The sequence below is a fragment of the Anomalospiza imberbis genome, chromosome 6, assembly GCF_031753505.1.
Source record: "Anomalospiza imberbis isolate Cuckoo-Finch-1a 21T00152 chromosome 6, ASM3175350v1, whole genome shotgun sequence".
In the NCBI taxonomy this organism is placed as follows: domain Eukaryota; kingdom Metazoa; phylum Chordata; class Aves; order Passeriformes; family Viduidae; genus Anomalospiza; species Anomalospiza imberbis.
Window position 1 is genome coordinate 13,957,746 of NC_089686.1, and position 72,089 is coordinate 14,029,834.

The 72,089-nt window shown below is 37.3% G+C and overlaps 1 protein-coding gene across 1 annotated transcript; it reads right to left on the reverse strand.

Annotated features, from left to right (window-relative positions):
- Positions 1-25,229: 25,229 nt before the first annotated feature.
- On the reverse strand, positions 25,230-58,786 carry VRK1 (VRK serine/threonine kinase 1). Its single transcript, XM_068192467.1, has 13 exons — positions 58,669-58,786; positions 53,337-53,495; positions 51,803-51,858; positions 47,541-47,610; positions 47,058-47,145; positions 45,517-45,625; positions 45,284-45,376; positions 44,145-44,277; positions 42,800-42,920; positions 41,882-41,940; positions 40,858-41,036; positions 36,898-36,991; positions 25,230-26,948 (listed from the first exon to the last, which is right to left on the reverse strand). The coding sequence occupies exons 1-13, from the start codon at positions 58,784-58,786 to the stop codon at positions 26,866-26,868; spliced, it is 1,362 nt and encodes a 453-aa protein (XP_068048568.1). The 3' UTR covers positions 25,230-26,865.
- Between the last annotated feature and the right edge of the window lie 13,303 nt (positions 58,787-72,089).

A 72,089-nucleotide genomic window follows, 5' to 3' on the forward strand; every position in this document is an offset into this window, starting at 1 on the left:
CTGTTGGAGTAAGTCCAGAGGAGCACCAACTCAGCAGAGACATACCTACTTTGCTGTTGTTGTTCTTGTTTTCATTTCTGGCCTAGTTTCTGTATTTGAGTGAGCTAAATTGACTAACTCAAACACCGAAACACCTGAGCCAAACCCATCCCAAACTAAGCAACATATGTGCAGTTCTGAGCCAGACTAGGAGTTAGGGTGCAGGAGAGTCAAGCTCCACTCCTTGACCATGATGATCTAATACATTGGCTCAGATGTCCTGAAAATATGCCTTGTGACACACAAAACTGAAATGACTCCAAGGTAATTCCAGTGAAAATTTTGGTGAAGTTATACCTCACCTTTATCAAAAGAAGGAGGTCCCACGAAGCCAACTAAATTGATCAATCAACAGGGGACAAACCATGAGAAGAAAAATGGTTTTACCTAGCATAAAGAGATGACTTAGCGCAACAAAATAAAGAATAATTGTCAAGCTAGTCCATGGGAGAGGACCAGAGTACACAGCATGAAAAAAAAGCTCAGCATGAAAAGAAACGGTGACAAAAAAAGCAAAAGTTGCTAGTCATGGTTTAGAGATTCACCTGGTGCTTTCATGCTCACCCACCTCTTATCTGAATGCCTGCAGCCACCTTAATGCATTTCATTAACTTCTCTGTGAGGTAGCTAAGATTTCCCATGTCTTGCAGATGGTGAATCGAAACAGAGTACTCAAAAAAAAAAAAAAAAAAAAAAAAAAAAAAAAAAAAAAAAACAGATCTTCCTGGAATGTGAACTAAAGATCTACCATGTTTTCTGGTTTTAACAAATAAGAACAAGTTGCTCCTGGTTCTGAAGGCAATAAATGAAGGAGATAAATTATAGAACTTCAAAAATCCACACTCACCACACTCCTCATAGAAGCCTTGATTATTCAAGGCATACTGTGTTCCTTCACAATGTTTGTATTATTAAACAAAATTTGTAATGTTAAAGATTTTAAAGAAAAAAAACTTCAGCTAAGTACATTGAGAAAGCAGCAAATGCACTCAATCAGAAACTGCCTTTATCATTATAATAATAGTATAGAAGAGCTTTATGAAAAAAAAAAAATTCAAGTGTACAAATTATCTGAGATTCATTCCATGACATCCTGAGAGCTATGTTAGTCCTGATAAAAATATCCAGGAGGACGGCACATTGCAGATGGCACTTCATAATGCGTTCACTTAAAAGCAGTCATTCCCTACCTCAGAGAGAGCGCAGCTTGATGAAGGCCATAGGACACTTGGTTCAGCCAGTAAAAGCTGCTTGATGAGGCATCTTCAGTTAGTTAGTTAGTAACTTATTCATTCATTCATCTTATGCAGAAAAATTTGATGAAACTTGAAGAAAAAATCATAGCCTTGCACCTTCTTTGTGAAATTCAGAATCGAGAATCTTGTTCAAATAATGTCTGCTTCTCTGAAAATTACAAGTGTAAAAAATGGGTTAAATTGCCCTAGACTTTCACCTCTGGAAACATGAGCTCAAACCTTACTTCCTATAGGTTACCATTGGAATGACTGACTATTTGTCAGTGCCACAAAGCTAATAAATTACTGGGCAACCTGATAGGATTGATTGTCAAAAGATGCCCAGGAACAGAATATCCTGTCCAGGATGAGGTGCCTAAGCAAAACCCTGTAAGTGACCTTCAGGAACAGTCCATCTCACAGCCCACCCGCTCTTATCTCCATTCTGCTTTTCAAAAGAAAACCAGTGTACCTACAATATCATACAGAAGAAGATGTTAATAAATACCAAGTACAGAATATAATTTTCTTTGTAAACAAGATGTCAACTCAACAACACAAATGTCATATTTACATTCATCTTATTAAGATTTATACCATTTAATGTTGGGTTTTAAGAATTACACTATAAATGGAATATAATTTTCATATAAAAGGGACAGTGTATTTTTAAATCAAGCCTGTAGAAACTCACTCATCGGTGGTTTATGAAACTTGAGTACACTGATGCTTCAGTACTCAATTAATGTCAGGCAATATGGATTTCAATCTGGCTTGAAATATATTTAAACAAATGAAGTAGATACAAATGCTGGCTCTTTGGCCAGACAGAGCTAAAAATCCATTTTCTACCCCATTTATAATAAGAAGTAATCTGAATGTAATTTATCTAAAGCACAATATGTTTTCCTAATTTTTACATGTAACCATTACTTATAGTTTAAGTAATAGTTATATCCACAGATCTTGGTGCACTTAATTGAAAATGCGTGGTATTAAAATATAAGGCTTCATCCTTCAAAAATAAAAGCATTATCCTAAGGAATAATTGAAGTGGGGGAGCAGGGGCTGGGAAAAGGCAAAGGAAGAAAACCTTTAACAATAATCCTTAAATGAAAACATTTCTTCCCATTTATCTTATATTAGGATTGTTTTTGAATAAAATTAGTCTCTCTCAGCCCCATATTTCAGTTTAGATTACAAAATCCTCTCATCTGATTGTCACAATTTATGCTGAAGTCAAATCCTTCTGCAGCAGAGTGACATGTCAAGGGTGACAATGACAAATTGTCACTAAGTAAGGAATAACACATGACAGGGCGTTTGGCCATAATGAGATATATGCATGCCTTGAGAGCGTTTGCAGGCATGAGGCTGAAGGGCGATTGCTCCCAGCACTCATAATGTTCCCAGGTCTCATTAAGACTTTACATGCACTGGAATAGATTTCCAGTGATTAAAAGAAAAAAAATATTTATGAATGAGTAAATCATGGCAATAAGTTTTATTTTTATTCATATTTCCCTGGAAGTGTATATGGTTTATAAGGCCGGGTTGAAAAAGGGGAAAGGGTCTTTTATCCCTCCTTGAAATTTTTTATGCTATTCTCTATCATGGCAACATACAAGTTCCATCCCCTCTAAATGAATAGCAACAATGAAATATTTGGCCTAATGGACTTGATGGTGCTCTCTGACATGTATTCATTTGTAGCCATAAACTTTACATGGGCTAGGTGTTGCTCTTCAAACATATAATGATTTTATTAATGTCTCTTTTTGTTGGTGTGGGTTTAGATGTAATACAGGAGCATGTCAAAGTTCACAGAAAGGTTTCTAACTTATCCTTTGTGATTTGATTTCTAATGACTTTTAAACTTAGTACCTCTTAATTAATAATAAGCACAACCAGTAAATCCTGACAAGACTATCATAACATAGAAACTTTTATGAAGAAGGTCAGACCTGTGGTTAAAAGGACATAGGAAGTCATATATTCAGCTTGGTTTGTGCTTCTCACCACTAGAGAAGGGAGATGAGAAGATGTTCTTATGGGGTTTTTTGCAATTCTCAAACTATAGATCTGTTTGACCCAGGAGTCAGAGCAAGATGTAGGACATTGTTTGTGCAGAAAAAAAAAAGTCAGATAACAAGAAGTGTGTAGTACTTATGGTCCCCCCACTGTCAAGAGCAGGTTGACTGACCTTTTCATGCCCCATTTTCCTTGATTAAAAAAGGCTGCCATGAAATTTAATTTCTCCACCATCTGTAGAGCACACAGAGCTTTAGGGACTAAGAATAGCCCCAATTCAGATTGCAAAATTTCTTGGTTTTAATTTATGAGAATTTTGTCACCATAAGCAATAGCAGTCAGTGATTTTCTCCCACTCAAGATGAAAAAAACCTATTTTTTTTCTAAACGTGAAAACCAAAGTCTCATCCCATTCTCTCCTAGAAAACTGTGTTGTCTTGTTTTGTTTTAAAAAATGTAAAGACACCAGCAACTTTGTGGATACATGTCAGATGTCTCAATATTTACAAAACTAAAGTGTTACTCTCAGATTTTACCACTGAAGTAAACAAGTTCGTTATAGTATGTTGTACCTTTTATGGTATCCTATCTATGCAACATGAGGAGCATCTTATTCTAAACAGAACTTCATCTGTCTGAAAGAAAGGAAAAGCTATCATGACAGACAGTAAAATGGAAGAAAAGGTGACTGCTTTGGAAGAGAGAAAACAAAGTCAGCCCCGGAGTCCAGATGCTGAGATTGTGTCCCTGCTTGGATGCCCCAAACAAGTGCACAAATTTGTGTCAAATAATTTAATTAGTCACAGTAATACTTAGTATTTCTATAGCATCCCTCACTTAAGAGCTTCATAGACCCTTCATAGAAAAAACTCTTTCCATTTTGCTACCAGATATGCCTCTTCACAAGTTCTAGGGTAGTCATGACCTCAGCTCAATCCAAGACAGCAGCAAGAGGGAAAACAGGTCTTCCAGATGTAAGGAATTTTTCCAGCATGATATTCTTCTGGGTATCCCAAATTTGCTTCCCAAATCTCAGTCACAATAATGCATAAAACCAGAACTGGCCTTGAAAGCCTTTAAGTTTGGATTTGAAATAAAAAGAATCTGTGGGTGCTACTGCACTGCTAGGAATGAGGCAAATCAGAGACTTTCCATTCAAGAAAACAGAGCCTATCAGATTGGCCTCAGGCCTTGGATTCAAACCCCTACCCACTTATATCACTCCTGCTGAGGTATTTTTCTTCCTGCCAAGGAGAGCAGTTTGTGTCCTTACCTCTCATCCAGCATGTCCTCAGCTATACTTTCCAGCCTCTAAACAGCAGTGCCAGTCACTGGCCTCAGCTCTCCCATTCAAACAATAAAGTCACAGGCCTCTTGGATCAGGGAACAACCCCTATGGCTGGAGCTGACAACCTTGGATTCGTTGCTCTCACAGCAATAAATGAGTTATGCAAGTACATAAATTTCAATTACTCACTGCTTTGGAAAGGGATTTCTGGATTTTATTATCTGTGGTTATATCCTTGGCAGTGGGGCCACCCAGGCATTTTTCAAACAAGAGCGACACCTGGGTTGTAGCTTTCACTGGAATGGGCTGGTTTATGCTTGCAACCCTTAACTGTCCCACAGAAATATGTTTCACAGATGGGATGGTCATTGAAACAAACTGAGAAGTGAACATGATGATGGCAGTTTTATGCATTGGCAACTTGTCTGTTTTAATTTTAGACTTTCTTAATGGCTGTGTTGGACCTTGAAAGCCATGGCCCCTGGATATTGCAGAACAGGTTTTTTTTTTTTTGTTTTTTTTTAAGTGTACCATTTATTCTTATAATAACCTAGCCTTTTACAAAATAATGCAATTGCTGCTGCTATTTATGGAGAAAAATGACAACAATGAGCCTAATTTTCAATTTGCACGCATGAACTCTAATCTGCTTTAATGTATTGACATTGTTGTTTGCATGAGGCCTGTCCCAGAGCAAGCACACAAGGAGCAGTCCATGTTGAGCACAACAGAGTATGGGGAGATGCCCCAGAGACACTCGCAAGTGTTAGGGTGTTACACTTTTCTGACCTGCACACCCCTCTCCCTACAAGAGCAGTATCTTCCTCTGCATCATAGGAAGGACAGCAGGCTCTAGGAATTGTCCAGGTCCCTTGAGAAGACACATTAATGTCCAAGAGAAATGTTGTAGGCAGAGTGGATATAGAAAACATGCCCAAATAGGTTTATATGCAGTTCTGGGGCATGGTCAGCTTGGGTTCAGAAACGAAGGGGGAAGGATCTCCTGAGAACTTTCCAGCTTCAGGGGTGTGGGACCTGGTAGATCCTCAAAGAGAAACATTAACACTAGATGTGGGAGGCCAAGTGCTTCTAGAGGTCCAATCTGCTCACTATTTACCTCAAAAAACCCAAGAATATTAACCAAAGCCTCGGGGAGCTAATTGGACTGAAATAAATGAAGCTGCAGTAGCCAGGGAATTTTGAAACCAATAAAGGTGTGAATCCTTTCTCAGAGAGGAAAATAGAGGGGAAAACAGAAAATGAAATTACAGCAGGAACCTGCATGTAGGATCTCAAACTGTGTATAGATTATCATATTTTGAACACATTTGGATACCAAAATATACTGAGCAAGTGAAGTTTGGTTTTGATTATTTACATTCCTTTATGTTGCCAAGTATAATGAAAGCTTTTTCCTGTTCAAGTAGCAAGTACAGACATGGGTTTTAGTTAAGGTAAGTGCTACAAATGGCTAATCAAAAAGAAAGTGGAAAAGATCAACATTTTGAAATGAAAATGTTTTGCTTCTTCTAAGTGACTTTAAAACATGTCTGGAAAGTAGATAGATCCTAGACTCTTTCCACCTGGTGTTATAGTTTTCTGTTATAGTTTTATATAGCTTCTGTAGTCTATGGTAATTGTGTAAAGCTTACACTGAGGTGAAAAAAGGTTCACAGAAATGCTCAACAAGTTTCTAATGGCTATTTTCTGCACTCACTCCATCCCCATTCCCTGAATTGGATACAGCTACCTGGGACAGTGGGTAAGGAAAAGACCGGTCTGCATAGATGATTTTTCCAGATTTACCAGTCTTGTAGCTGAACCTTGAAGCTCAAAAATTTATGTACTACTACAGTGCAGAACATTGTGGATCTCTAAAGAAGGAGGCCTGTAGGGCTGTGCTGTGCCTTGTCCCTCTGCTGCCACCAGAACCTGCCTGTCACTCTGCCCAGGGGTTGCTAGCTCAGCACAGAAAAGCAGGCAGCAAGGGGAGAAAGGAGCATAGCAAAGGATTCTGCAGACCAGACAGTGCCACATTTGAGCCCGAAGTTCCGCAGTACTCGGGGAGCTACAGCATTCCTTGTAGCAGACAGGAGGAAGCCCACAGCCTTGTTACAACAGTAGTTTCAGCCAGGTCAAGTCCAGGGAACAGGAAAATGGTATGAAGTGATTTTCCCAGCACCTCCAGCCAAGCTTAAAATTTTGTTTAAATGGGAATTGAGTCCTGAGCCTTCAGACAGAAACCTCTTTGAGCTGAGAGTGAACCAGAAACAGTTCCAGGGTTGTCTCTTTTTTCAGTTTGGATGTGTTACTAACACAGTATAACGCTACAGTCGGCTACACATCATCCCAACTGTAAAAATTAAGAGCTGTTGAACGTCAAGTGATGAAGCACAAAGTGTCACAACTTCAAAAGTCCTGTTTTTCTGGCAATATTTACTAATTCACATGACACGTTAACATATGTAATAAGTACATAAGAGAACAAATGTCATATGGAGAAGTCAATGTTTACTCATAATATACTGAAGAGTATTAGGAAAACCTTAGATTGTTTTAATTTCATTATTTATATACCTGAAAAATAATTCCAATGCTGCAATAGCAGCATTTCCTCTTGTGACTATAGAGAGCTTTGCACTATCAGGGTTCATGACAATTGCTCCTCTTTTCTGCCTGAACACACCTATAGAGAAGAGTTTCCTTTTCACTCAATTTCTAAAGGAGTTATGAGGACAAAAAAAAAGTAGAGCTATAAAGAAGAGCTATTTTTTAGGGAGTTATTTTGAGCATTTTTAGCTCTAGTTTTTCTAGCAAAGGCTCATCCCATCAGTCCCTAACTTATATAAACCATGCACATTATTAAATCCTGAGGTTGATACAGAATTATTGTATAAGATTATGACTAGATCTTGAAAGTTCATTTTGTTTCAGCTCATTCACTGGCATACGCTTATCTGCTTTGCTTGCTTCCAAATTATGTCTAATGTCCATTGCATGTGTCATATGGCAAACATCAGCCAGTTCTGCAAAAGCTGTTTCTAAACATGTTTTGTTAGATTGTTTTTAAGGCAAGTTCATTTCCTCTGCCAAATTTGAAGAATAGACAGCCTGACATGTATGCAGCATTTCAGCTTCACGGTCAATAGTCTTCATTCATTATTTGGGTGCGAAAATAAAGTGTAAGAAATGAAATGCTGCCACAGGCTTCCCTACATCTGATACTAGTAATCAGTTTCTCCAGTGAGAATATTTTGGGGTTGGTGCATATGCAAAGAAAATAGAAACACAAAGGCAAATGATGCAAATATGTGAGCCAGGTAAAAATAAAACAAAAAATTAAAAATAATTGCAGTATATTTTAGGCTGGTACATCTTAAATCTGAACTCTTTTCTCCTTCAAAAGAATAAATATTTTATTGCTATTAATTGTATCTAAGTTACAACAGATGGATTTGCCATATTAAACTTCTAAGGAGTGTGGAGATCCTTGGGTAAATAAATATCCTAATTCTTAAACTAGCAGAACAGTAGCAAAGATGCTGACTATGTGGTATTTGTAAAATAAACTAATACATTTCACAACTGAACTGAGACACTTACTGTTACCCTCAGTCTTGAACTTCGACTTGACCTAATCCTATATCAACTGATAACAGTTTACCATCTGTCCTTGGTCAGCCCAATGGAAGACTTCAAAGGACAGATTTAATAGCATATAGTTTGGCCTTGACATACAGACTGTATGTGTTCTTACTTAAAGAACAATAAAACCTTGTATTTAATATCTTTTTTTTTTTCTTTCCTCTTTTTTTAACAGATGGAGGGCTGGTGTCTTATTCCATTCTGTCACCCCATCTGGACGCCTTAAATGTGATACTAAGGGAAGCATGGGGTGAGCCCACCAAAAGCTCAATTCAAGTTGAGATACAGTAAGAAAGGAAAGAAAATAGACTGATACCAATCTTGCATCATGGCAAAATAAAGGCATTTGAAGCTGCCACAAGGGAATGCAGAGAAGTAATCAGCATTGACTCCTGAACATAACAATGCAGGATTGGAGTTCACTTTAAGTTCTCAAAGAAGTATGGATGCTTCATCAGCAACACCAAATAGAAAATAAACATTTTTGTCCACCAATTTATGTGTCACACTGCAAAGCAGCAAACCACAAGCCTAAACATCACAGGAATAATTTTCTGCTTACTATTCCTCCTGAAGCCTCACCACAGGAAAACCTGCCTTGGGGAGTTCAAAGAATATGTTTTACTCTCACTGCAAAATTAACTAGTTTCCTCTTTTCTATATGATCTCTTCATTATAATCTAGAGTTCAAAAGGTGTTTTGTTTTAGGTTTTTTCATTAAGCACTCCAATGTTTTAATACAACAATGGCATTTTTTAAACTCAGAGTGGCAGAGTTAGCTAACATTCTTTAAGGGATGAAGGACCCCTAAAATCTGAGCTACTATCTGCTTAACATAGGGCAAAGAGCTGAACACAGTAATTCCTACAGGAGAATATATTTTCCTTACCATGAAAATGTAGCAGAGCACTGCATGATTATAAATATCCTACCAGTGCTTGCTGATTTAGTCTGCAAGTGCTCTGCACAGATAACTAAGGATGTCTTCTCTTTCCACAACTCTGAAGTAGCTACCATATTCAGCTATAAAATAATAAATAGCAAATGAGTTTATTTTTAGTGGTCATTCAGAGTTTACATTGGTCCTTTACACAGGTGGACCCCAAAGTTCCCTTGAATTGGAGAACAGTCAAAAAAACCTTATCAGTGGTGGGACACTTTCATGTTAAAGTGATGTCCCTGATCCTAGAAGCAAGAGCTTCAGTCCCAATTACCTCTAAACTAATATTTTCATTCCAGTATGTCCTGACATTAGGAAACTTTGTGGAAGAAATGAAGGATGGCAGGATAATACAAAGGCAAATTATTAATAAGTATTAGGAATTCAACTCTATCCTTTCCTGGTGTCTGTACCCTTCTGTAGATATGAAAAAAAAAAAGCAATACAATTGCCTTTCATACTAGGAAAGGGTGTTGGGTTATCCACCATGGACAAAAATTCATCATGAATATGTCATGTTAATCAAAGTTTTCACAGACAATGCCAAGTCCAGTGATCACAGCACTGTAAAAGTATGAACAGGTTTCTGCTTAATGAATCTCTCCATAGAACCCTGCAAGTATATTTAAGAATATTTTTCATTGAACTAATAGAAGAAAATAAAATTTATCCAGCCCAAAAATATTTTTGTGTTTTCTGTGACAAAAATAAAACCCTTGTATTTTATTTGGATTGAAAAGAATTATTTGTGTAACTTGGGGGTTTTTTCTAAGAGAAAACACAAGTCTAAATAGTTTCAAAGCTGCTGATGTCAACTTTCCCTTTTTTCACCTCTGACTTTTATTCACAAATGTCAACGTTTAGGGAGGTTACTTGGAACAGAATAGCCCTATTTTCAGTCTCCCAGGACAGCACCCCAGCCCTGAAGCAGTATTTGAAATATGAGTACTATTTCCTATTGACACTGTTTCACATTGGGAAATAAGCATTTCTTAGATCAAAGACAGAAACTTGAGTGCATATCTTAAACACAAGACTGTGCAATTACTTTATATAAAATATATCTAGCTTGAAAGCTCCAATGTAATCTCAGCTTCAAAATGCACTCTGGCTGGGGAGTTATGTCCTCTTTTGACATACAGGAAGGGCTTGATTTAAATCCCTGTCATCAGTTCCTCTGTGAGAGACTACAGGATAGCGCTTCTATGGAGAGCAGCCCCAAGGAGACAATTTTTCAGGAAATAATAAATGAACGTGCATCTGTGTATGTGCTGCAACTTCTGTGAAGTCAAGAACTGGGAAAGGAGGATTTGAATGTGAAAATATCTGTCCTCTGACAGCACCTTGGGCATTCAGCATGAGACAGACCAGCCAGCACCTAAACACACACAAATCTCCAACCCCCAACTGAACCATGTGGGTAGAGCACCTGCCAGCATTACTACAAAGTGGAAATCTTCAGAAATGGTTTTGTTCACTGGTGCAGGGTGTTTCTCCCTTGTTTCCTCTAATGGACACTTCTCCTGTTGACTAGCAAACCTATCTGCTTCGAGATATAACCTGCAATGATGCTGGGAGCAGCACCAGCCTGGGCGGGAGGAAGCATTTTAAAGCCCTTTACCAAAGCCTCCGTATGTCTCAGACTCAGTGTGCATCTCCTCCGAAGGAGTCAAGCGGGGGGATCTGTTTGAAGGCACCAATAACATAGCAGTCCTGTTTTCTTAATGATCTGTCCTTTCTCAACTGCAGAGGAAAAGCAAGTCAAGTGTGTCCTTATACACCACTTTAGTAAAATGGATGTGCACTACACACTTCATTACAACCACCATGGGAATTAAAAGTAACTTGAGCAAATGGCCCCAGCTCCATGTAATTATCTTTTGAAGACACTCGAAGACAAAAGGAAAAAAATCACCGAACTAGCTCAAGAACAGCAGAGTTTGCCGAGGGACAGGTGAGCAGCTGAGGCTGACCACGGGCCCAGCGGTTCCCCCAGGAGCCTGGCTCTCCTGCAGTGTCCCGGGCGCACGGCCGGGCCAGAGGTCCCATGGGACCGGGAGCGTGCCGGGGCTCCCAGAGGAGAAGCCCTTCCACGGGTGTGTGCAGGACAAGGCTGAAAGGCGCCGGGCTGTGTGTCTGAGCAATGCTGCCCTCCCATGGCACTTGCTCACCCGCTCACTGCTGAACCCACACCCCTCAAATGCTTCAGCGGGCCCGACCCCACCGAAAGGGCAGCGGCAGGGCGGGGGTGATGAGCCACCGGTTACTCTTCCAGGCTCTGAAGCTCTATTCCCAGGTGACTGATCCAGCTGGCAGTGCCCAGCCCCTCGTAATGGACCACAGCCCTTCCCAGCCCTCAGGTTCCCTTTTCTCATCAGTCTCCTGGCTTTGTAGCTCATTCTCATGTTAACTCTTTCAGAGGTAGTGCGACAGAGAAGCAAGAATCTGAGAAGTCTGAGAGCATAAACATTATTTCAAAAACAAACCTTCAAATAGTGACAGATCCAAGTCTGTGAGAGGCTCCTGTGGTGACATCCAGGGGGACTACAGCCCAACCCCAGGCCTTGGGCAAGCCTAACACCGAGCCTTCCTTATTCTGATGGAGCAGTGAGGCCTCCCTTCCTTGAAGGACATTTGTCTTTTGAAAATAGTTTCTAGCTCCTTTTTCACCTACTTACTTCTTTGTTGCCACAGAGTGGCTGAAAACGCCCGTGGTTGTAAGTTAAGTGGCTGCAAGTCCTGGCTATAAAATCTGAGCACGGTGCAAAGATTTTTTTAAATAAACACACCACTTTTTTTTTTTTTTTCAGACAATGAAATGGGGCACAGAAGGCTGAAAGGCTGGCAACTAGTTCAGTAACAGAGGCACCCATGTCTGAAAATGTGTTTATGTGGACAAAAGCCACAGCTACATTTTTGTGACTGGTCTTTGTGGAGAAGGCAGCTTGAACTGGGTACAGTTCACAGGTTTACAAGCAGCTACAGAACATGAAAGTATAAGGAAAAAGAAATTGTAAATTGAAGAGATTTAGCATGGCAGGAGAAAATGACAATCCATTGACTGCTCAAATCCAGTTGTACCCTGGATGACAACTGCATATTTTGTGCACTTAGTGTAGTTGGCTCCATAAGGTAGTCAGAGGCATAGACACACTTTTAGCTACAGGGGAATACTACTTCTCCCTCAAATCCCCGGGAAATCACTTCTCCAGCACAGAAATAGTTCTGCCTTAAGCCACTCCAGACAGCTTTCCAAATCCACTGTGGTCAGAACTCTGCAGTTCTAAAGCAAACCAGTAGCTTCCATGTTACATAAAAGTTACTGACTTTGTGTTTACCACGTGCTTTCTCAGATGCTTCTTGAATCTGGATTGTTTCCAGTGCACATATATAGTTTATATATGTTTATAACTTTATAAAGTTTTAAAAGCTTTGGCAGTCTGTCAGCCAGAGCTGTGGTGTAGGTCTGGTGTGTTTATGGAGCATGAGCTGGGAAGTTTCAAGCATCTTTATGGACTTGCAGGTAGAGGTAAGTAGAAGCTGTATCCCACATGAAGAGGATTTCTTCTCTGTATTAAAAACAAAGTTTTCCTCCAACCACAAATTCCTGACTGAGCTTCACTGTAATCATTCAGATCACCAGATCCCAGGAAGTGCACTCCTCCTGGGGACCTGCAGAGGCCCATAGCTGTTTGACTGGACACACAGGATGTCATCCCTCAGTGCCACCCCAGGTCTCACAACCCCCTGGCCTTCCTGCAGCCCACACTGCCTTGCACATGATGACAAACCTGAGCTGCAGGCTTGGCCCACCCTCCAACTTCCAGCATGCCTCGTGTGCCATGGGCATGGTCTTCCTCTGCCAGGCAGGAGGGCCCCTTGCATGATTTAACTCTGGCCTTGCTGTACATAAACCACTGAGAAGTTGGAGAACGGAATACCAGAAAGTCCACTACTACCTTTGGATGCAGAATTTATCCTTAGTTTCAGTCTTTCACCCCACATCCCACCCCCAAACTTCCCTGGGCTTCTCCTCATGAGTCCCCCTGCTCCCGACTTTGCTCTGTCCTTAAGCAAAACCATAGGCAGGGATACACCCCAGTCTGTGAGTACCTGGCAGCTGGCTCTTAGAAGTCTACTTCTGAAAAAAATTATTCTCACCTTGCATGATTGCCCCTTTCTATAGGTTACCACACACAGTAACCCAATATGTGGCTCTACTGGTATTACCACCCCACCATGACATGCTCTAGAAACCTGATATGTAGCTTTTGATGGTAGGCCACAGCTGGCTTCCAGCAGGCAATCCAGCAAGCAGTGGAGATTTTGCATATAAAGCTGTTAAAATACAAGGTAATGTGAAGTGTCGACTTCCTTCTGGGCTGCTGTAGCAAGTAGTGAGAAGACAGAACACATTTCTGTAATGACCTATTTATGCTCAATACAAAAAAGCATGGAATGTCATCTTGGAGAGGCTTTATTCAACAAAAATAGATCTAGGAATGCTGGACTCTGTTGTGTGCATTCCTTACATTACCTGAGCATCTGTTTCAAACCATCTCCTGACAAACTAATTTCCCCCTCAAAGTTTCAGAAGATGGAGGAACCACTTCTGTCTCCCCTCATTATCCTCAGAAAGTGAAGCACAACCATTTTTACTAGCATTACAAAACACCTTACATTTAACCCAAACTTGTAAAAACAGTAGAAGCCTTTTACTGCTCTAATCCACTAGGTTGTGCATTGTTATTTCCCTTTCTGAGAAAATGCCCTTTATGAATATATATTTGGAATTCTTCCTACAAACTGATGAACTGATTGCAATCATGGAATTACTACAAAAATGAGAAATTGTAAATAATTATTTCAAAAGGAAAATATACCTGTTCTTTTACTAATGATGTACTAGAAGCTTCCTTTAAAAATAGTATCGACCATTTTGAAAAGATCAGATCCTCAAAATGCAAAGAAGGTTATGCCTGTTTAGTGTGCCCACTTGTATGAAGTGGAAGGTTTCAGGAAAGTAGTGGGAGAGCTCACTCAAGATGTTGCAAATGCTTAAGCAGTCAGAACTTGCTTTTGCATAGGATTCTTTGTTTATAAAATGCAAAGAACTTCTCAGAAGCAGGCTATGAGTTTTGTTATTTCTTAAAGAGAGGTGAGAAAGGCTTGAAGACTAATCCAGTCTCAGCAACAGAGACAGGCCCTGAACCCAGCTTCCCTGCAGGAAGCATTAGGAAGTCTTCCTCAGATAAAAAGGCAAAAATGTGCTAACTTCTGCCCTCCACAACACCTACAGATCATGAACAAAATTATAATTATGTTGACGATATAACCTATTCAGTCAGCCATCTCGTGTCCACACAGGTAAGTATATTTTAACTGCTAAAGGGCTTTGGGAAATTGGCAGCCACATGAATGCTTGGCTGGTGCAGCACATACATTTGCCATCTGAAGGTGATTAATGTAATTCCCAGCCCAGGACTGGCCAGATGATTGGTTCAGTGCTACCCTTCATATTTAAAAGCAAATGGACAAGAGAAACAATCCAGAACATACACTACTCCTCATTTGTGACTTATAAAGGAGTTTAGAGAAGAACCTATATAGTTTCCACTGCAGATAGATAGCTCCTTAAATTTGACTGAATAGACTGAGGCTGGTTTACTTCACAAGGCCTCCACAGGACATTAACATTGGACCTAAATAATTTAGCTTGACAATTAATCAAGAACAAACACTTTTCAGGGCTTGTATGAAGCACCAGGAGATGAAGTGACATGTGCTGTCTGGGAATTTTATATGCAATTTAGTACCTGACTTAGCGTGTGATGCTGAGCAAGCTGAACTGTGCTTCTGGTCCCCTGTTTCCCTTTAAAGGGAAGAGGCTACCTAGTTCCTAGATATGAGCTTCTCCTACTGATGCTCAGTTCTTGTAGAATAACTTAGCATCTTTGGAAAAAATATGTACAAAAACATTATTGATCCCAAATGTTTATCATAGTTTGTTGTTGCACTCAATGAAACAATCAAATATAGAACATGTTTCTGCAAAGCCAGCATGTAGAAAATTCTCTATTGTCTCTTTCTGCTTTATCAAGCAGCCCACAAATTCTTTAGGGGCCTAGTCAATACTATTTAAAACATCAAGACTCATTTTACACTCCACATTCTTTGTCATTTCTCTTTCTCTCAAACAGGTAATATACTACTGGGAAGAATGCCTTCCCTTTATAATTACACCACACAAAGTTTCAGACATGCACATTTCAGGTGAGTGCCTGAAATTTTGAAGGCTCTCATTATCCTTCTAAAACAAAGAGACTTTTAGGGGCCACTGCTTTTGGGAGAAAGGATGTGTGGTTTTTTTCCACTCAATGTTACAGTGAAATATAATGTCATGGCCACCTCATAGACTTACTGGTAATCCATTTTGTGAAAAATCAAATCCACCTATTGTATATGCATGGCTTTATGCAACAACCCATACAGGATAGCCTAGCAGCAAGTGGTTCCACCTTGTCCCTGCCAATCATTCAGCTTCCACTGCATGTCTCTTGCAGTCACAGGGCTAACATGTGCATCTTGACAGTCCTGGAAATTACTCTAAACCATTTCATTACATTCCAAACCAACACTTATTCGGATTACAAAGTTAATAGCTTGAAATAGGCATTCTAGAATTAACCCTGTGACCTGCTAGACTGGTGACAAGGAGACAGCAAAATGTGACGCAGGCACCAGGCTGAGTGACAATGCCTGGTGATGCCTGAGGCTCCACTACTAGAAGCAATGTTGGAAAATAGAGGCAATTGTAGATTTTTCATTTCTTCTTTGCCTCCAAAAGTTTGTTTTTCATAATTGACTTTGACATGTGACTTAATGTGTGACTTAATGTTACTTAATGCATGATATATATTATCATGGAATAAGATGGAATAAGAATGCATCTTATTCCCAATAAGAAAATATCAGTGATGAGGCATAATGATGCAGCTTGATCTGATACTTGGCTAATTCTGCACTGTTTGAAGGCAAAAGGGAATTTCTCAGGAAGGCATGTGGAACTCTTGGGACAATACAGTTATTTAGAGCTGTTCAAAAACTACTTTTGGCCAGTACCTTAATGATTTACATCCAGCCCAGTAATGGATGATATTAAAGTATTATGAGCCAGGGAAATAGAATTATTTCTTAGTTAAAAAGGGGCTTAAAACTTTATTTCAGAAAACAAAAGAAGAAAATTTCAAAGCACTATTTTAACAAAGGGTTGTACACCCAGCAGGTTTAGGTAGTTCACTGCAATGAGCAACAATATTAGCACTGCAAAGGGGGCAGGAACACATAACCAGGGAATAGCAAAAGAAAATGGGTCTGTGCTACTGACCCCAGGTGCCCACTGGATTGGCTTAGCTGAAATGTGAATCTATTCTCTGATTGATATCAAGCCCATCTATAGGAACATGTAAGACAGGAATGAACCAAATTAGTCTCATTCTCTAAGACCTAACAGATCTGAATGTGGATTTTAAATGCCTGTACAAGGAAGAAAAGAGATTCTGGTGATGAAAACTTTGCAGAACAAAAAATATTCCAACCTGAATCCACACAGTATAAAGCATTAAGGACATTTTTTTATCTTTGGAAATTATTTTACAGTTAACTGACTAACAATTCTGAAAATAAAGTCTCTTTTAATTCCCAATCTTTGGATTTGCAATGGGAAGGATTTAAAGAACTATATTTGATCCATTAGGTTGAAGTACTCACAGTACTGTACATTGTTTTAGTGTTCTAAATTTAGTTGACTTCTGTCTCTTTCAATTACCCTTCTAAAAAGGATAGGTGAAAAATAATGTCTCTCTTTATATAATTTGGTTTGCTGTTGATTAATTTTTCTCTTCTAGTGCTTGCCTATGTTTTTGCAGGGTAGGAAGGACAAAATAGCTTAAGTAGAGAAAAAATATCTTTTTCTGAGTTTTAGCTTGTAGATTCTTCCCTTTCATATTTTTATCTCATCAATATAATGTCAGGATCATTGATAAGGACAAAAAAAGTCAAACAGAGAATGGACTGAATCTTAACTTTGGTAAAATAGACCAACAGTAAAAAACCCTGAAAGTAAAAATAAATTTCTACACATGCTATCCTCATCATTAGTATGAAGGAAAACTTAATACAAGTTTTATATAAATAATCCACTGACTAGTCCTCTTTTGGCTCAGCAAAGAACGGTAGAGGAGTAACATGCCCTAATTCTTAAAAGAACCGTACTTAGAGGTACTCTTCAACATTTCAGAAATAGTTCAATTCCATTTGGTATCCCTTATGTGTATGCCTTTTGTAAGCTATGTACAACTCTTAACACCACTCAACCTCTCAAAAGGAGGTAGAAACCAGGCATGAATTCTGGGGCAGGTCTTGAACTCAGCTGCTGCCTTGCAAAGGATGCAGCAGTGAGAGCCAAAGGGTTTCTGACTGTGATGTCCTCCAACCATCAAATGGTAATCAAATACTTTGATGAGGAGGAAGCAAAAAAAAAAAGATTAATGTATCTTAGTGATCTGTTGAAATTTCAAAAATAGTAATTGCTGAACTTGACTGCTCTAAAAACCTTTGTTCTGAGAACAGAACTAGGCAGCAATGAATTGCCCTGAATTTCTGCAGAGTCTGAATGATCAAAGATCTGTTAAAGTTTTATTCACCCACCTTGTTTCAGTGTTTAGACTGGGCTGATAATCTACAAAGACAAAAAAATACCCCAGGCCTTCAAAAAGGAAGGAAGTGCTCGATTCAGAGAGACATTAATTCTTCCTAACCTTCTTTTCTAACTTTTCCAACCTTCTTATTGGACTTACGAAACTCTCCTTTATTATATTTGATAGTGCTTCATGAATTGTCAGGATTAACCTACCACTAAAATCTAATGCAGAAAATCAGCAGTCATCACATATGTTTGATTGATTCCTTCAGAGAAACACAAAGCAAGAAATCCAGATCCCGGAATAAGGCCTGGAAGAACTTATGACAGAATGGAAAAACTTTCTAGAGCATCCTGTGACAATAAATGACAGCAAATTGGGTAATACACTATGATATCAAAGGCAGAAGTAATAGTTATCAAGTGTATATGGAACAAGGACATGACTTCCTGGAGACAAGTGTCTCTGGAGCAGCTTTCTTAAAATTCCTCTTTCCCATCCACCCATCAGATGTTCCCTACCCTTTCTCTTGATGAATGTCTCCTTCAGATATAGGGATGTCACCAGCAGGAGAGGAAGAAGAGACCACTCCTGCACCATAGCTTGTGCAAACATAGGTAACTGGCAATGCTCACAAATTCTGTTATAAGGTGTGTAGTTATGCAAGTTTGATAGTCTTTTGTGGGCTGATGGCTTAAATAACTTGCCAGCAGATCATACACTAGAAACATGTCACTGCTTGTGATACAAGAGCAGGTGTGTTCTTGCCCATTATTGGAATGCGGCTACTGGGTCAGGGTTTGAAATTTACCAGTTCAGACAAAAATATCATCTTCAGGTTGCAACAAAGGAAACAAAAGAATTGAGATCTCTTAGTAGACATTGTTTTTTTTAATTATGGTAATTTATTTAATGAATGCTGTTCCTTTAAATTTCCACTTTTTGAACAGGCAGCCATTCCTAAGACAGAAAATCATGCCATTCCTTTTGCCACCAGCGGTTTGGATCCCTGCTTGACTGGTGCTCTACTCTGTTGGGCACATAATATCCCCGGCACTTGTCTGAAGAAGTCCTGCAGTTAGAACTATAACTTCCGATTTTTAGTAGGACACTCCATTGCTTGCTGCTGACCTACATGGACTCTCCATGCATTGAGGTAGGTTTCGTCAGAGAAAAAAAAATATTCCGAGTGGAATGTTATATGACTTACAAAATTCTTTGTCCATCTTTCAATCTAGATACTTGAGACTTCATGAGATAGGTAGGGGCTCTTCCTTGGGGACTATTAATGTATTAAGAAGCTCAAGCACTCCTGAAAAGCCATACCTAGATGAAACATATACACAGAAACTATCATGCTCATGAAGTAAAGGAATACTCTGGTGGCTGAACATCGTACAATTGGATAAAACTGTTTTCTAGAAGAAATAATTTCTTTGGTACATTTCATTCCCTGTTTGATGATCTTTCAGAAAAACTAACAGGATTGTCAAAGGCAAAATGATAATGTGGAAACACAGTGAGTGTAGGCTTCTCTGATGAGTCGTCAGATATTTCTGTAGGAGAGGAGTGAAAATGGATGGAAGGGAGAGAACATCTGTAGAACTTATAAAGATCTGAGGAGATGTTACAGTGGAAAAAAAAGAAATAAATTGAGAGAGTTTAGGGAAGAATAGAGAGGAAACTCTCATGCATTATTTGTGTCTCCTTGAAAGCTCCATGTAATATTACAGCCCCTGCCAAGCTGCAAAACTCAGGTGACCCACAGTGATCTAGTGGGTCCCCTAGTACCTGTGCAGGACTCAGACTTCTGGTCCCAGAGCTCTGAACATTGCAAGAGTGATTGATTAGAACAGTGCAGCAAATGGCATTGTCTGTGCTGAAATGGGGAAGAAATCAGATGCATAGGATTGAAAGAGACAGATGAAGGAAAGACCCAAGGTAAATGGCTCTGACTTGCTTTTACCAGGCAGATATGATGAAGGGAAAGCAGCAAGGCAGCCACACTTGTAAGAAGGACCCACATCTTGAGTCATCAGCCTGGAGCAAGAGAGCCTGTCCAGAACAGCCATTCCATTTCCTCAGCTGTAAGCACAGTGTTGTGCCCTGGCCTACTCCAATGCCTACCAGTGCCCCAGGTCTCCCATATCTCCCCTCATTTTCTGTGCTCTTCAGGGCAACATGAATTTCATTAAGGCTAATAATTAATCTAATGAGGCTAAATAATTAGTCTAATAAAGCTAAAATACTTGTTGAATAATCAAAATACTCCCTTGAAAGGCAGAAGGAAGAAGCATATTGCCATGAAAAAAAAAAATCTAATAAAAGGAAATTCATTTTATCACAGACACTCAACTTCTCACATTCTAGTACAGCACTAGATTATGCATAGGGGTAAGAAGCACGTATTATGCAGAGGGGTAAGAAGACAACCACATGTTGAAAGAGCTTATAAAAGACATTATGAAAAAAACTGTGAAGAATGAAGCAAAAACACATACACATTTAAATACTTTTTTTCTCATCACTCCTGCAGCTGCTCATTACCTTGGACCTTAGTTAATCAAGGAATGCCAAGTTCAAGCACAATTTCTCAAGTTACTGGTTTGCAGCATGTAATTTCACTTCTGAATTACTCATTCCCTGTTAGGGTCTCTCTTACAAATTTGCTCCTACCCCTAATCTTTAGAGATAATTCAGCGGTGTGCTTGACAGCCAAAAATATCATTATCTTCCTAGCAGGCAAAGGATGTACTTTCAGAGGAACATAAACTTGATTTTCAGAGATAGCGGTTACCTGCAGCCCTTACTTGCTTCAAATAATATTTTGGGTGCTACTACCTCTGAAAGGTCAGGCTTCCAATATAAACAACTGGAATTCTCCCCCAAAACATAATAGTTTCCATGCACTGAAAGAAAAGTATTATGGTCAGATTTAGAGAAAATCTTGGGCAGTGCTTTCACCAGAAATGGATGACAAATTTCAAAATTCTTTTTAGAAAGTCTTTGACATGAGGAAGGGAAACAAGCAATCAGTGACACAACTTACTGCCACACATAAACCATCTCACATATGAAAATAATAAAGACAAAAACTGTTGTCAGTCTCCAAAGAGATTTATCAGGTGATACTTGCTCTGGATAAGAGATAATTTCAAAATCTGCCTCCTCCCACATTTGACCACACCGTTTAAAAAGCCCAAAGCCTACAAATTAGCAATGATCAGCTCTCTCAGTGACAGAGGAAACCAGTTGTTACACCACACCCAGATATTTTCAGCACTACATTGTCTTTTAGATGTGGTGCTCTTTGCTGTATATTTTTTGCTGTGGCTATCACCAAGTATTGGTAGAAGTGAGTCAGGGGCTGCACATTTGCTACTGCAGATCCACCCTCACCAATCCAAAGGAAATAGCTCCACAATGAGAGATTAGTGAGAATGTAAGAAAAAAGGCATTATTATTTTTTTATAGATATATCTCTTTTCAGAAAGGAATTCAATTTATTACTTACACTGTTTATATTCAGGTTTAGCAGCAGATAGACAAAATTAGCTGGAGGGTTACTTACTTTCAAGTAGATCCAGTATTCCACTCCTCTCCTGGCAGAAAGAGAAAGTACCTTCAGGTTTTCAAGGCACAGATCGTGTATTAGTTGTGGTACAAAGTAATTTCTTTTAGCATTAAGCTGTGCAATTCACCAATTCCCAGAACTGCATGTTAGAGTTTGCATTCTGAACAAAGCTAAGTATCGTCCCTTCCAGGGCTCTTTTGTCTTTTAAATGCATCCTCCTTGGTTGTATTTCATGTTATTGTGTTCTCACTTCTTCTGTATAAATGAACATATTAATCCTTAATTTTCTGGGTTTCTAGCCCCATTTGCCAAGGAAGAATTTTTCTTCTCTCAAAAGCTGCAGATGCAGTTCCCACTGTGCCAGCTTCTTCCTGTCTGGAGTGGTCTGGTGAAAGGAATTAGTTCAGGAAAGTTCATAAAAATTTATATTTTCTTTTCACTTTTACTATACTTTACAGCTGTCTCACTGTGTTCTCATCACTTTTCTTTTGAGTATACTTATGAAAGCCCATCACAGCAGCTGAGGTCTGCAGGGTTGGAAAGCTGACCTTCCAAGACATATGGGAACCAATCTTTCTCCTGTCAAATGACAGCTCCTCCACAACTCTTTTACTCTTTGGGGTACTCCTGAGAAACTGCAAAACCTCAATTTTGACTTGTTGCAGCATTCTTAATAAGGAAGAAAAAGATTCACATACATAGCAGCTTAGGAAGGTGTGAAACTTGAGGGCCATTTGACAATTTCAGGTATTTGTATGCAGAACTAAATGCAAGGCCGTTAAAATCCAGCATGGAAGACTACATGGACAAGATATGCAACAGTCTGGAAGAAGACAGGTTTTGGTAGGATAAGATGAAACACAGACTCCAGAAAGAAGTACCAGTGCAATACTGTTTGTGATTTCATATTTAAAAACAGGGCACATCCATGTAGAGAAAAATAGTCAAATTGTATCAGCCAGTTAGATCTGTTGCATGTTTCTAAACCCCACACCGGTGCCATAAAGGTACCATTCATGGAGATAATGAAGTTAAATGAAGCATCAAATTCATGGAATCAACTTTCTAAATCTTCAGCTGCTGAATCTTGATAATATCAGTGAAGAAAACTGAAATGCCTTTGAGTTAGCATGCAGGTGCACAAAGCTATCTGGGATCCCACCTAGGACTCCAGGACTTCTCAAAAAAGTTGATTCCACCACATCTGCTTTCTCTCTGCCTTTGAGAAAGGACAAAATGAAAATCATTTCTCACAAAGAACAGATTCCTTCTTCCTTTGAGTACCTCATCATTGCAAAGAGTCCAGCACCCCCAAACAACATGGGAGGTAAAGCAATTGGTATTTACTCCCACAGAGCGTTTCCAGTCAGTTTGATGTTGCAGTGCCACTATAGGTAATGGGATCTGACTCTTGTTGAAAGAGCACCAGCCCTGTGTTTTGTTTTACAGCAGAACTGGTACACAATGGAAACTCTATTTTAGATGTCCCACTACATATGCTGGCAAAAGCAGATATATATACTGGAATCTGGAGTCTGCCTCACACCTCCTACAATGAAGCTACTGATACTCACCTATCATCACCTATACAGGGCACTGCAAACCATCCTTGAAACAGCTCATCAGCAACTGGTAGACTCTCTGTTAAAGCCATAGCAGCATTAATATCTGATGTCCTCCCAGAAGTAAAGATTCTTTTTTTTTTAAAGCAGAAAAGTCTGAGAAAGGCATTATTAGTCACAGGATGAACCAAAGGCAGTTAATCTCTTCTCTACACCTTAAGAAAGAAAAGAGGAGGAAAAGCTAATTTAAACAAATGCTACCAGGGATAAAAAATTCAGACTGATGCTACATTAAATTACATGGGAGGCTGAGGTATCCAGCCATGATCTTCAGTAAAAAAGAAAATTATAGGGTCTATCAATTAGAGAAGTGGTGCTCTGCTGGCATGCTTACAGTTTTTTTTTAATGTCTGGCAGGATGTTTTAGAAAATAAACTCAGCAAGATGACAATTCCACCAGAAGGTGCTTCAGATGGTTTTGCTAATAATTTTGATCAGCTGAAATGGAGAAAAACATCATTCCATTTATTTGGCTTTTCCAGAACCTGTCAAATCGGAGCAGAACCATTAATTGCCCCCTTCTACATCTCCCCCCGCCATCTTTCCCACCTTCTTCCAGAAAAGACACACTTCAATTTATTTACTTTTTCTACAAGTATTCTGCATATTCAGCCTTTGTTCCCAAAACAAACTTTGGTCATTCTTCATGCACTTCCTTTCTAGGAGGAAGTGCCATTTCTTGAGAATATTCATTGGAGGCTGCTACTGCTACTGCAGCAAAGATCTAAGTGCTAACCACCATATATTGGCTTTTGTTTTAATAGCCTTTTAACCAACTTTGTTAATGGACTGAATGCAATTTAGATATGGAACTTGGCTAAAATGTAGCTTCAATTGGCTATTAAAATTTAAGAGCCAACTAAGATAGCTAATTACAAAAAAGCTCCAGTGATAATGCTAAGCAGAATTAGTAATAGCAAATGACAGTCTGTCTAGTCTTATTCCCAAAGGGAAAGAAACTCTTAACTGAGAAGTCAACCAGACAACGTGCAGAAAACCTAATTGCATTACTGGTATTATGGCATCCCAAATCTGGCAGCTCACTGGGACAAAACAGTGAGAAAAGTCTGTCAAACTACTCAGGAAAGCAACTGACCCCTTTCTTAATGCTAGCTGCAGCAAATATTGGTAATTATTAATTTATATTAACTTATTAGAAAATAATCCTGTCAAAATTATCAAACCAGCACCATTTAAAAAATACATTATATCCATCCTGAATTTGACTGTCTCTCCAGATATTTTAGATTAGGGGAAAATATAAACAATCTGTCTGCAAAACATTCAAGCTCTAAAAGAAGCATTCTGTACTTCATTATCAATATCCTCATTACACCATCAGCTGAAGTGCTGACTAGTTCTCCTGTGAAGATTTATCATGTATGGTGGCCACTTTGAAACATAGGTAGCGGAGTCTTTAACATTCCCTTCTCAAGCATCTCCCTGCTGTGCCTGTAAATGTCAGTCCAGTTTTTTCACGGCTGCACGCACAGATTAGAAACAGCAGGAGAGCTTGGGAGTATGACTACAATACTAGTAAGGACACTTGTCTTCATGGCACTGCTCAAGTGATTCTTGGAATGCAGGACCCTGCTGTTTTCTAATATTTACACACAACTGGAGTCATCAAGAGCAGTAAATGCAGTCTAAAGGCAGCTTGCTTCTTTTGTGTTAGGGGCTTTACTTTCAAACGGGGATGTCAACAAAATCTGACTGCATCCTCTGCCTCTCATGAAGTGCTGTATTTCCCCATCAGTGCTTTGGAAAGCACAGAGAACACATGTGTGCAAGCACACACTGTATGTGATCCATACGGCAGCGCTGCGGGTATGATCACAGCCTTCCCCTCCGCTCCTCCTGCCCATCCCACGCTTTAAACATTACTGCAGTTACAGTGGGCTGGAGCCTGGGGCTTTGCAGTGCCTTGTGAGCAGAGACAAGCTCTGAAACAACATTCACCTCGAATCAAAAGCACACTTTTCCTTCACAGAACACCTGCCAGGACATCTTTTTCCAGGACATTTTTGGGGTGGGAGGAGGTAAGGTTGGCTTATGAAATTCACACCTCAAAACATTCTTTTCAAATATATGGAAATAACTGTTTGTTCCATTTGGCTTTGGTGGTGTCAAAAGAAAACACACTGTTTGGAAACTTGGAAAGTAATCAAAGGAAGTTTACTGGTAAATAAGTTACTAAAAAAACCAAAATGTCAGACAACTGAAGTACAAAAGAATGACATTAACTTTGAGTATGTGACAAGGAAGAGAATACAGTATGCCTTCCTGACAATAGCTATTCAGAACAGCGTAACATACTTTCTGAACAAAATGATTAAACGAAGTCATTAAAATGATAGTTTGATTTGAGGAGTTTTAAACATGAGAGAGGCTTTAGCAATCCTATTTTTACATATGAAATGAAGAGAATGCTACGCTTAAAGTTGTTAGCCACACTTTGCTAATACCCAGGAAAACGATCCTAACAGTCAACAGAAATGAGAAAGCACTTCTTAAATATGGTATTCCAGTTTTATTTCAAAACAACAGACTCCCTTGTTTCAAAACATAAACTCTTCATTCATTCAACATTTCATGCTACAAGATATTTATTTAATCTCATGAGTTGCTACTCAGACATTGTACAATCAAGCAAGTTGGACATCCACACAAATACACTCTCACTGGCTCATATGGATTCCGTTTGGTTTGCCAAACTTTCAGTTGCCCTGATGAGAATGATGTTCATGCCTTATTATGTGTATGTTGCAGTAGGCATATGAAAAGCAGCAGTGCTGAATTCCAGTTGAATTCACACTGGAATTCAACACTATTTTTTGACTTATAACTCTGAAGAGAGGACTCAAAGCTAACCAAGGAAGTACTTGTACAAAAGGATTTGTAACATTACATGTTCCTCAAGTATTAAAAAGGTAAACCATTATTGCTGTGGGAAGCAGATGTGAGATATTTCAGTGGAACTAGATCCTGCACAAAGTTACTCACAATTATATTCTAGTCTTTTCACTAATATAAAAAGAAAACCTGAGGGGGTAGTTGAGAATAGGCATTGGATTTTGGTTGGTTCTTTTCTTTGCCCTGGGCCCTTTGTCTGAAATTCTGGTCTCTTTCTTTCCAGAGAAACTGTGAATAATTGGAAAAGTGATACAAACACAAATACTATGCAAAAAAAGGCTAAAATTCAGTACCTGTCTTCCAAAGAATTTAATGCATTTTATACAAACTAGAATGGAAGGACATGATTTTTGCCTTATATTCTGTTTTTAATTCAAACACTTGAAATATATTTAAAAGCTATTTCTGCTTTTTCAGACTTCATCTCAGTGTGCATTTAAGTGACTACCAATATGACTTTACTCAGAACTGTGAGAAATCAGATGCAACACTGCTGTTTCTTATACAGTATCCATAATGAAACTATTAAATAAGGCTTTATCTCTACATTACAAAGCAGGAAAAAAGCACTCTTTTTTAGTTTGCCTTTAAGACATGAATTCATGTATATGAAGAATAAAAATGCATCCCCACTTCAAAAGTTGGCAAAATTTTGCATTAGTATTTATGTGTACATAAATTATGCAAATATTTTAATAAAACATTTATTCTTCAAAAACAGGTACAAACAGCAGTCCATGTTTTTACCGGATTCATCATTTAAAAAGGAAAGAAAAAGATTCCAGTGCTACCAACAACAACAAAAAAAAAAAAAAAAAAAAAAAAAAAATCAGAAATGAGCCACAGAGCAACTTAATTTGCTGCTCCATATATTATTTACTTCTGGACTCTCTTTCTGGTTGCTGTGCTTTTCTTGGGTTTTGGTGAGGTCATCTTCTTGGTTCTGGTAGCAATTGCATCTGCAATTCAAATAAAACAAGAAGATTGACAGTGTTAAATAAAATAACAAAAACAGATCACAAGATAAAACTTCTAGTTTGTAAAAGGATAGCTGAACTCATAGCATTCATTGAGATTTAAGTGGGGATAGAGAATATGACATGAACAGAGGAGAATATACAACTATTTCTGGGCACTGACCTCCTAAAAAACATGTTTTTCAGCTCAACTTCTCCAAGAGTATCATCACATGGAGTTGAGTCATTTTTTAGCTCATCTTCACCAAAAGAATTAGATCCTCTACAAAACCTACACCCCTCCTTCCTCCCCATGTGCCAACTTTTAGTTTTATAATGCTTTCCAGTATTGAGCTATTTTTTGGACCTTGTGCTAAGCTCATCTAGCTCTGGGATCACAATTTAACCCCGGAGAGTAACTACCTACCATGTAGTGTTCATTCATTCAGTCCCCCTCCCCTCCCTTCCCAGTGGGAAGTGGAGGAGAATTGGAAAAAGGAAAAAAATCCCACGGGTTGAAATAGGAACAGTTTAATAATTACAATAAAGTAAAATATAATAAAAAAAGTAAAAAGAAAGATTAATTACCACAGATGTTAAAAAGCCCCAACCCACAAGTGATGCACAATACAAGAACTCATCACTCAATGACTGATGCCCAGCCTGCCCCCCAGCAGTAACTGGCCCCTCCCAGCCAACTCCACCAATTTATATATTGGGCATGACATTCCATGGTATGGAATATCCCTCTGGACAGTTTGGATCAGCTGGCCTGGCTGTGCTCCCTCCTGGCTTCTTGTGAAGCTCCTCATTGTCAGAGCACAGGAAACTGGAAGGTCCTTGACTTAGGGTAAGCACTGCTCAGCAACAGCCAAAACATCTGTGTTATCCACAATACTTTCATAATGAATCCAAAACACAGCACTTCACCAGCTACTACAAAGGAAATTAAATCTATCCCAGCTGAAACTAGGACACTTAGCAACAAAATTTTGGTCTGTATGCCCACAGTTTAGTGAAATGTGGCATCTTAGAGCATTCTGAATGGAGTTTATACAAGGGGATGTAGAAGGCACACAATTGAAAAAGAAAGGCAGATTTCTGTTCGGCCATGTCAGCTGTTAAATCAGCTCAGCTTCCAGTGCAACTGTGCCTAGATTCAAGCTATCACTTGACAATATTTTATTAACAAAGGTAAGGAATAATCCCATCTAAATAAGATTCCTAGTAAACCTGGCAGGCAGGTTATTCAAAGAGACTATACCTAAAAGCAATAATAAAACCTCCCTGCAATTTGATTCTTGCCTGCCTTCTACCAGGAAAAAGGAAGAAAACAAAACATCACTGCTAATTTCTGTGAATCGCATTCTACTGCAGTTACTTTGATAAAAAATATTACACATAATAAAAATGCCTACCATTTCCATATACAGTAACAATTAAATATTTTTCATCTCCTAGTCATGCAATTTTATTTTTCTTCTTAATTCTAAATTCCTAAATTCCTCCTTGAAGATAGCATGCCTAACTACTTCAGTTTTTGCTTTTAAAACTATATATAATTCCACAGTCCATGTCAAGTGTACAGGTAAAGAAAAGCAAAACTGAATTTCATGGAAGTCCTGAAGAAAGAAGCTTCTTGCTTAAGACTTTGAGCAGTGGGAGTCACTGATCATTGAAGCTTAATGAGTAAACTTGGGTGAGTCAAGGCAGAGAACAATGTAAAACAAAGCTTTACAAAAGAAACCCAGCAGTACTGTGTATAGTTCTGGGCTCTGTCCTACAAAAAAGGTCTGAGAAAAATGGGGAGAAAAAGTGGTTTCCAGTTCTCTAACAAAAACAAGAAGAAAATATTGAATTTAACTAGTTTATCTGAAGAGAGTAAAAATAAAACGGGAGACATATGATGTGCAAAAGGTTGCTGCATAAAATGAGTGTGAGTTTCATGTCCACAGTGGCTAGACCTACTAAGCTTAAGGGAAATTCATATTAGGTAATAAAAATATTAAAATACTGCCCCTTATTAAATCCTCTGTAATAGTAAGGACAGTTAAGTATTACAAGTGGTGCTGACCAGGGAAGTTTTAGAATAATCATACAGGTTTTGAGACAAAATTTTAGCATCTATCAAGATTAATACCAACATAAATTCATTAGACTGGTGTATAGAGATCTCTTCTTGATGTCCCTTCTCATCTTCCAATTCTACATACACTGTTTTAGAACCACACAAGGTTTACGACTAAGAAATAAAACTGTGCTCAGGTCAAAAAATTGAAGTTTTTGTAAAATTAGAGAAGTTTCTTTGGTAAAAACAAAGCCACTACTTTCCTGTTTAAATTGCCTTCTTTGATGAAAAGGAGGACAGTGAGAGATTTGGAAACATGAAAACACAGCAACTGAGCAGATAAAATCAGTTAGGATTTAGGTGACTTCTAATTTACATCATAGGTTAGAATATCTGAAAACAGAGCCACGTAGGGATTTTAGACTGTCATCAAACATCAGGTAAGTGACAAATATCTAATAGCATGCTAGAAATGAGCCAACTATATCACTTCCATATGCTGAATCTACACCTGACAAAGGCTAAGTACATGCCAGTCTCCAGCTAATGGGTTAAAGAGTTCCAGCAATTGTAGCTCTAAAATCAAATTTGCAGTCATGAAGTGGTGGAGTACATTGATCAGACACTACAAGGTTTCCTTTCTCAAAAAGAAACCCAAACCTAATATCTATGCATATGTGCGCACAGTCTTACACACACTTTTTGCTCTATGTTTACCTCTTTAAGAAACAAAGTTCAGTAAATCTGGAGTGGTAGATGATGTGGTGGAGTTCTCTGGAAGAGATGCTCTCAACTGGTATCCACTTGGATGAAGCTCAATCATCATTTCTGTGCAGACACCCCATATGCCACAGCAGGACAGTGTTAGGACTGATGTTGCTTTAATACAGGCAACTACACACCTGTATTAAATTATTCCAAACATAAATATGTGAAATTGCTACAGTTAACCTGAGAAGTGATAAGGTAGGAATAATCCTGTCCCTAATCTACATCCTTACATATGCCACTGCATCAGATCTCAGTGCAATAAATTATTCCCCAGAATAATTTTGTTACTAATTTAAGTAATAAATACATACTTGTGGTTTCCAAAGCAGCTAAACTGAGAACTGCCAGTTCTTCAAAATTCTTCCTGATCACAGTATCCCTTTTCTCTTGTAAAATGTGTTTCAGGTATATTTCAGCTGTCTTTGGTGGTATCAAATAACCAAGTCATTTTGCTAGATGACTCTCTAGGAGACCTTTTTTCTTCAACTGCCCTTAAAAGGGTTCTGCAATCATCAGATTGAAAAAGGAAACAAGAAAATAGAACCCATACATTTGTTATTTATATATGGAAGGAATAAGAAAATAGTGTTGGAAGCTGAAGACTACATTCAGCAACCAGCTGCAAACATCAGGTGGGAACCTAGGCCAGGCTGCAGCATTTAATGAGTTAAACACCAACATTCTCCAATCACTTTGGGCAGTTTGAATATGGTGCCAATGAAGAGATACTTTTCTTTTGAAGAAGATAAAAGACAAAATCTTCTTTTAAGAAGATTGTAAGAAGATGAAGTCTTCTTTTAAGAAGACTCTTCCTTCTTTTAAGGCAGAGTCCTCTGACAAGCTCTTTCCCAGTTCAGCCAGGGAACCCCTGCATAACTGAAAAAACCTGGTGAATAACACTTCTCACACAAGCATTTTTCAGTACTCTGAAGCTGCTGAAGAAATTGCAAGGGTGACAAATAGTAGTTGTGGTTAGTTGGCTTTTTCTGTTTTCACAGCAGCCCTTTTTCTACAAGAATTCAGAAATACAACTCAGGAAAAAAAAAGGAGAGGCCAAAGAATGCAAATATAGTCTTGAATTCCAGTAAATATATGACTGTGGGGTAGGGATGAGGGAGAAAAGTCAGTGAAATTATGGGATGGAGCTTAGCTTTAGCTACTCTGTTCTGCCAAGTACTCCCTTTCCTGCAAAATATAAAGCAAATACTTTTCATATTCTCGTAAGGAAAAATACCAGAACACAAGAATCTATTATTTATGACTTTATGCCTGTGTATTTCTTACAGATATCATCAAATATATAAGTGGTCTTTTAAAAATCTTCATATAAAATTGTTCCAGATGAAACTGAAACTGGTTTACTTCTATTTGCAAAAATTGCTTCACTGAAGATATTTCAAAACACAATTGTACATAAACAGAAATCACTCATCCCATGCAGCATGTGTCTGAAATTAACCTTCCTCTTTGCCACACAGCAATTTGCAGGAGGAAGGCATTTTAATTCAAAACATTACTTGCAATCTTGCAAAAGGTTAGTTCCCTGTAAAAATCTGAGTCACTGCAGTACAATTTTTCTTTCCTGTAGAAAAATTTCACTTGCAAATTTTATATCTGAGTTTGAATTGTAATACTTGTTCAACATACTGCAATTCATCTTCAGGTCACAGAAAAACAACCAAAAGAGCAGACATAACTTTTTTTTTTCCTAAATTACCTAGTTCTACATGTAATGTCATTATACAAAACCTTACACATGGAAATTTTTCGTTACAAGGTGTTTTGTTTTAATACTTTTTATTAGCATCAAACACAAGAAAGTCCCATTAAATGTAAAAAGGGAAAATAAATTACTGACATTTTAAATGTGTTTAAGTGCTAGAAATTATCTGAAAGTATTGTACAGAAGCAAGTCTAAAATAAAAAGGTAGATTAAATAAGGAACTGTGTTCCAAGCACACACAGAAGTACACAGTAGCACTCCCATACTTTACATGTTGGACACTAATTTTTTCCCTTTATTATGATTAGTGTTCACATGTTCAAAGTAATTCTCACTGAATTTGTCACTTGCAAATTGCCAAGAAAACCCTACTATACTTGAAGAACCACAAAGATAAAATAAATGTAAAACAAGTCTATTTTAACCTCTCTATCCACAATATTTAAAAATCTTTAACATTAAAAACACCTCCTACCACACCTTTTCTAATTTAAATAGCTTTTGAAGATCCTCAAACAATCTCGGGGTAGGCATAAAAAGGCAGATCACTTCACATTGTGTTTGAATATACTTAATGCAAAATATAGAAGTGAGTTTGTCAATATTTCAGGCAACTGAAAACAGTATTTCTCTGCTTAAAACTCAGATCTTTCTGGTAATTTCTAGATAAAACATTGCAGCACATGTTTTTAACTTCTAAAACCAGACCACATAACTCTTGTACTAGAACATTTAACTTGAAACATTCCTGAGACAGGAAAGGGAAGGAAGGCTAAGAAGGGCACAGAAAGGGACAGATCTTTCAGTCACCAAGCAAAGAGATGGATACACAGTTTTAAAACTTGTATCTACTTCCTCCTGGAGTCTGTAACAGATAGTAGTCAATACCAAATCTTCCACAAGAAGGAAGACACATATTACACAAGTAGAACTATTGTGCAGTACAAGTTCTACAGAAAATAAGTTTTTTAGGGTACAAGATAAATGCAATGTGGGCATTGGTACAGAGTAAAAAGACAAGTAACAAGTGGCACCATAAAGCTATGACTTGCTTTCTCCTAAAGTTTGGTGACAAGACCAATAATTCTCTAAATGCAAAAATGAACCTAAGTGGACATTAAATAACAAATCTTACTTGAATAAAGAAAAAGAGGTTTAAGACAATAACCCAGATACTGATTTATGCAATGCCATGAAAGGTAAATAAGCATAAAGCTAAGTACCTATTAACTGAGAAATAATATTAAACCACCATTTTAGAATGTTCTTATAATCAATCCATCAGAATGACCATTTTCATATTGGAGCTGTTCACATAGTTATTTTTTTTATATTGCAAGAGTAACCAGAAACTCCAGTTAAGATTTTAACATGGTAGATGCTATCCAGCAATACAGACCTGCAGAATTCCCACCCTTAGTAGTAATGACTATTTTAAAAGTATATTTAAAAATACTGTATTTTCATTGTCATATCTACTTTAGTATTTTTCTTTATATGTTCTAATTAATAAATCCCAAAACTGTCTTAAAAATGCAGAAGAGAAAATAAAAAAGGCTATTCTAAAAAAAATCTGTATTGCTCTAATCCAATCTTCTTCAACCCTGAGATTTAAAAAGAGCTGCTGGGGTAGTTGTTTTATTTCTATTGTAGCTTTGAACCTAGGATTATTCACAAATTCTCATGAAATCCTTGTTTTTCCATTATTTATGAGATTTCCACTGAGGATGTCTGTCTATCTGCCTATTCCATCAAACTGATCAAAAATAAGCATACTAGTCCTTTCATATTATGCACTACACCCCTGCAGGAGCATTGGTGGATATGGACAGTGTATGCCCAGGTTTGGTATTCTGTTTTAACAGTATCATCACTTATAAACCTCTATATTTTACTACTGTACACGAAGGCAGCTAACACTGAAAATGGAGCTGCTATGGGGCGTGGGGAAGCTTCTCATTTAAATAGAAATCATCTCTTCTGACAGCATTTTTCCTGGTGGAGATAGATTGGCTAATATAATACTTCAACGTCATCCATATTACTTTATAAAGGACAGCTTGCAAAATTCCCCATTTCAGGAAAGCCTATGGGTTCATTATGTCAAGGAAAAAAAAGGAAAAGCTGATAACATACTAATATAAAGAAAAAACAATTTAATAATTCCACCAAACTTCAAGCAACTTGTTTTGAAAGTCCAACACAGCTTGTTTCTCAAGGGCTTTCTGAAACTCTGTTTCCAAATAGACACTTGACTGCTCCAGAAACACTGATGGCTGACAGGACTGGAAGAGAAGGCCTTTAACAACCTCATGTGATGTGGCCACTCTTACACTGAGAACAACCAAGGGCAGCTGACAGCAGAAGCAAGAATTTCCAGATGACTGTCCTTTCTCAGTGCCCTTTTTTCTTCTCCTGCAAGTCTGGGGGCTCCCCAGCCCCAGCAGACTTCAATACTGGCAGACTTCCTATGGCCACTGAGCACCTTAGGGTACTCAAAATGCCACACAGCTGAGCAGGATCTTTTGAGGACAACTAATCTTTTTGACTGGACAAGACAAACTGCATAGTCAGATGTGGTTAATGCTGAGGAGCTGAACAGCAAGAGGCTGCACAGCTCTTCTTGCTATTGCTTTCTGTTGAAACACTTACAAGATGTTGTTTGAATACCTGAAGAGCAACCACCATTCCACCATATTTAGGCCCCTTAGAAACCAATAATATAGAATTTCAACATCTTTTAAAGCATTCCTATATGACTCAACCTCAAATTGTACAACTAAGAGGTATCAAGAAAATATCCATTTTACTGAACTTCAGAATTTTTGTTAAGTCAGAGGGAAAACCATTTAATGGAGAAACAAGTCCATGGTAACACAAAACTAGTCAGATTTGGAAACAGTTTTAAGTATTTCTATAATAATCAGCCCTTTTCGAACTATAAAAGCATCAGAATCAGAAAAGATTATGAAACAGTTGCCCTTTCCTTCAAAACAGGCTTATGAATCATGTAATAGTTGGTAAAGTTTTTAATTCCAAATTTGGAGAGAACCAAATGAGTAAGTACATGTACCACATTTCACCTGAAAGCATTTTATATACTCCCTCTACTTGGTATTCATTAAATTGAGTAGTGTAAAAAGGTCAAATTATAGCCATTTCATCATCTGTAACTTTATTGAACTAGCAAGTTTTTCTCATTTAAGCTTATGTTGAAAATCTATACAGCCTCCCAAATACCTTTACTTAGTCTGAAAAAAACTCATTGTTTACAAAAAGGTGATGTTACCACCTGGATTGCAATTCTTCAAGTTATTTTCCATCTCCTTCTATAAGAATTGCAATTTACAATCCCAGGAAAAAGTAGTACAATATAAGAAAAGAAAGTATGTTCTGTGCATGTGTATCAAATCACAGAAAATAGTTAACTGTATTAAGTATTTTGTTTAAAAGCCTTAAATTATATCTAAAATGCTAAAACTGTATCAGCATCATGTAAGATCATTCTATTGCTTTGAAAGAAAGTATAATCCAATTAATACTTTTTCAGCTACTGACAGACTAGAGAATTTATAATAAATTGAAATCGATAAGTAAATACGCATTCAAAAAAGAGAAATAATCACTGGTCTTAATGATTAAAATTCTCTAATATGAACAGCTGAAAATTACCAAAGCAGAGTCACCTCCTGGAATAACATTAGCTTCATTCCTTGTACTTGGTCACACAGTTTGAGTAAGTATACCAGGTTAAATCCAGAACTCACCAATTTTATTACTGTCTTTGAAAGTTTACAGCTTCCCATCCTGCAATACTCCATCAAACCATTTTTAAACAAGATTTGCTTTAGGGTAGACTTCAGTCCTACTGCTTTATTTTTAGACTATTTGACCACAGACAACATCTGGTATTTTACTTAAAATTATAAATCAAAAATTCTTTAGGAAAAATATCTTTGCTATTACTTGAATTCAGTTCACATTTACATAAAGGCACTACAAGGTTGGATCCATAAAGCAGTTTAACTGGACATTCAGCACCAGCTTTCCCTATACAGATCTATTGAAGATTTCTCACACTGGATTTTCAATAATCCTACTTTATCTGTCCATGACTTTTTCCATACAGCACTGAAACTATGCCAAATTATGTTGAAATAATAGCTTCAGCATTTTCTATCCTTATAGATAATCCTTTCCTTGACTTTAAACATGCTTGCTTTTGGAATCTGCTGCTGTTAGCCCTTGGCTTTAACACTCTGTGGTGCAGAGGAATCCTGAGGAGTCAGCATGTTTTAACAGTGAGCTGGACAAGACAGGAGGACAAAAATGAGAATGTGCAGAGAATGAACGATGGCAAAATAAAAAGAAATTAGTTCAGCTACCAATTTTTATCACCTAGCAATTCCACCAGCTTTGGGCACTACTTAATTGGAGTATAATCCTTTCTTACATAGAAAGTTGAAATATTTTAACTTTATTAAATAAAGTTAATCTAAAAAGAAATCGCAAAAGATCAAAAGCACTTAAACTGCTAAAGGTTCTATTGGGTATTTTATGTGGCTGGGTTTTGGTAAGCTGAGGTCAGCTTCAGGGCTAGCCTCTGTGGGGAGACCAGCTGCTCTCCTGTGCCTGACACAGCCCTTTCCAGCTGGCTCCGGTACAAACCCACTGTAGGCCAAAGCTGAGCCAAATTTGTTTGTGGCACCTCTGTGGAAAGATTTAAGAAAGGATAAAAAAAATCACTGGACAGGTAGAAAGGGAGTAGCAGTGCAGGGAGAAGAGTGGGAAACATCAGACAGAACACCAAAGTCAGAGGTGGAAGTGGTATTCCATTGCCCCAGAGCACATATTCCCTGTAGCTCAGGAAGGACCCAGAATGGAGGAGGTATCTCCTTGAACTCATGTGAGAGCCCAGCCTGGAAAAAAAAAACTTTTTTTTTTTCTCACTGAAAAGACTGCAACCCAAAAGAGAGAGCCCACACTGGAGGAGGGAGAAAACGTAAGGATGAAGGAGCAGCAGACACCACAGCACACTTCCCCTGCAGGACCCCGCACTGAACAAGAAGAGTGGTAGAGTTTAGGGTGAAGCAGTTAGGTTGACCTTGAGGGAAGGGGAAGGAAAGGTGTTTTAATGTTTGTTGCTATGCAAATTTTTTTAAATTTGCAATGTATTACATTTACTTTCCCCAAGTTGAGTCTGGTTTGCCCAAAACAGTAAACAGTAAAAGATATTTTCATCTTTGTTTTAATTAATGGGTTTTCCCATCCTATTTTCTCCTTCTGTCCCACTGAGGAAGGGAGCAAGTGGCTGTGTGAGGGTCTGGACTTTAGCCAAGGTATCCTGCCACATCAGTACATGTGACTGTCAGAACAATCTTTTGACTTACTAGAAATAGCAGCTTTCTTTTTCTTTGGACTTCCTGTATCTTCCATTTTTGCCTCAGTGCTCTCACTGGCTGCAGCTGCTGCCTTACTTCTTTTCTGAAAAAAAAAAAATTAAAAAAAATAGCAGTTGAACTCAAGGGCAGGAAAGACCATGTAAAGCAGAAAATATCCTCACAAAATATTTCCTTATTTTATATTATATTATATATTATAAAATGTCTCCAGTCATAGAAAAAATGTATTCCTGTATTAACACAAGAACACTGGTACTAAGCCATACACAGTTTGAAACAACAGTTACCTAACCACTTTAGCAGCTGAAATTTTGATTTAGGCAAACATGAGGTGGTGTGATCATAACCTGGGGTTTTTTTATCTTACGCTGAATAAATGTTACAAAAGGAACAATCTGAAAAAATTAAAGAACACATAACATTTTATCCCAAGTTCATATTAATTGGGTTTTCTAAAAAAATTACACCACATTAAATTCAAGTTTATTTGGATTCTCGCTTCTTAAGGTTTTCTTTGCACAGCTCAAAAGCAGCAAATACTCACTGAAAGTACTTTTTCTTTTTAATAGCAACCATGGGTTCTGCTCCAAAGAGAGGTATTTGGAAAATCTGAACTCCCTTCAAGGTACCTTATCTTAAAACCTCTAAATAGATAGAACTCTTTAATCTTACTATTGCAAAGTATTCCTGAAGTAGTTATGGAAAATTATTGTTTTAAAGCCATGATTTTTGCAAAAGATGAAGTGACCTGCATCAGGCATACATGAAAAGCATTGAACACTGGAGGAGTTTTACTTTTCTTTTTTCTTTCTTTATTTATTTTTTAATTGTGTGAGACTAGAGCTTTACTAACACAGCTTTAAAAGTGGCTACAACTTCACACAGCTCAAGGGAGAAGGGGAGAGTGCATTACATCTTTCCTTTCCAAAGTGTTGCTTCATGATTACCATCTAAACCCTGCTGGGCTGAACAGATTGGTTCGATAATTACATACAATAACTGCAGTGGGCAGGTAACCCTCAGCTGGCACAGGGCAGCTCCCCTGTGAGAACTTCCATATGCAAACTGCACTGATGGAGTGCATTAGGTACATCTTTCCTGCCGGTGCACAGGCCTGATTACCGCCAGCCAAGACTCCAAGGTTAGCATGTCAGCAGATTTGTGATGCATTAGGCAGGAATAAACACAGACACTTTTGTTCATTCTGACCAAAATTAAGGAGGACTATCTCAGCACTGTACTGCTTTTATATGAGAGATAATGCATTCCTCCCAATTGTACTAGGAAACATTTTAAATGCTCATCAGAAAAACAGATATTCAATACATATTACACAAAAGCAAAATACATTTATCTTGTTTCCAAGCTTATTTAATAAAAAGTGGTTTCTTAATCTTGATGCAGGTGAATTACATAGCAGTAAAAATCAGGCAGCATTTACCTGACAAAAGCAACACCTGCACAACTGAACCTGAACATTAGAAGGAACCACAAATCACTAAGATCTGTATTTTTCCAGGCTACTTTACTCCCAGTATTTCCCAGACACTCTTCAGCACTGAACAACAGTAAAACGTGGTCCTTGCTCTAAATAATTTAGTCAAGAGCTTGAAATACTCCCTTCAATACGTGGTACTGCTAGCTTCTCATTTGTCTAGAACTACTAGAGAATACCACACTCACAAACTAGCATGTTTACTATACAGAAAAAAAAAGAAAAAACCTCGAGCACAGCTGTGGAATATGTTTCATTTACTCATACATCTGGGGAAACTTGAGACATGATATAGAAAAAAGCTAACTTTTAATACAGCAAACATCTGTGACTTTTACCCAGATACCAATACTGAGAATGACTGAGATTCCAGAACAACCATGTTTATATGTAACCTATAAATGCCCACCATGGCTCAATTAGCTGATAGCACAGGAGAATCCGACATTCTAAGAATGTATTTACACAGAAGCTAGAAATATTATCTCCTAGCTATGAAACACCATAACTTCAAAACATCAAATAACACTGTTTTAAGAAAATATTATGGTTGATTGCACCAAAAGAAATTAAGAATAAGTGGGTTAAGACCTGCTGTGATTAAAAAATCAGTAGAGCCAAAATGTCATAGATATTTTGTGTTAGAGGTCACAATCTTCTTAAGGGTGGATGCCAAACTGTGTTTTTCTTTTTCAAATTAGGCATTAGGCATGCCAAACAAAATTCAGCACATGATAGAAGATCCTGGCTTTCAGGGGCAAAATGCTACTGATCAATGGCAAATTATCTTTATGAAGAGTAATTTTAATGAAGTTTGGAATTTGGAGGTTATCTTTAAAACACTAAACCATCTTCTACCATAGACTATACTGCAAGGCCTACAAAACCCAACATAGAAGGAAGAGCCATCTGTCCTGATGTTTGGTCAAAAGCAAGACGGTTATGATGGCCACCAATCTTATTCTGTCCAGACACTCTAGCAGTAGCTGGCATGAAGCAGCATCAAGTCCACTGAAATATGAAGCAGACAGCTGAAAACACTTACTCAAGTGGGCCAGTAGCACTCCCTGTTTTATTGTATTTGTGACAACTGAGTAAGCTGACCATGTATATGGTTCTCAAAGTATACTAAAAAAAAAGAAACCCTCTGAAAAGGCTTACTTCTATTTGATGTCAGGAGGTAAGAACCTATGGAAAAGGATTATCCTACCCTTTGGGAATGGTCCTGAGTGATACAGGCTAAAAAACCAATATTTTTGAAGTTTTTATTCCATTGCAAATGTGCACCAGACATCTCTGCTGGACAAGGACATTACAGGTCACAGATGTTGGCTCTGCAGCAGGCCAACTTACTCAGCAAAGAAACCAGCCAACCATTAAAGACAGGTTATTTTTTCCCCAAAATACAGGTCTCAAGCCATATCAAACTACAGGGGGAACAGAACTTACACTATCAAACTCCACTTTTGGAGGGACCTTTACACTCAGTTCAGCAGAAAACATTAATATAGAGACCACAGCTGTATGATTTTAGCCAAAATACTATTTACCGGGCAAAAAGATCTAAGAAATGCTGAACATACATCTTCAGAAGACTTTAGAATCCTACAGGGATTTTTTTCCTGCTTTCCCCCATCTCTAACACACCGCTGATCATGTCAGTAAGCAAGCAACGTACTTGTACGATTATCCTGTATTATAATTCTCAGTTCCCTGGTTCATCTAAAGGAACCAGTAAACTGCCCAGCTGCTATTAACAAATGTAAATAAAGAAGTAATAAACGCATTTTGAAGTAGAAGATGATAATTACTGTCCCATTATGTGACCACCTTTTTATGGGCATAAGCTGCTTTAACATACACTTTCCCTAAAGCTTAAAAAGTCCTTAATACTGTACTCAAATTGGAATTGAAGTCCAGAGTTTAAGACTTCTTAAATACAAGGAAAAAAATACCCCTAGCCTACCAATACAGTTAAGACTCCCAAATAACATATTAGATTAGTGAAATCAATATGTGAATTCCAGAATCAAACACTTGGCATAAAGACGTATACTTAAAACTAAGCTTTGAACTAGTCATGGAAAGGAAACTAATACAAAACCAAAATTAGACTAATCTTACATGTACTTTGATTAATCTGGAGTTTTACCAATTTAAAGAAATAAGTAAATTAACCAAAATAATGTTCAAACATCATTATATCTAGATATACAAATTTTGTCATCTAAGGTATTACCTACTGTGAAAGTACCTCTATAAACATCATTCTGTATTAAGTTTTATTAACAATTAGTTAAGTTTAATTAGAAAAATAATGTGTGAACTAGGACTTAAACATTTTACTATTTAATTATTTGCTACTGTATTAAGTTGTGACACCTACTTCCAACACCACTAACTCTTACTCAACCAAATGCAATAAAAGGTGACATGAATTTTTAGAGTAAAACCTTTTGCATGGGTTTTCTCTGAAAGTCTCCATTCTCTGCCAAGCCAAAGTCAAGCACACCATCATCTTTTTGTCCAATGGCCTTGAGACCTTGCAGAAGTATTTCTCGGAAATGCTGATACACAGGTTTCTCTTCATAGCTGAGTACCTTCACCTTTTCCATATATTTGGCTATTTCATCTAAAGAAATGGCACTTCCAATTAATTTCTATTTGAAAACATTTTAATCATTCACTTTTACTACAAAAGAGACAGAAATTATGCATGCACTACTTATGCTATTCTTGAAATGGTTATTTATAAACTCATAATAATTATGTCTTTACTACACATTTTAGAAAAAAATTATACCAAGGTTCATTACCCAGTGATGACAGCATCACTGTTTTTTACATGTTTATTGCAATGAAGAAAACAGTCAGTCGTAAAAAACCCTAATAGGCCAATTTTCACCAACGAATGCTTATTTACATAGTATTTCTTATGTCTATATTTAAAAATGTGGAAAAGGAAATTCAATGTTATCTCAGAACTTCATCAGTTCAAGACTGAAACATATACTAAATAATACATGAAACATTAGACCACTGAAAAAACAAACAAGTCACACTTGAATGAGAAAACTCTTCTGATCACCAGGAATAGCTGAAAATAACTAAAGAGCAAGATCCCAGGAAAGTGTATTTCTAATACAGTCAGTTAAAAAAAAAATAATGTACTCAGCAAATCATCTGCGCCAAATAGGAACAATCTATATTTCAAGACTGCACTACTTCTTAAATTTCCATATCTAAAATTCAGTGGTGAAAAATCAATTTACACATCTCATGTTTGAATGAAATTAATACTGTGCTTAACCAGAAACAACAGAGTGTCTGTAGTGTGCTAACTGCAGCCAAAATAAGAGTCTAGACTTGTCTTAAGCACCAATCTAATTAATGCCACTTTGTTGTTCCTGATTGAAAGGAAGAATTAAAATAGGTAAAAATTTCAGTAAATAAGTATTTTAAAATTGGTCCTCTTACCTGGTTTATTTTTCCCAGGAAAGCATTTGTCCATCAAAATGGAAATATTATCTCTACATCTGAAAAATAAAATTAGTCAAAACTACTGTTTCTTTTGAATTTTCAGTCTTGTCCTGTTCTGATAAACTATTTAAGTACCCAGTTTGGGCCACTGTCAGATACATGAAACACTACTGCATAAGCCTCTGTTATGACTTAGTATAGTCATTTGTAGGTGTGCAGTACATTTGAGAACCTGACGAATGCCAGATGGGCCATCTGAAACAGGTTTTGATTCTCAAAAGCAAGTAGAAGACTGAAGAAAAAGAACTGGTCCATTTTCAACCCTCACATACTGATGCTAAGGAAGCCAAATTACAAGTATTTGCTAATGAGACAGAAACTGCTGCACTGGGACAGCTCTCTTCATATTAAATATGTGGCAAGAGAAGGCTGATCTGGGCTGAGGAGAAGATGAAGGCATGTTGACAAAATGAAAAATAATTTTAAAATCCCGTAACAGTAGTGCTCTAGCTGGAATGAAGCTCAAAGACATTTAAGATTCCCCTTTAACCTTCAGTTCTGCCACATGCATGAGAGCATGGTGTTAAAGGGACTCACACTCCACACTTCTCTTCCTGTAAAGCATGACTGATGGTTACCTGCATCCTGCTAAGAGTGCTTTTGGCTTCACCATGGCAATTCTAAAGTGCCAATACTGCAGTGGAAAAATAAACATCTCACACACGCAAAAGAAGCCAGCAGAGCAGTACAAGTGAAGTTTAATTATATGTCAAGGATACATGAGACACAAAAGGAAAATTGGAGGTATACAAAACAAGAACTACTCACCAAAAGGAAACATACTCAAAGTACAAAGCATTTCTACGGAAAGATATTTTAATTTTCAAAAGAGAATGAAAACAAATAGTTTCTCACCTGATTTTTGAGTCTCTGACAAAATTTGGATCTTTCAAATTATCTTCCCATGGTAGATGGCCACTAAGCCAATGAATCATACAGTAACCCAAGATCTCCAGATCACCACGTCTTGATGGTGCTAAATATATATGCACATACAAAAAAAACCAACCATAACATTAGCTAATAAAGTACACACAGTTTAACCACAGTAAAAATGTACAAATATATTAAGGCAATGCTAACACTACTGTATCTGTTACTTATGTCTTTATTTTAGCATGAAAGCTAGGAAGGAAAAAACATTGTTCCTACATCTGGAAGGATCACTTCATTTTCAAGCCCTATATCAACTTCTCTTATTCAAAGACATGACATGCTGCAGTTATCCCAATTTGGGAAGCTTTTTAAGTACTTAGGTTGTGGAAAAAATAGAACACGTTAGTGAAGTGATTGACTTTCAGTTCAAAATAGTTTTTACTTCCCTTTGTCTATAAAAAAGGTAAAAGTGCTGAAACCCCCACCTCCTCCAGAAAATATTCTACAGTGCTGAATTATTTTATGTGGCCTGAGAACTGAACAAAGAACCGTATGAGATCAGATCCCAAAGCCTTCACAAAAAAAACCCCACCTAGAAATAAGCAACCACAAAAAAAGCCTTCACCAAAACAATAAACAAACACAGTGACCACAGACTACACTAGAAATATAAATTGGCAGATCAAGTTGTCTTTGGTAATGTTCAGCTTTAAGTATCCTCAAGTATATAATCATTTTCAACAACTGTTACTTTTGCAGAAAATACTCTTATGCTAATAAAGCAAAATTTAAGAAGAAAATGAAGTTGATGTTCACTGTAAATCTTCAATGATTAGTCAGACATTAGTCAGACTTGTCCTTTACATATTCAACCTTTTCTCACGTCTTGTTTCTTGATGTTCAGCAACTATAGGCATAATTAATTTATAATTTTTGAGTTAAAATAAAAAATATTTTCACATTGATAACAGCAACGATTTTTCTCCTAAAACCAGGACCTATTTTTCTATCAAGATCTCACAAGCACTATTCCATTTCTATTTGGTTAATAAAAAACAATATGCTGGACCTCTCATCTTTATAAATTAGGGAGCTCTTAGGAATGTTACATTACAATACAATTAATAAAGGTTAGTAAATAGAAAAAAGAAAAATGCCAGTATATCCCATAAAGAACAAAAAAAAAAAAAAAAAAAAAAAAAAAAGAAAAACTTTTTTTAGAATCAGAAACCTGATTTGTTTATTTGCTGCACTGAGTTTTGTAAAGTGTTTTATTTATAAAAAAGGATATGCAAATGCCTGTTGCAGAGTTTTACATCCTTACCCACACCCTTGTGTGCATCAATGCTGGTATATTCAATAGTTCCATCATGGCACCTTTTAGGATCTTCCTTATATACTTTGTGAACTCCATCAGGACAGTATCGGTAGGCAAGTCCATAATCCACCAAGTACACCTAGTAATTTCCACAAAGCATCCCAAGGTTAAAGAACCATAAATACAAAAAATATACAACGAATAAATGCAACTCTCAACCATTCTCACAACTTCTTTGAAAGTATTCAGAATCGTTGAGTTGTTCAACTGTGAATGATTCTCAGTTTTTATTAATCTTAACGCATATGATTTGAAAACAATGTGTCAGTTAGGTTTCATTGTTTTCCATAAAGCAGTCTGATCTGGAAGTCATTTCTTGCTGCTACAGAAGGCAAGTACAGTACAATAGTTATTACCAGTAAAATGAGATTTTAAAAGAAAAACAAACCCAAGTAACAAGCAAGAAAAAAAGAAGTAATGTGCATAGAGTTATAAACACATTCACTGTGCTACCCTCTTTAAAGTCAGTTGACCCATTTGAACAATACTGCATACTGCTACTTCTCAGTAACAACACAGTTACTTTAAGAGAACTGAAATTACTTACTATTTTACATCTTTCACAAGCTAAAACATTTGAGCAAGAACAAATTCATAATTTGAAACTCTAATATGCATTGTTTGAATAGTAAAGAGAGTTAAAAATGCAGAAAAATGAAAGACTTTCACAAATCAAGTGGAACAATCAACACTTTAAAGACCAATTTTTCCAAGTAACAGAACACTTATCTGATGGATATTCTTGAACAAAGCAAAGAGGGATCAATGCAGACAGGCAAACATAATTTACCAGTGTGCTACATAACTTTAGGCTTCCACCTGCAAATACTTATTTGTGTGTCAATTTTTTTTAATCTTGAGAATTTCTCTAGAATACTATTTAGGCCAAATAGTCAATTGATAACTGTCCAGCGAAATGCATTAAAAATCATAGAATATTAACTGGATATAAATGTCAAGCAGAAATAATGTTACCATATGCATTCTTAAAAATAAGCTTCTGCTAGATTTCACAGGTCCAAAACACTTTCACTGTTGTCGAATAGAAGGTTTAAAACATGTGGAGTAAAATGCATTATAAATACCTGATTAGGGTTCTTGTAACTCAGAAGGAGGTTTGAGGCCTTGATGTCTCCATGCACATATTCATGCTCATGGACATATTCCAGAATTTCAAGCTAACAAAACAAAAGTCATGTAAATGCAATACCCAGGTCTGCCCACCAGAGGACCTGGACTCGGCACAAAAGTGGAACTGAATGAGACATTTACACAGGGAAGACAGATTGAGAAAACAAAATGTATTTTTTAAACTTACTATTCTCAGGCCTAATTGTAGTACAGTTTTATGAGAAAATTGCTTTGCATTCTCTTCATATATCTTCTGGAGATCTCTGCCAAATCGGTCCATTATCATAAATCGATAGCTAAATTCAAGGAGGGGGAAAAAAATCAAATCCAAAAAACTAGCAAAGTTACTGAATCATATTTAGAGAAAATTTTTTATTTGTGTGTTAACGGTACTAATTAGCGATTGAATACATCTCTCTCAAAAGAAACTGTGGGAAATACTTGAAATACAGCGTTTTTTCAACACTGTACACCAATTCTTACTTTTTCCACATCAGCTACTCAAATGTTCATCCATCAAAAGAATTGCTCTATACTCTAGTTATGCAACAAAATAACAAGTACTCACAGAAAAAAGCATCCCTATTGTAACTCACTATAGGCAAAACCAAGCATCATCTACTTACAAAAATACATTTCTTAGATTTTATAAATGGCTAAGGGATTTAACATGTTCACTTACCATGTTCCTTTACTGAAATCTGTTGCAAACTTTTTTGACCTATTGTTAAGAACAAAAGCCTCTCACTTGCCAGAGGTATTCTGATATTCATTGTTATAGCCAAACTGGTTCTAGAACCATGAGAGTTCATAGTCGCTATACTAAACAAATTAATGCACTACACACTGAATGCAAAGTCACTTTTATTTGCAGGATAAAAAAATGCTATGTTTACTTTTGCTATCAAAATGAATTTTGTTTTTACATTAGGTTAGTTTTATAGTTAAGAAGCTATTGAAACACCAATATTTCTGACACACTAAGGCATCCACACTGACTGCTCTATGCAGCGAGCCACACAAAGAAGCCTGACCTACTGCAAGCTGCCAGAGAACTGCTAAAAGTCCTCTGCAGCTGTTTAGAGAACAGCCACTAGGAAACAAGGACTATTACACAAGCAGGCATTAGCATCAAAGACCAACTAACAAAAACCTTTCCTGGCATGGAACAATACTAAAAACTATCCCTAGACTTAAAACAAATTTAACATGAGACTAGCAATTATTCCAGCTCACAGATTAAGCCAGAAAAAGCCCTATCCCTACAGAAAATAGAAGAGATTTGAGAGAGCATTAAGTTCTTAATATTTGTGAGTGAAAATACACTTTAAGTGCACACAACAAGAAAAGCTTGAGTCATATTATTCTAGGACTTGTACATTAGAAATTGACTTTGTTTTAATTGCAATATAAAAAGCTTCTAAACCACATATACATAAATACCATATAAATACCATCATTCTTTTACAGCAACGTTCACAACAAATGAAATCTCCATTACAAAGACTGTAACAAACACAAATAGGAGTAACAAACAGAATACAAACAAAATTTATCTATTTATATAGTCCCTAAACACACCTTTGCCATGCACGTGAAAATTTGTAGCAGAAGTTAACAACATGAAGATAAGCAGAAAATACACCTTGTAAAGTTACTTAGGCTAAAAAGAGATAATGTTTGTGGATGAAATAAATTCCAATATATGTCAACAAAAGATATATTCACCTTTTTCCATTTCTTTCATGCAAGCCAGAACCCCAATATCTTGGTACACCTAAATATTTCAGTTTATGGGACTTAGTCCACTTCTGAACTGAAAATACAAATATAGTTAAGTTCATGAATTTGCATGAGTAGAGACTTACATAAAAAGAGAGTAGTCACATCGCTTACAGTTTCTGCATACCTGAGCTGCTTATTTCATGGAAATGTATATGCAAAGTATACAGGAAAGTTAATCACATATCCATTGTAAGGACAGAGATGCAACTCAAGTTTAAATTAAAACAAAACTACCAACAGAACTACAAAGAACTTCTCACCAAAACCCTCTAATTTACTGTATATCTGAAATCAATTTCAATAATTTAAAAATTATTTTGAAAATTCCCTGAAGAGATTCTGAAAGTTAAACCTTATTTTACTTCTAGAGGCTCTATTTTCATAAACGGTTGTAGGTCATTAAAAACATTTTAATAGACTGCTTACTTTCATCTGGCTTAGCAGCTCGCATGTAGAACTTTAACTCAGTAAAAAGAGGTCCATTCTGGCTGGGTTCCTTTAAGACAATTTAAAATTCATTAAAAACTGCTGTATTAATGTCTAATAATTATTAAAAGCTGAACCATTCACCCTATAAAAACATACTCTCCCTCAAATGCTCTACCTGATGCTGATAAACTCACTAGAATATCTGCTTAATATAAAAGAAATTTAGCTCTAAAAGCTATTTTTATTATAAATGGCTTGACATTAAGGGTGTCAAAAAATACTATGCCACAGCAAAAGAGTAAAGAATAAGAAATTAACTGAAATATATAGAAATATTAACAATTATTGGCAGAAGTTTAGCAGAGAACATTAAACAATGTTATCTCAGATTCTCCAGATTACAGCTGGATTGCATCAGTTGTAGTAGCCTTTAGTGATTTTAAAATAACACCTGGAATGATTCAATGAAAAAATCTTAACAAAAGTTAAATTCTTATTGAACATAAGGCATTTTGTTCCCTTCATACATTATTTGACCAAAATAAAAATAATAGAGGATTTCAAAATTTCTCTGAATTATAAGAACTACACGTATTTCGATTTCAGAAATACCTTGTATTTAGTACATTTCATTTCCATTTCCAAGAACCATAGAAATACATGGTTCCATGGTAATAGTTCCAAAGTAATACATGCAACCATGTATTAGAAGTAAAGTTCAAGAGAGAAATTCCTATGAAAACACCAAGGATTTGAAACACTGCAAGAACAGCATTTGGGCAAGTATCTTGATTCTACATTTCCAGAACATGATAAAGAAAAAAGTAAAAAAAAAAAAAAAATTATCTCAATTCTTCTAATTTTTGAGTAACTGATTTTGAGATGAGCTTAAGCCATTTATTTTTGTCTAGTTACTCATATAGATCCAAGTTCATTCTATCTCTGTGAAAATACCCATTTTGGAATATCCTACACTTAAAAAAATTACAAAACTTATGCAACTACTGGCAAAGAAACTCAAGAATAATACAATCACATGACATTAGATACACACCAATCTTAAATGGGTTTAACTTTTAAATGCAGATGTAGTGATCTAGCAAATTGCTAGAGTGTAGCACTGAGCTAAGAGAGGCTCACTGCTGTCCAGTCTCACTGGAGCACTGCAGAGCCCAAAGCGCCCTGACCGCGGGCTCGGAGGCTCGGCCGGACACGGGACACGCTGGGAGCAGATACCCCCAGCCTGGGCACCACTCCTAGACCTGGACACTTGATTACAAAGCTACTGCCTGTCTCCACCTCACTTTCTCCAGCAGCACTGCCTTGATAAAACAGTGGAGTCAAGACAGCTTTCTGGCCTCTCCTTGTGAGGAGGAAACCAGAAAAAAACCTAAAACCAAAGACCAGACAGTTTGCATGGTCAACACAAACTTTGGTACCTGCACATTGACTTTCACAGTTAGTTTATTCATCCACAGTGGACAACAAATTAGCAAAACAGAGATTATAAATGCAGAGAAAAAGGTTTAAATAGATTAATTCTTCTATTGCAGCTACCTCAAACACACATTACTTGACCTATTCTCTTGATCCTGTGTAGCATTATCTATCAATACCCTAATTTATTAGAATATGAATTCTCATATATGATTTTCATTTAATTTACATAGATTTCAACAATGTTGTTTGCCTACTAAAATACAGAAAAAAAAAGTAGGTGTTAAAAATTCTTACAGTATTTATCCATAAATAAATTATTCCACAAAAATTTATGGTTCAGTGCTGAAAATGTACATCTTTCTCTGGTCAGAAAAAAAAAATCTATCTTTTCATACTTGGACAAAGGATAAATGATTTAACCATAAACCAGATCTCTATGTTGACTATGAAGGTGTTTTCCCACAGTATCATTAATTCTACCTACAGATAAATAAATGCATATTTGATGCTAAAAAAGCTTACACAGCATCCAATATTTGCCATAATAGTCCAGAAGGAGTGCAAACACAAATTTCTATAGCTTTATGCCCAGGGTCATTCTAAATACAAGATTTATAAAACTGAAATTAAAGTCTTATTCAAATAGATAACATAATGAAAGATTGTAGAGTACATGTCAAAACTGAACAAACTTCAAGTAGTGTTTTAAGAATTCTGATCTTTTTCAGTCAGCAATGTAATGAAGTGTAATTAAACCCTGCATCCACTCCTGAACAATGACATCTGAAAGGTCCACATGTTAAAAAGCATTTCTTTTCTTAATAAAAACTGTGATTCATTTCATACTGCTCAGACATCAATACTATGAGGATATGTCAAAGACTAAGCCAATTTCCATCCTGCTTTAATAGCTTAATTTGAAGTACGTTACTATAGAAGCACATATTTTGTTAAACACTAATAATTGTTCAAAGCTGTTAACCACTTTGCTTCAGCTGATGGAAAAACTAGAATCCACCCAGGCATCAGAAAATGGGCTCTTATCTGTAGTTGTGTTATACCAGACTGTAGAGGCATAATATGTTATGGGTCATTTGTAAGGCTAGCACAAAGACTGGGGCTACTCTTTATTGCCATAAAGACAAAATTATGAAAGGCAAATTAAAAGTGAGTAGTCATCTGGGATATTAGCAATGGAGGTATAAACAAAATGCTGCAACAAAGTCAATCTAGCACAGGAGCAACCCAAAAGTTGGGGCAACTCTTATATTAAGAGCCCAAAGTGGAGAGAAGAAGATGGATGGGTTTAAAACTCAGGAAAAGAGGGTGATAGCAATTACACACAGCATAAATAATGCATATCTGATGGTTTTCCCAGCAAGTCAAACTGGATTCTTCCAGGGAAGTTAAATGGCCCTCTGCTTCCTGATCAGTCCAAACTCAGCAGGAGCCAGTAATTAGAAGCCACTGCCTCTCCCAGGCAAGCCACTGTTGTTATCTGCCTCTAAAACAGATGCACAATGGACAACCCCACCCTCAAGAGGACAGGCTGGCCACCACACAACTGCAGGCTGGGGCTCCTGGTCCATCTGGAATTCCTGCCCACAAACACCTAAGGCAGCAGCAGCAGATTGATGTTGAAAGTGTGGCAGTCTGACATTTGCTTAGCAAGCACTGCTTTTTTCAGCAAGGGAAAACATTTTGGAGGGAGGGTCATCACAAACTGTACCTTGGGGTGCCTGAACAGTATCAAAACCAGTATTCTAGAATCTCCCTTTAGTCAGCAGATGTAAATACCAAGATTAAAGGCACATACTAACCAAAATGTATTTTACTCTAATTTAATCTAACCTTATAGTTTCAGGAACAAATGTTAAAAGCACTAACATATACACAAAGTGGTTGGCTACTGCGGCAAGGTATTTCAGAATCATCACATAGCTTAATAAATAAAATGTTAAAACAATACCATTCTGAACTGCACTGAAAAACTAATCTTTTACACTGTACAATTTTCTGGTATTTACTTTTATTGCAGGAACAGAATTGCCACCAAGAAAATGAAGGGCCTGGATCTACTATGACTATTTCCATATTCCCTTGTTTTTTACTAAGACTTTGCAAGATCTTACCATATCTATACAAAATACTCTGGCAAAATTTAAGAAAAAATACTTTATACCTTAGGAAGAGAAATAGCCAAATCCAAGTAAATAACTATTTTTGACTAAAATCTTAAGAAAATTTCAAGTAATAAGATTTGATTATTTGCTACAATGGGCTAAAAATAAACTACCAACAATGCTCTTTCTTCTCTCTAATCATTAGGTTAAAAAAAAAAGTCAATGTTATTTTAGTTCAACAGAAATTAGAACACATATGTGGTTTATGAAAAAACATTTAAAGAACTTTGAGGAAACCTCAGGAGTTGAAGTTTTGCTGTTTCTAGTCATGGGCCATCTCTCAGTTTATCAACATCCAGTGGTGAGCAACAGTTCACAGAGACTCACTGCTGAATCACAGAAATTCTCCAAAAGATAGACAGATTTCATTTGGTGATATCTGTGTTGTTTATAGGAAGCAAATGAAACATAATCTGATCCATTTCATGGACCCTTTTCAACTCCACTGATGTTCCATTATGATGTTCCTCATACATAGGAGTCCCAATTCTCAGCAGCATTACTCTGTATCCCCACACTTTAATTTTAAACAGCTCTTTGCAATTGCATTATTTTCAGAAGACGTTTTAAATTACACATTCTATTCTGGAACAAATATTTTCAAGTTGTGAAGTAAAGATTCAAATGTTCTCTTACCACTTTTGCAACATAAGGGGCATCACTGCCAACCGACTTTGAAGAATTAACATCAGCTGTTAAAAAGGAAGCTTTTATTAGTAGTAGGAGTGGAAACTGTCACAGCATACACTCACTTGTTATGCAGGATGGACAAACATACAACAAAGTAACTAGGTGCTGACATGAACATAGAACACTACTTTAGCCTTTGGTAAGAGAAGCATGCTATACATGAAGGCTGCTGAATACAGATATTGCACTCTTGCATACCCCTTTCTTTTTGAAGAGTACAGACAGTTTATTAAAGGAAGGCTTTTTTTTTAATCCAGTAACTTTTTCCTATCCAATAGTGTTTCTTTTGCTTTCTAGGACTATTGTAAACATACACATTTGTGAAGATAAAGAAGAAAAAAATTCCATGCTGCCACATCATGTATCCAAAAGTGACCTTCTGTTGCTACTAAGTTGTTGGTATTTGTGACAGAAGATACAGATATGAAGAACATCAAGTTAGGCAAGTACAAAGTGCAAGAACAGTCAGGGTCACAGCTTTGTGCAAATGATGGGGAAGCGAAGAGCAAGCTTTGGCTTGAACAAAGCAGGAATTCAAGTGAGTTGGAGCTCCAGTAAATTTAGTAGCTCACTGAGTGAGGCTGAGTAAGAAGTTGAAAGCTTCTTTGGCAAAAAGCCACCCACTGGTCCTTAACCCACCTCCTTAACCCACTTATGCTGCAGTCTGTTCATTTTAAAAGCAGGACAGATTTTTTTCCTGTTTTCCAACTCAGTATGAATCCAGCACAACTTTTTCCCTGAGATGAGGAAGACTATATTATAATGATCACATTAACTTCCATCCCTTCAGAATTGTTTGAAAAATGACTAGGGCAATAAAGCAGAAAAGTCTCAAGGCCTCTCTTATGTGTTCATCTGTCCAAGTAAAAGAGATACTAAGTATGGAACACTATTTCACTTTAGGAAGATTTTCTTGTAACAGAATTGCAAAACAAGACCTGAACCGAGGCTCTAAACTGTAAAGTTCAACACTTTGTTTTTAGCATTGGTCGTATTAAAAAAAAAAAGTATATGGCATGCCAAAAGTTCACAAGGCAATGAAAAAATAAAAGCAATACCAAAGTCAAAACCAGTCCAAGAACTGGCTGACCAGAAGCCTCCAGATAATATGCACTGACAGTTTCAGTTCGGAATTCATAATTATAAAGACACTCATGCAAAAATCCAGTCTTTCAGCCATACCAAAATTCAAATTGAAATAAATACTAAACTATCCTTTCCATGGCTAAAATGTAATAAGGATTGTGATTTTAAAAAAGAATGAACTATCACTGGAAATTCATAAAACTAGTTCATAAAGTGACCATTTGTCTATTTCTGTAATTTTTTTCCAACACCATGACCCAAGCTAAGGTTTTAGTAGAAAAGATAATGTGAAGACACTTCATATTTCTAACTTAGGGTCAGCTTTTCATTGTTTTGAATAGGGATAAACATCTATTCCCCATTTTAAAGAATTATCAAAGATAGCTACACTTACCAAGGTAGAGGCGTCCAAAGCCTCCCTGCCCTACAGGGACACCTAATTTCCATTCTTTTCTTGATGTATCTGCTAGAACCTCCCCCAGACCAAACACTTCAGCAAGTTTCGTTTTTGCAGGGGCTCTTTTTCCAGCCGTTTTCTTATTTGGCATTTTCCCTAGAGAAAGTGAAGGGAAGGAATAATAAAAAAAAAAAAGGTTACATGTTGATCCAACTTATTTTACATAGAAATCTGTTAGAAATACAAAAAAGAATGGGCTGTTTAAGCCCGAATTTGTTACTACAAAGATATTTGAAAAGAAATGCAGTAAGCAGTTTCACCGGCATGAATTAAGTCTGAGAAACAACTAATTTTTCCAGGCATCACAAAAAAAAATTGACAGCAAAAATCTTCACAAGAGAAAGTTATTACAAGACCTTGTATAATACATGCTAAAAAGATCTCAGAATCTATCACATTCGATCCATCTCAAAAAAAATCATAGGTCTAAACTTAAAAAAATTAAATTCATGAAATAAAGCTCATCAGTTTTCCTAGAGTTAAACTTGCATATTGAAAAACTGCAAGTCTTCAGTGATAATATGAGGAATTCCTCTCAGCTGTAGAAAACCACATACTACAGGGACCAGTAATGAAAATCAGTACCATGACTGAACTGTGTATTGCAACTGCTGTATTTTGCCAAGTGTAACTTACCAATTGTATTGTTTTCAGTATATTTTATATCACTCTTCTAAATCAGAAATCACACATAGCATCAACTATCTTCAAAGAAGTAAATTTGATATTAAATATTACATCCTTTATATATGGAATATCTAAAAGAACCTAGTCAGAGAGTAATGGACTCTGGCAGCAAGCAGTCTCCAGACAACCACAGTCACTGAATACATGCATAAATACAGAAAAGAAGGTGCATAATTCCAGGCCAAAGTTCTTTTTTAGGGTCCTTGTTCATTTGAGAAGAATCTTTGTGTCATGGAACCACATCTGAATACATTACTTATATCTAAACAAGAAACTTCAACAAAACACTCTTATGAAATACTCACATCACAGGAAGATATTGGTATTTATTTTACAAGATTTATCATTTACAAGCTTTACCATTATCACAAAACAGGATGTTTTAATTCTGCATTACTTTTCCGTATTTCCACTTCTATAGAGTAACATTCTTCCCTACTGTCAAGACACATCTTACACATAAATTTTAAGACTAGCTTTACCCACACCATTATCCACAGCATCTTCAAGAAACTCCTCTCTACATCCCTTTGTCTTTCTTTTTCCTTATTTAATCTTCAAGGTGATACATAGTTTTCTGTCTCGGAGGAAGATCCTTCCTCCAGATTTTCTACAGGAGAAAAATGAGACTTTCAAGCACCAAAGACAATTCCAGCCAGCTCAGATAAGACCAAACCAATGAGAAAGCAATGGTGTCAAAGTGTCAGAAGGAACAGAGCAGTAGGAAAGCCTACATGCTGATATCACTTACAAGAGCAGGCCATAAAGATCACTGCAGACCTTTAAGCAGCTTCACAGGACATCTAAACCCAGAAATGGATTAAAACAAAGGGCAGACTGAAACTATTAGAAGTGCTAATGAAATAAACCAGAAGTCTAGAGCCCCAAAGCTGACTCAGATAAGGCAAGAACGTGCAAAAATCAGTAGCATTGCCCAGTGACTCAGATGTGGGACAAGATCACACACACTGTCATCTAAAGGATACCAAAACGTATCCAAAATAAGCACACTTGTCCTCAAGCTAAGAAACAATTTATTGTCAATATAAGTACCATGCAGAGGGCTTGAAGGACCTCCCCCCCTTGACCTCTGAGTTATCAGAAATAATTTGGGCAAGACTTGGACAGATGCAGTCAAGTGCTGGACAGATTGCTGCCCACAAAAGAAAAATTTGTAGCCTCTCTTACACTAAGGCTAGCAAGCCTGTGAAACAAACCTATTGATACACTGCACATCTTTGACATTCACAGTGAGACTCTTGATAGCAGCCTTGCTTGAAAAGGAATTAAATTTACTTAAAATAGCTCCTCAAGAGTATCAAAGGAAGAGCTGGTGCTTCCCTCACCAAATAAGCCCCGCTTATTTTGTTTAACATGGTCAATTATTGTATGCCTGAAGGTATTTATTTTAAAAAAAATTGTTAATGACAACTTCCCTTTATCCATAAAAGCAAAAATTCAAAATGGACATAAGTTTGAACGTCCCCAGCTGGGAACCCTGCCCTTAACAAATACACTAGATACACATACATGGTTTCTTGGCTGTCTGTATTCATACCCATCTGTTAACATGGCACTGTGCCTACTTACAAGTTGGTCAAACTATCAGTAGGCCATAGGTGCCAAACACTGATCGCTTGCAATGGGCAGCATGCACAATACTAAGCACTCAATCTCTTGCAAAAAAGCTGTTACCCAAGGAAATATTTAAGCAATGGCTGCACATGCTTTCACATTTAATTTGATAAATCCATTCAAATATCTTCTACTGATTGACACCAAAGACACCTGGACACTGCAGAAATTTTCTACATGAAAAGACAGAACTAGGAAAAAAACACAATATAAAATTTAAAAGGGCAATTAAAATTAAGTACAAATTCTATCATTCTATATGCTTTTCAAATCATAATACAGTAAACACAAGGGTTTTGTCAGGAAACTTTTGCACCAACAAACGTGACATAGAGCTGTCTACTGTACACTGCAGAACTGGAATAAAGCCATTTGCTTCTCCCTAAAATCACTTTTAAAAATTCACCACCACCATCCCTCCAGAAAGAAGAAAAAATCTTAAACTTTCCTCTCAATACTTCTTTCCATCAACAAAGGAAATATTTTCCATCCACAGGTATTGGGAAGTTTAATTCATTAGTTCCTGCAATCATGCTAAAGTCCTTGGAAACAGAGCCGTGGATGTCAAGTACTGTACTATCATTCAAGTGTCAGACCTGCCCCTACTTAGCTAAGGTGCCTGACAAGAACAATATTCAAGGTGCATGATTGTAAACAGCAGCATTTTATGTCGTTACAATGTGCTCAAAACAAAGATTTTCCTACTAAGAAGTATGAATAACAGAAGTCTATTTGTCTAAACTCTCTCCAGAAGCCTCTCAGTACTACAAAGGCTTCTACCAAATAAAACATCTTGGAAGAAACAGAATACACTGTACTTGAGATAGCACTATTGATGCAAAATTGTCTGCATATCAGTGGTGTTATCTTTACAAATGTTGCCTGCTACAATTGCTACTTAAGCAATACTTGAACTCTTAGAATAAATATGAATAGCCACTTCTCAATTTTGTTGCCATTCATTATCGACAAAACTCTGAAAGAAATTTTATTTTGAAGAATTTCTGCTGTGTCTCAAGTCAAACTGGTTGCTTCCTCATCCTCCTCCTTTATTCTCTGGAAATTGTAATTTTTACAGTTGTTTATCTTAGTAGGACATATATTCATTGTCAACCCTGAGAAGACATGCTGGTGACCTGTGCTCCCAGATGAGCAGGTACCTTACATGCTCCCAGATGAGCAGGTAGTTCCAGCAAGACCTGAAATCTAGGTATCATTAAAACTGTTCGTTAATCAAAGGAAGAAATCCATGTCTGGCAAAAAAAAAAAATTAAGACGAGGAGAAAACAACACTAAATTTTTGCTCAAGGAGTAGGGAAGACAAAACACGACGCTTAAAAACTCCTGAAAACTGTAGAGCTGTTTCATGGGAGGGACAACACAAAAAATAACTGATGTGTTGGTGACCTGTCACACCAAGTGAGGTAAACAGTGAACAAGACTTTCTTGCATAAATCAGACATTCTGTGACTGGCTGATCATTGTCTGTGAAAACCTCTCCAATCTAAGCTCCTGATTAAGATACTGTACAGTTACTGGCACTCACAGAAGAAGAGGCACTATGGTTCTCTCCCAATAAATTTTTTAAAAATTCTGTTCAGACAAAATTAATAAATGCCATTGGTGGACCACAATTACAGCACCATAGTTGACCAAGGAAATGCCTTTTTTGCTTTTTTTGCTAAACAAACCAAGATGACTTAACATTTCAGAATGCAGCTTGTTCAGAAGTAGGAAACAGTCATTTACAAGTGGAATTTTAAGATTCTTTTAAGGTTATTTAAGGTTCTTCTGAAAACTTTAATCATCACTCAGTTGTTGCAATAAAAAACAGTGAGCATTGTAAGGTACCAAATCATGTCACTCCAAATCACCTCACCTCTATACCAACTGCAAAAACCTAATACACGTGAGTGAGACACTTAAAGGCTTTTTGATAATTTAGCACACTGTATAAAAATCATCAGCTCTGAAATTCATCAGGAATCCTACCTCACTTAGGGATTACCCCCAAAAATTTAGTGGACAGCTTATTCCTTCAGATGACAGCACAAGCCCTTTGACACAGTAATAGTTACAGGAAGCTTCACAACAGCTTTTGTATTTTTCTTAGCCATAAAGAGTCCATGGAGTCCCTATAAATTAATAAAAGCCTGTAGTTCTTAGAGTGCTTAAGCACAAATTGAAAACCAAAGAGAACAACAGAGTTCACCCTGTCTGCAACTGCTGAAGTCTTAAACAAGGAAGTCAAATTGCAAGAAATAGGAAGTGAAGAAAAACCACAATGACAGAAAACAGCTTAGCTCAATTCTTACACACCAGGCCTTCCCTGATCCTAAAATCACAGGGTTTTTTTTTGTGATTTGTGGGGCTGTATTAAAAAAAAAAAATACTTTAAAGCAAAACTCAGGAACGCCTCCCTGCCAAGGTGATGCCACACCGAGACAATCCCGAAGGTGACGAACCTCTAAGTGGCACAGAGCATAGCTTTTACTCAGCCTCCTCCGCCTAGCTTTAGTGCTAAAAAAAAAACAAAAAACAAAAACCAGGAAGTAAACCAACTTAGGCCGCTGCCACCGACGGCAGCTTTAGAGCCCACAGCCGGGAACGGGGGTCCCCAGAGCCCACGGGTGAAACTGTGGGAGCTCTGCCCCACTGCCCCCGTTCCCTCCCTGCCGGCCGCGGGTTGGGCCGGGAGACGAAGGGAAGGGAAGGGAAGGGAAGGGAAGGCGCCTTCCCTGCCCTCAGGGAGGAACAAGGCTCGGGCGGGCCCCGCGGTGCCACCGGCCTCCTCCGCGAGGGAAGGGGGGAAAACCGCCCGCAATCCGCCAGAAGGGCCGGGGATGCTCGGCACGGCGAAGCGGATGCGAAGCAGTACCCTAAAATTCGCCTCCTAAAAAAAAACCCAAACATCTGCTCCCCAGAGGCAGCCGCCGGCTCCAAGTACCTCCTGCGCGAGCGGGCCCGGCGCCGCTCCTTCCTCCCGGTCCGAAATTCCCGCACTGCCCGCGGCCCCAGGCGGCCCGCCCGCCCCGGCACCACCTCCCAACATCGCCCGCGCCCATTGGTCCCCCAGCGCGGCCCGCCGCCTCCGTCCCTCCCTGGTCGCGATGCCTGCTGGGAAGTGTAGTCCGTGGCCGTAGAAAGTGGCCGCAGGCTGTTCCGACACGGACTACACTTCCCAAGAGGCACCGCGGCCCGAGATTGGCCAAGCGCTGAAGTCGTTCACGGTCGTGGAGTCGGTTGGGTTGAAGTCCTTTAAAACCCAAAATTACCGCAAAACCGTGCCTGAGTGCCACATCCACGTTTGTGGAGCATTTCCAGGGGTGGTGACTCCACCACTGCCTTGGGCAGCCTGTTCTAGTGCTTCACCGCTCTTTTCAGTGAAACAATTTTGAGAGTTACAAGAAAACTTGGTTTCTTACGCTGTAATAAGTTCGGGAAGGCTTTTGTCAAGCTGATGCCACGGGATCAGTTAGGGTAGCAAACCACCGAATCCAGCCTGTGCCCGAACACCAGCCGGTGGACGAGAGCAGGGCGCTAAGCCCAGCCTTCCCGCCAAGGACGGCGCCGCCTGCTCCGTGCAGGGCCAGGCACGAATGTCCGCGCAGCCGCCCCGACCCCGCCGGCTCGGGAGACACCGCAGCACACGGGAAGGACGCGGCGAACCAGGGAATTTAGGGCATGAGGCGGGAAAATAAAAGCACAATGAGTTTGTTTTGTTAATTTACTGGGTGTTTCAAACCGTTAAAAAGCCATTATGATTTCATGGCCACCGTCTTCACATGCTGCAGTTTTCGAGGTACTGAATAGCTTCAAACACAGAACTATCATTCTGTGCCGTGTTCATCATGACAATACTTACATAGATTTCCTTGACCACCTGGGCTACATTAAGAATACTAGAAATGTGTTTTTGAAATGTGAGGTGCTACTAGAGATGTTCAAGAATCTGTATGTTCTAGGGTATTACTGTTCTTAGGAAAGACCAAAAGTTTGTTTGAACTAAGTGAAGAGCACTACCAGACACGATAGCATTTCACTTGCGGTTCCATCCGCTCTGGTATTGAATGACTGGGATCACCTAACCATTCTAAGATGCTGATAGAGAAAATTAAATGAGAAATTTAATAAATATTCCACTTCTACATATGAACCGCATTTTAATTTAATAGATTGTAGTACTCAAGTTCTAAAGTAAATTATGTTCTTCACATTTCCATTCTTCCAAAAATTATAGAATTAAATGTCTTTTAATTCCAGTATGTATTCTTTTTACAATCTTCTTTATTTTTCTGCTTTACAAAATGAGAAGAAAAATGCATATGCATTGCTAAAACACCATGTCATACTACACACAATGCATTAAAACCACAAAAAAACAATAAAAAAAGAAATTAGTAACAATTCCAAAATGAATGGGGAGACTGTGCCACCACAGATACTTGATAAAAGAGTACACATGCACTAACACTCAGCTGTCCCAACTGAGGGTTGAGGACCACAGATGGGAGTAGAGATTAAGGTTACTGTAGCAAAAAAATCATCACAGTATTTTCTTCAAGTTGCAGAACTCATGAATGGCTAGACTACAGAAGATTTTGCTAAAAACCCTGTGGTCAGAGTCCAAAAGCAGTCTGAAAAAGAGCAGTGGTATGATCACTTTCCAAGGGGCAAGTTTTTGATTCAGTACCTTTTGCTGCCATGCCCCCTCTGTGCACCTGCTCTGGGGTACAAGGAATTATGCTTCCCATCATATCCCCTTGTGATCCTGCAGTGGGAATGTACTGACACTAAGGGAAAAATGTGTTCACTGCAAACTTACTTTTTGTCCTCCCATTCACATTTCACACTATTTTCCTCAGAGGAAAGAGGTTATATAAATTCAATTAATGCTGTGGCTTTTTTCATCTAATGTGCTTTTATTAAGCTTTAAAAGAGTAATCACTATTCTCTAAGAGTATCAGTATAACACTCCAGAGTTGTCTTGTTTATCCATTAATATACATTTCAGGAGAATTTAAAGTGATCTACCCAGTAACCTCAGAGCTTGTGTGTATTTTAGGAGACCACTACAACACCCATTTGTGTCTGAGTGCTGTTAAAATGTAGATAGGAACAAAACTGGTTTTGCCAATCTTTCCAGGTGTCTTTAGAAGTTAGACTAATTTTTGTATTTTTGGGAAGGAAAATAAATTTTTGTTTATTAATTCCTTCCCAATGCAGTGAATAAGAAACTGTTATTTTGAATACTTAATCGATTTGATGAGACTATTTATTTACTCAGTGAAGTTACTACGCATCTGTCTATCCCCATGAGATAAGGCCATCATCTAAGTTTTCCTCACCAAAGGAAAATAAAATATTGGCTTTTGTTAGGGTCAACTTCCTAAAGAATTTCATAAATAATCATTTCAGCAAAATAAATCTTTACATCTTATTACAAATGAAGAATCAGACACAGGGATGCTGAGTAAAGTTTGTTTAGCTTGAAGTGATAAAGGAAATTTGTAACAAATCTCAAAGTAAGACCTGGTTTACTTGACTCAATTCTATATTGTGAATTTAAAAGACATTATTAATTGTACTTTTCAAAACATTTTAAATTCAAAATTAAGATGCTGAGGCAAGAAAAATATTTTTAAATCTTGCAGCTCTTTTAAAATATCATCTGTATTCATTCCCTGAGTAGTTAATTTGTTAAAGAGAGGAATGGAATATGGGGTGGAAGAGATCCAGACTCTACAGAGTACCCAATAATTCATCAGAAAGGGGATGAAGTATTGGAAGAATTGATGAAAACACTGTGAAAGAAAAGCTACACAGAGAGATCCATTGGAAGTTTCACTTTTTTTCTTGGCAGTTTTGTGCTGCTAACAGACACATGATTTGAAGCTGTTAATGGAAATAACTTTAAATAAGTTGAAGCTTCTAAGACAAGAGCTTGTTTGAAGTGCATCAAATTAATCCAAATTAAAGGACTTCTATGAGTTTCTAAAGCATTTCTATGTTTTCTTTGGTCAAGGTCCAAACTCATATGCATAGGCAGTTTTTCTCAGCTTAAATGACTGAATTGTCTTGCCTGTGAAGTGTCTCCCCCCATCCCAGTTAGAGTGATATTTATAGGTACAAATGCATTTTATCTGGGGGCACTGTATATCCTACACAGTAGATTCACTCACATGCACACAAACAGCAGTGCACAGGATCCAGCTGTAATGATGCAAAGAACTTCTGTTTATCATCAAACATTTCTTATATTCCATTACATGTGAAAGAATTATTATCTGTCCTGTTGCAGTGCAATGCTTTTTCCTGTAATGGAATTTTACTCTGCAAATTTATTTTGGTATTAAAAGGTTCCACTTTATAATGTCTATGGTTCAATCAGTGATCTAAAAGGCACTTAAATACTTTGAACAAGATACATAAAACGTTTTTATTGCAAAGCTTTGCTGTATCTACCAATTTTACCATTGATCTCTTTCCATGTAAGGCAGTTCTGGAAGCTGCCCATGCTGTATAAAATCACATGGTGGCTTTTGATCTCCAGCTGGTGATTAAAGAACATTATGGAGGTTTGAAATTTTCTTGTGGTCATTAGCATACCTCCAAACACTTCTCTGCTAAATAGTAGTGTTGTCACTATATGCTATTTAAATAAGAAGCCAGAATTCTATAAACTTATTATTTTCCATTCGTTGTAGCTCAGAGGATACAAATCTCTTGAATGAGCTGAGCTTATACATAGATGTGGACTTCATGATCAAATAGTGATTTCTTAAGGTGATTTGGCTCAAGCAAAATGCATGAAAGAATGAGGTTATTATTTTTTAAAACCCTCTTTTGATTCAAACAGGGAGAGTTCTGTGCCTTGTACTCCCTATCTACAACTCTATTTTTCCCACTGCTTAAAGGCATCACTATCACTTCCAAGGTCACCAAGCTGTCATATGTTTTCTACAGTGGATTTTTAAACAATGCAGTATTAACTCTTTTGCTTGAAAATAGAAAAAATAACATCGTTCTGCACACTTTTTGAAAATGTATTTGTGTGTTGGGAAAAATAAAGAATCACTATGTACTTTTTACTTCCTCTAGCAAGCTCTTCAATTATTTTCACAGAAAATAAATGAGTATGCCAGCTTTATATATTTTTTATCTTTCACTATATTATATATCATGTTATTTGTATATTTTTACCAACTGTACCTTGCCAAGAAGGAAAGTTCATTGAATGTTACCCAGATACAGAGGAAAACATAGCACTTATTCAAAGATATTACAGTCAGTAAATACCAAATAAATTCAAAAGCCTTGTTAGTTGTTCTACCCTGTCTCCTCACTCCCCAAAATAGAACAAATATAGGTAACCTGGTTTCTGACAAGTCAGTGGTTACAGACTGTTAAAAGGGAATAAAATCTGGGTCGAGGGAAGAATATTGGCCTGGAATGGATTTTGCAGTTGTAAGGGAGACATTTGAAAGGACAGTAAAACTTGTGGAAGAGATGTGTAGGCAAAATATCCAGGTTAGCATATATCAGCAGACCCATGAAGGAACAGAGTTTTGAGTCAATTATACTGTGTGGCAACTTGAATTATTTAAATGTAGGAAATAATATCTGCATTTATCCATCAGTTTCATGAGACAGAGCACTAAAAATTTATCATTTAGTTAATATTTTTACTTATAAACTACATGCTAAAACACCTAAGATCTTTTATAAGATTGGAGACAGCAATTTTTGTCTGAGGAGCACATTGTTCAGAGAAAAAAAAAAAAACAACAAAAAGCTAATGAAAATTAGGACATTTCATCATGTTTTAATATCAAAAATTAATCCATATTCATATAAATAGTTTTTTTGGTGAATTAATTGTCTCATACAAACTTTCTTTGAGGAAGTAAAAGGTGCAGAAGTCATTGACTATTTCCTTGGAAGGAGAAGTAATACAATGAAAATTAAAAATAAACCACTGCAATTCATTATAATTCGTACTTGTCTGTCTTCTGGCAAGCTGTTTTTATACAGAAATAGCCATCTGGAGAAGAAAAAGTACTTACAGAACTGCTATTCTATACTTGAGCATAGCATGGAATCCTTCCTGTCGTGCCACTGTACTGCATAGTGTTGGTGTTCATGACCATGCTAATCTACATCATATTTACATGATGTGTAACAAAGTACATTATTTGCATAAGAACTGGTTTTCCCCAATCTCTAATGGCACTAAGAAACTCTAAAAAAGTGCTACCACTAGGTGTCTCATTGGTTTCAATGTACTACAAGATATGAGCAAGAAATGCTCCACAAAATTTAACAAAATACAGTTGATTACCACTGACATTCCCTCCTTCGTTACACCAGCACACCCTGAATTTAGTCACATGCATTATTGTAATCAAGCCGTCAGTCGATTTTGGAATATTTCATTTTTTGACATAATTACAGCCGAATCCCTACAGCCCGTCTAGAACATGGGTATGGCAAGATTGATATTGTGTTACAAAGTCTGATCTGACAAAAAAAAAAAAAAAAAAAAAGATGCTTCTGTGCAAAAATTAAAGAAACACTGAACTGCTAAAGCATTTACCCTGGAAATGTGTTACATAAGGTAGATTGTCAAGAATCAATATAACTGCCTGCCCATTCACTATTCTTGTGCTTTAAATGTTTAAATGTTGTCTGTGTCATTTTTATTTTTGCTTACAAATAAATAGCTTTAATTTTCTTAATTGAAACCAACTGTACAGAGAACTTTTTTGCTTTTAGGCTTACAGCAAAAGATTTAGAGAAACAATCAGAGGAGAAAGGAGATACCAAGGAGAGACTTGGGCTGATGTTGATATTCCTCTGAGACAACCCCATCTATGAAGAGCCACAAAGCCAATGGGCCGTTTCATTGGCATTTGTAAGCACCTCATTGATAGGACATCTAGAATATACATTGATACCGTTTTCAAGAATTTCATGTTCCTGTTTTTTGCTGTATAGTGGAGAAGGTAACTTTTATTGTTAATATTTCAAAACATGAGAGATGTAAGTAGAGGTGGAAGGCTCTTTAGATGGAGATCCATCTGTCAGCAAGTACAAGGGTTCTCCTGAACACATATGTTACAAACTTCAGCCTGGCTCAGGTGAGCGTTGGTCAGATAGAATCTCTCTCACAGATAGAATATCTCTCACTTTTGGGACAGCAGTTTGTGTTATAACCAAGAAGATAATTTTTACCATCTGATGACTATTTCATGTCCTCTGTGAATGAGTTTGCAGACCCCAGCATCATTTTATGTAGACAGATGTCCCCTTTCACAAAAACAACTGTCACAATTGGCAATGGTTGTCACACGTGCTGGCAGCAGCACAGGCTCAGGATGAATGGAAGGGAGACAGGAGAGCATCCTCTGGCTGCACAGAGGCAGGAGAGGATGGTGGATGTTTGCAGTCCCATGGACAGTGCTGCCTTTTCCGTGTGCAGGACTGTTAGTGCAGGGATCTTCTGTGTGTCCAGTGCTCTTTGCTTTAAAGGCCACTTGTTTGGATATTTGTAGAGGGGTATTCCATTAGAATAGCTTGATGCAAATGTGCATAGAAAACTTAGGACAGCTTCTTGTCTGATAATAAATTAATAATTGCTTACTTTCCAATGGTAGGTGGGGAAAATTGCAAACACATTTTTCACTGAAGAGTTATGCAAGGCTTCAAGAAGCTGCAGAAACACACATGTAGCTTCACACACAATCTCAGCACTTTTCCAACCTCGACTTCAGGAGACACACTGTAACTCTGCTCCTTCTCTCCATCTTCTTTCTGTCCTCAGGGTCTCATTTGCTTATTTTCCATATCACAGGCACTGGCCCTGTTATTCAGAGAACTACTGTTTTACTTGAGTATTATCTCACCTCCTAAGACCTCTGTTTTTAAGATCTGTTTTTTCAAGTTGAGTTGCTGTATTTTCATGCAGACATCTGCTGAAAGCATTGAATTAATTAATATAGTAGTAGCAACTAGGAAAACATGATAATCAGTTTTGTCCTCTGCCACAGTGAAATTACCAGGGCAGAGAAAAATTGTGTAGAATCTGATGGGCTCTCTGTTTTATGATTTGTTACTGAGACAACAGGTTAAATTTCTGGCTTTTCCTTCCATTTCTCCATCTCCTTTCCCTTCACAGGCTTGAACCTGACTCCTTCTACACATACACAAGATGACCTTGTATATCTTATGATGGAGGTGGTGAGTTCCACATTCCCTGCAGACAGGATGCTTTTTGACAGGAGATGCTGAGCTTTGTCCCTCCCCAGCTGCCTGTAGCTCATATTTGGTTGAAGCATACTAGGAAGAAAGTGTTTACCATCTATTGTTGAAACGGCTAATTTTTCAGTAATGACGTGGCTTTGAAGATATTTAAATGGTATGAAACCTACATCAATGATATAAATAAAGAAGCAAGTTCAGCAGTTTTTATGACACTGTATATTGACAGTATTCTAAACTGTCCACTAAACATTTTTCATTCTCCCTGGAATATCAACATACTGACTGCAATATTTCTACCAATGTTCTTTTACTTGCTAATAATCAAATTGAAGCCATCAACCTTTTCATTTAGAACTACTTGCTCCAAAAAGTAAGCACAGCCATTTGAAACAATTTTGTAGCTATGTCAGATAGAATGTAAGTTTTAAATTGTTGAATTGTAAGACTGCCACCTTGTAAACATATTATAATGTATATTGGTCTATTTTGGTGAACAGCTGAATAATAATGTACTTTAAAAACAGTTTGAAATGCATCTTCTAAGATATAAAGCAGAGAGGATGACTAATATGAGAACATGGCATTTCACAGCAAACTTAATGAAAGCTTGTGAAAACTGGAGTATCTCATCACCACAGTGGCTACATTGGCTGCAAGACAGTCAATACTATATTGACTGCTAGAAAGGCTATAAGTATAAAGCATTCCATCTCTCCTGATGAATGTAACTTAGCTGGGTCAAGACTGATGGGTAAAAGAATAAATATTCCAGCTTCATGAATTTTATATAACCTATTCTTGAATATTTCTTAGAATTGTGTCCCGTCTCCTTGACCAAAGTAAACTTTGCTTTTCCTTCATTTTCAAAGAGCCTTTTGAGAATGATCATTAAAGTAGGAGCATATTTTTAATACATAATTTATCTGCAGAGCCCCAAAATAGAGCCTGCTTTGCCTGCAATTCTAGTTGTAAAAACTTGAGAGAGTACAAGTACGTTTAAAAGGAGTAGATTGCCTGGTAAGGTGTTTTACCCTTTTTATTAAGTTATTTATTTAAAGTTGAAAATGTTTCCTGAGTGCTTGCTGTTTACTTGGCTTTATATTTTTTGTGTATGAGACAGCCTCCTAGCAGAGGGACAGTTCTGCCTGGCACAGGCATGAAATCATTGGTGCTATTTGCTCGACCCTGCATGCAGACAGAGCTAAATTATTCCAAAGTGCACATGTTGTCTCTCTCTCCTGCTTGTGTAGAATGTTATTCAAGCACTCGTTTGGGGGTGAAAAGCTCCCTTCCTGTAGTCAGCTATCATGGAGTACCTATTCAGTATAGATGCTACATTACCTCTCACTCTTAATCAAGACCTCATGGTATGGCACTCAGCACTCACACCCCAGGCATCAAAAAACAAACACAACTGTTCCAGAAATTCTAAAAAACTCCAAACAATATAACCTATATAACCAGAAACAATATAGTGCTATATAACCAGCTAAAGATACACTTGCTGCTGCTTCAGCACTGATAGCTTTGTTCTGTTGTTTAGATTAAGCTCAAAATGTAATTGTTTAGTGACCAATTTTTGGGTCATATGAAGGAGAGAAAGGCTATGTTTGGGAATGTTCAGAATGTGATGCAACAAAAATTTTCTCATATAAGAAAACTGAAAGGGGAAATCATATGCATGGAAGTTTGCTATTTCTGTATGCAATTGGTCAGATAGGATACATAACCTTTTCCTGCAAATGTTGTTTGTCACATCTTTGAATTGTCAGAGCATCTGCTGGAAATAAAAAAACTATTACATCATCCTAGAATCAGAAAGGTGAATGGAAGGAAGAGGTATGCATATGTAGGTGTGTACTTTCCTAGGGATATCCTGAAAAACATTTGTACCTGGTCTTTAGAACAAGCCAGTTGTGAACAATTAATTCACATTACAGGTATAACATACTGAGTAGAAGTATTTGAAGTTTTATTACTGATTAAGATCCTAATTTATTATGTATAATAATCTTTAGTTACTAAACACTCAAAAGATGGAAGGCATAAAAGACTGGAAGGACATATGAATAATTTTTGTCATAGAATGACATATTTAACTCACAGCCTCAAGGTTGTTGGTTTATTTTTCCTCCAATGGAAAGCTAAGCATAAGGTAAGGAATGCAGATTTTTATAAAGCATTGGAAAAGTTCCTTGTAAAACACCATTTTTAGATGAAGATTTTTTTTTCTTTTTTTTTTTTTTTTTTAATTAAGATAGTGTAATGCAAAGCAACCTATCTGCCCTTATATGCTCATTTTTACCAGGGTAATATGATCCTGGATTGAACATGAATCATTAAAGGTGTGATCTAGCAGTGTTTTATTCACCTTTGATGCATTGTGAATTTATGTTTCACATCAATAGTGATCTGCAAAACCTTTCAGGGTACTAGTAAACAAAATAGAGCATTGAAATAGTCTTGTGCCCTACTAACAGAGGAAATAAACACCAAAAAAATCAAAACTATCATGAGAAATATACACACAGAAATATTCAGAAAACCCATAGGAAATGTTCCAAGAAAGAACCAGAAGGGACATTTGCCTAGGAATAAAAGAAGCCTGGGGATTTAACAGATGAGTGACAGAGATGACAGCAGGTAGGAGTGGGCAGCTGAGGGGTTTGGTCTGGTGGCAAGGAGAAGAGAATTGCACCTGGTGTTCTGGGCACAAAAGTTGTTGGGAAATAGACAAAGCACAAAGAGGGCAGAGAGTCCAGACAGAAGAGGGCAAGGAGAACAAAACTGGAGTTACTGGAGAGAAAACATGGCCAACTGGAAAACCTTTTCAAATCAGCAGAGATTGTAAAGCAAAGGACGAGCAGAGGCAGGAGGAGGAAAAAGAAAGCATGAGTCTTGCAAAGATCTCCACTGTTCTAGTAAGTAAGATTTTTCCAGCTGAGGAAAGAGGGAAAGTGAAGCAGACAAGGCAGCAGGTAGAAGATACTTGCCAACTCAAGTTTCCCAGCCAAGTTTGTTTAGTACGGTCACACATGCTACTCTTGGCACCTGCCAAGTTGACCATTTATAATGGTTCAGAATTTTACTTGTTCCCTTTTCACTGCTTGAAATGATCCGGAATCACTTGCATCTAAATGTAGTTTAGAATGTTATTTGATGAGTATCTGGAAAAATGTGAATTGTATAAGTAAAATTGGGTATTAAGGAGCAGCTTTTTGCCTGCTACAATGCAGCTCTGCCAATGCACTTCAGGCTTGACTTGCAATACCCTGCATAAAAATCAGTGCTGTCTCTCTTCAGAGCTGTGACTCAGTCATGCTGAACTATGCCACCTCTGTGGCAGAATATAGTCTATTGTATCTGTTTTATAACCTTTATGACTCAGATTCCAACACAGTTATCACAAAAATCAGAGCAGTTCCAAAAGCGTATTTGTACGCAGACAATTTAATACATCATCATTCAAAGAGCAGTTGAAATTTCAGGCTGGTACAGCAAAAGTCTTTAAAAAAGACTTGCATTATTAACAAGCTGCATCATGTTTTTCAAGATCCATGGAAGAAGACAGGAAAGGGTGAGTTTGGTTTCTTTTTCCTGACGTCATTACTAACCAAAAGACATAGGACTTGACAACTCAGGGACCTGAAACATGGGTAGTTTTACTTTCTAATCTTGGGCTGGATTTGAGCTATTGACCTGTATCAAGAGTAGTAAAAAACCAATGATTGCCAGCTTATGCAAGCAACTGCATAGAGTTTGGTTGTTTTAGTACTTTTCCTAGAGAAAAACAGGGTAAAAATAACAAAAATAACCCTATCTACCTATTTTGAAGTCAGTATTGCAGACTGAAGAGCAGCAAACTGTTAGTTTGTCTAAGCAGGGAACTATTCTGAAGTGTGTCTCTGTGGTTTAATGTCACACACAGACACATGCTCCAACATATACCCAACTTGGTCCCTGTTTAAGCCTGTGGTAAGGGGCAGCCATAACAACATTTCTTACCAAGTCCATGAATAGGCAAATTTTGAGCCACCAAGTTAGTGTTTACCTACTATTCTTGATTCCTTAGTACCAAAAGCAAACTCAGTTGCCCAAGGCCATTTTTGCTTTCCACTGAGCAGAATTTGTATCCACCTTTTACAGGAGGTTTTGAAAATGGTATTACAGAATTGTAGATAAAGGAAACTTCACAGTGTGTAATAACATGACCATCATGGTTGCTCTGATTGTCATACCTTTAGTCAAATATATTCAGGTCCTCCTTGAGAAGTAGCTTCTTCACAAACTGAATAACTGAATTTAACTTATACTGTTAACAGAGATTTCTTTTGTGACACATTGAGCCATCCAGTGGCACAGGCTGAAAAGACTACTGCATGTACTTGTTAATGCATTTCTCCAGTGCCTTTCTCTATATCAGAGATGTATCAGTGATTACAAAAAAAACCCCAATAAAAACCCCAAAACAAAACAAAGACCCTTCCCCCCCCACCAAAAAAAAAAAAGCAACAAGCAAACAAACACCAAAAACAAGCAACAAAAGAATATCAAATCTCTGTTTAGTGATAACTGCAAAGACCTAAAGGTAATGAGCATTTCTATTCATTTAAGGTCAGACAGAAATAGTCTCTTGACATTGATTTAATAAAGAAGGGAGATAGGGAAAAAAGAAAGAAGTAATGAAAAATTTCAAAAAGGAAAAGTTTAAAATTCCCGGTTGAAGCTGCATATCTTCCCTCAAGTCACTTCTTTACACATCTTTCTTTTCCAAGTAGAATAGTTAAAATTACATCTCAGTCTTTGGTCATCTGCATATTTTTGTCATACCAGTTTGAGTTCATTAATTTACCCCACATCACCTAACTTTTGTCAATGCCAGAATCTTATGATTGAAAAACAATACTTTAATATTTGAAACAGGTAGAGATAAGTATCTGTACACAAGACAGAACCATCCATTGAGGGCTTAAATGAGCAACTAATTAAATATAGTGTAATTTTTTTTTTTTTTCCCTGAATAATGCTGCTATAGCAGTAGTTGTTACAGCTTGGCTTAGTGTGGGCAATGAAGAAAGATCATTAACAAATAAAATAGGGAGCACCTCAGGGGACACGCCTACAGACGGTCTGTCACCCACTGGTTTTAACATTTCATTTCAAAATTTAATTAGATATCAATTTCTGAATGCCTAAATGAAACCAGCCTCTTTCCATCGCACCAACGTGCATCAGCTTTTAGTGATAAATTTAAGGCTGTAACAACGTTCTTCTTCCTAAATTTTGAGGGGAAAGAATAACAACAGAAGAATAGCCAGAAATGACATTCTAGGTTCTAGCAACCAACAAACCATCCAACAAAAGTAGACAATTTTAATAGCAATATTTAACTCATTACTGATGCACTGGAAGCAGTAATAATGCCTTATAAAAATATATAAGATGCAATATTATTTCTCACTAACTTCAGCAAGAGTAGGACTGGTGTCCCTGGTTAACAGGGAAATGGTTCATTGATCACAAAAGCAATGTGAGTCTTCTATCATTCTAGTAGAATTTATGACATGTAAGTCAGTAAGAACTATTGTAGACTTCATGGGACTCCCGACTGTCAAATAGATCATTGCAGAATCTGGCTGTAGCTACTTTAGGATGTCATAAAGAATGAAAAGTGTTCTATTCTGGAAACAAACTAAGCACTAGTCAATGTTTCCTTTTCTAAAGTAAGCAAGTCAGTTCAATGTCCAGATGATAGAGCAGGTGTACTCCATGTCACAATGTAGAGTCTTGATGTCTGCTTTCTTACTGAGACAATCAGTGTTTGGAAGAGACCAGTAGCATAGATCACAGCAGGATTTCAAGTTTTTTCTGACAAAAAATAACATAGCTACACTTTTTTGAAGTAATTGTTAGCTAGTTGGAAATATGAACTGTTGTGCAAATGTGAGAGCTGCCTTCATTACTGCTGTCATTGCATTTTTCACTGGGGTTTTTGGACCAGCAGTTCCTGTGCTTCACAAATAACACAGTTGTAGTAGGCTTAGCTGTGTTCTGCAGCAGGTGGGCAGGATGAGACTGTAAACCATCTGTCCATGCATCTATCTT

Excerpts from the sequence above, each read along its gene's own strand:
- VRK1 (XM_068192467.1), bottom strand. The coding sequence starts at position 58,786 with ATGGGCGCGGGCGATGTTGGGAGGTGGTGCCGGGGCGGGCGGGCCGCC. Across the intron at positions 36,992-40,857 it reads AGAGAAAACCCATGCAAAAG|AAAAGAAGTAAGGCAGCAGC; the intron begins GTTTTACTCTAA and ends TTTTTTTTTCAG. Across the intron at positions 26,949-36,897 it reads AAAGAAAGCTGCTATTTCTA|ATGCAATTGCTACCAGAACC; the intron begins GTAAGTCAAAAG and ends TTTGAATTGCAG.